Here is a 72,089-nt window from a genome sequence, read left to right as displayed (position 1 = left end):
ATAGTCCAACCACCGAATTAGGACTTCCCCTTCGAAGTCATGTGTGATGCTTCGGATGGAAGCGTTGGGGCTGTGCTCGGACAAAAGATCGGGAAAGAACCTCATGTTATCGCTTATGCATCTCGTACCTTGGATTCTGCACAACAGAATTATTCAACAAGTGAAAAAGAATTATTTGCTATTATTTTTGCATTAGATAAATTTAGATCATATCTTCTTGGCACTAATGTTGTCGTTTTCTCTGATCATGCAGCCTTGAAGTACTTGCTCAGCAAAAAGGAGGCGAAACCATGACTAATCTATTAGATCTTACTCCTCCAAGAGTTTGATTTGAAAATCAAGGACAAAAAAGAATGTGAGAACTTAGTGGCCGATCACTTAAGCTGGCTTCCAATCACTACAGTTGATTCTCCCATTCGTGAAGAATTCCCGGAGGAAAGCTTGATGATGGCACAAACGTCAGTACCTTCGTTTGCAGATATAGTCAATTACTTAGCTACAGGTAAATTACCATCTGATTTAACGAGAGCTGAAGTAAACCGTATTAAAATAGAATCTCATTTCTTCATTTGGGATGATCCGTATCTTTGGAAGCATTGTTCAGACCAGGTAATTAGACGATGTGTTCCTGAAAGCGAGGTAAGCTCAATTTTAAATTTTTGTCATTCTTATTCATGTGGTGGAAACTTTGGACCGAAGTGGACCGTTCATAAAATTTTGGAATGCGGATTCTTTTGGCCTCATATTTTTCGTGATGCTTACTTGTTTTGCAAATCTTGTGATAATTGCCAACATGTAGGTAATTTGAGTCGAAGAAATGAAATACCCCTTAATCCTATATATATATGCGAAATAATTGATGTTTGGGGACTTGACTATATGGGTCCATTTGTTTCTTCTTTTGGCAATTGCTATATAATTCTTGTGGTTGATTATGTTTCGAAGTGGGTAGAGGCTAAAGCCACTCGAAACAACGATGCTAAAACCACTGTTCAATTTCTAAAGAATTGTATTTTTTCCAGGTTTGGTACACCGAGAGCGATAATAAGCGACCGCGACACACACTTCATAAATCGAGTAATTGATGTTCTTATGAAAAAACATAGAGTGAATCACAGAATTGCCACGGCTTATCATCCGCAAAAGAACGGACAAGAAAAAATTTCAAACCATGAAATAAAGATGATTCTTGAGAAGATAGTTAAGCCAAATCGCAAGGATTGGAGCTTGAAATTAATTGACGCTTTGTGGGCTTATCGAACCGTATATAAAGGACCTATCGGCATGTCGCCATATCACCATGTGTTCGGTAAGCTGTGTCATTTACCCGTCGAGCTAGAACATAAGGCATATTGGGCAATTAAACAGTGCAATATGGAGTTAGAAGCGGTTGGCGAAACACGGAAATTACATATACAGGAGCTTGAGAAAATCCGGAGAGACGCTTACGATAACGCCAAAATATATAAGGACAGAACAAAAGAATTCTATGATCGAAAAATTATTTCTAAATCTTTTTCTATCGGACCAAAAGTTCTTCTTTTTAATTCAAAATTAAAACTTTTTGCAGGAAAACTTCGATCAAAATGGAACGGACCTTATACGGTAACTGGAATATTTCCTCATAGCGCAGTCGAAATTGAAGACAATTTGGGCACTCAGTTTAAAGTAAATGGACACATGATTAAACCGTATTATGCGAATAACAAAGTTTTCTTAATTGAAGATCTCAACTTAGAAAAACATGTAATCTGAATCAGGTCGTCGAGCTAACGACGTTAAACAAAAGCGCTTCATGGGAGGCAACCCATTATTTTCAATTCTGTTACATTTTATTTATTTATTTATTTATTGTTTTTGTTTTATTTTATTCGATCAAACATGTTTAATTTAATTTGAATTTATTTTTCAGGAACATAATATTTTTATTCGAACTTGAACGATGAAGAATTATAAAAAATTTCATTCGAACAGCTCAGAAATTACAGTGCACGGTCGAGCAGAAAAAAGGAGAAATGAGAAGCCTGTGCGCACCGTTTAATTAACGGTGCACATTAGCAAAACCCAAGGGGGGATCGATGCACATTAGCAAAACAAAAATATTTCCCCCTAATCTAACGATTATGGCGCCCACCTTATCCTTTCCCTCATTTTGATTTTACGTGGACCCCACCCTATCACCATTTTTCCATCTTTTTCAATTTTCAAACAATTTATCATTTAACAAATAAAACCCATTTTAACTCAATCTCTTCCCCCACGCACGACAGCATCAAGTTAAACCCAAATCAAATAAACTTCCTCTATTTTTCTTCTCCTACTCGACAACCCCCCAAACGCAATCCTCATTCTTCTCATCGACGGCGGCTACGACACAAAAAATCCTTCCTCGCTTCAACTTCCTCACGCCTACAAGCTTCTCCCTATTCCGCTATGGTACGCACGTGAAACTGACCCGATGCCACCGACGCTCCTCCTCCTACCATACTTGGAGGACGTTGTCGCTTAAATGCACTGGCGTTCATCGAGGTGCCAAGCGACTCCAACTCCCTTCCGCCACCACCCCCGGTTCAATCGACGCAAAGACGTGGCCAAGTTTCGATATCGCCGTATCACTCGGCCTTTGCGCCTACCGCCTCCTTCCGTCCCGGGCCAAGCACGTCTCATCGTCCATCCTCCTCCTTAAGCCGAGTCGAGCTATTCTTTTTTGATGCTTTAGATGAGTGATGCTTGGACTCTATGGGCCTACTTGCGGGAACCCCAAGTGCACCTTACTTCATTCCACCGGGTGTCCTCACTCCTCGCAACGAGCGAGTCTTCACACGTCGAAACACACCAGTGTCGCCTCCTGCAGCCCCACGCCCGGATATGCAATCCCAAATAGATGAAGTCCACGACCACCTCCACTCCATTGAGACAAACATCACAGAGATCCTCTCCTACTTACGTCCTAGCACCTCTCATCGCGATCGAGGACGTGGCCGTGGTTGACATTAAATCCGGAGAATACTCTATTTATTCTCTTGCACTTTAATTTTTTTTCGTTTTGAGGCAAAACGCTTTAAGTGAGGGGGAGTAGAGTGTATGATTGAATTTTCCTTTGATTATCTTTATGTTTCGATGCTAGTATGTGTTGGTTGGATTTGTCGAAAATTTCATTGATTGTCTTTGTCTTGTTGAAAATTTTTGTAATGCTATGCTTGTTTGGGAACACATGATTATTTAAGTTAGGGTGTTCTTGATAGCGAATATAATGAATTGTGATAAGTTGGTGTTTTTGTGATATTCCATACTTCGTTTGTTGAAATGTGATTAGCTCAATGCATGAAACAATTTGGTGAGATTTGAGCCTTAACGAGCATATCATTCTCGCTCTCATTTTGTTTGATTGAGTGTGTCAAATTTGGCATTGATATTCTAGAACCTGCATGTTAAATACTGTCGAGATTACACATGACCATAATGCTTAAAGATGATTTGGGCACCTTAGGATTAACCATTCCGTTTCCCCACTAAAAAGCCTACCTATGTATTTTCCCCTTAGCTAACCACTTTTGAGCCTATGCTCGTTTCTTTGTTTTCACCATATTCATAAACTCGAGCTTTTCTATTTTATCCCTCTTTTCTACATTTTTCAGGGCAAGTGAATAATTTTACCGTTGTATTCCCCATCGAAAAAAAATGTTAGAAAGAAAAAAAATAGCAGTTCGAAAAAAAGGGATGTTCGAAAGAAAGAGAGAGAGAGAAAAAAAGACATGAAAGAAAAAAATGGAAAACAAAACAACAAAAGTGTGAAAAAGAAAAAAATGTATTTCGACAAGAAATTTGTTGTTTGATATGTCGTCTTTTTATCTTGTTGTGCTTAATGTTTTGATGGAGTTGAGATTATTATTTGTTAGTTCCTTGCCTTGAATTTTAGCCATATTTTTAGTCTTTTCCCCACCTTTACCTAAGCCCCGTTACAACCAATAAAAGACCCTTAGATTTATGCATTTTGTTCTTATTAGTAGTGGATATTTGATTTACTTACAGGCTTATGGTAATACATTGTCAATTCTGACATTGAGAGTTTCTTTACCCCAAACACATTGAGTGATTTGAGTGAATCCCGATAAGGTGTTGAGTTATGAGCATTGAGATTAATAAATGAATGGATATTACAATTGCACTTGACTTGCTCCAATTGGTGATGTTCAATTGATTGATTTCTTGACTAGAATAGTTATTGTGGTCTCTACCTTGCTTCCTTGAATGTGAGACTTGACAAAGAACGGTAAATAAAATTTTTGACTAATTTGATTAATCATACTTGAGGACAAACATGAGATAAGTGAGGGGGAATTTGATGAGTGTTCAAAATCTTTAATCTTTCCTCGTTATTTCTTTGATTTTGTGGAGTTATTGCTACTGAATTGGTCGTGTTATACTTATTTTTGTACAGGTTCTTGCTTTCCAGAATTTGTGACAAAACGGGCAAATTCTGTATTTTTTTATTATTTGGTCAAGGCTGGAGACATGGGTACGACTCTGGGCACGACGCGGTATGATGTGGCAGTTTCTAGAAGGTCCAGTAAGCAGCAGTTTCTAGAAGACTTCATCCGCACGCCTTCTGGAAGATTGACGAATAGAATTGCATTAGGAGACTAGTTTAAGTTTGAATTTAAATTTAAAAACAATTATCTTTTGTATTATTTTATTATTTTCTTTGCTTATACTTTAGGCTTTGAGAGGCTATAAATACCCATTTGGGGTAAGCCTAAACTCATCACTCAAATTACATTCTTCTTTTCTCTCTAGTTTTATTAAAGTTTTCTCTTTTTACTTTCTTTTATTTTCAAGCTTTGTTTTCAAAATGCTAAGTATGACTTTTGTCATGCTTAGCTAAACTTTTCAAAAGTCGAGAGTTGTCGTGATGATTCAATTCCAACGAGAGAATTGAAACGGCCCCTTAATATATTCAGAATATCTCTCTCAACCTCTGCGCTTATTTTTCAAAATCAAAACAGTTTTCAAAATCAAAGATTGACTTTGGTCAAGAGGTTGTTGCGATTAAATGTGTGGGAGGAAGATTCAGCTTATAGAAAGCAATTCGACTTCCTGGGAACACACTTGGCGAGATAGTTTCGCCAAGAGAGAATTGAGATCGGAATTGACGGTTATAGAAGCAACAATCCGAGTCGGACGCTACAAACTTAAACGGTAACTGATCTACGATAATTGATGTCGTTAGAATCAATTATCGAAGTCGGAATCAAAGATTGCCTTGGGTGTTCGGTATACAAGATAGAGTCACGGGGATAGCCCTTGTAGACAAAGTAACCGACGTGAATCCCGAAGAGAAAATCTTATTCGATGATCTAAAGGAAATTGAATCAAAAGCGAAGCTTGAGGCGATTTTTACCATATTTATTCATAATCTTCATCATCCTATTTTTACTTTAATTACTTTAATTTATTTATTCATTTTTACTATTTAAATCTCATATTGCAAACCCCTCATTTTACTATTTTTCGCCTGGTTAAAAACCATTCGAACATAAATTTGTGATTTTCTAAGTCCCTGAGGATTCGACCCTTATTTCTCTATATTACGTATCTCCTTATTTATTAATTGAGAAAAATGAATTTATTTTGACATTGAAACGACAGTGTCAACTCGTCACCTCCGGATTTCGTCATCTCGAGGTGACGAGTTCCATGGTGATCGTTGCAATATGACCATTGATGTTTCCCATCGACTAACGGATATATTTTTTTGAATTCAATTAAACTCATCACCTCGAGATGATGAATTTTTTTTCTCAGTTTTAATATTAAATTTATTTTTATAATTTTTAATTTTTTTAAACAGACTCGTCACGTTGAGGTGACAAATCTCTTTAATTTCAATAAATAAATAATCCACATGGGAGCCACTCATCTAGGTCCATTAAAATAATATATCTCATTGAACTCATCACCTCGTGGTGCGAGTTTTGGATTCACTATAGGTTTTACTGCATTCTCCAAAATAAGAAACATAGATGCCCTAATGGGCTAAATAAAAAACCCAAGTGGCTTATTGGGCAAAAAGACCTCCAAAACCAAGCAATATTGGGCCCAACCCACCTAATTCCTCGATGGATTCTGACCTCAAAAGTCAATTCCCACTTTAACTAAATAAAAAATTAAAAAGGTCTAACCACGAAAATTCATCCCTACTTTACAAAACTTGAAATTAGTTCTTTTACTTTATTTATTTTCAAATTTTAGTCCTCATACTTATGAAAGATAAAAAAATCATCCAATTGTTGCTAAACAAAAGATTTATAATTTGTTGTATACAAATTATTGAATTCTTGCTTTTACTAATTTTCATAAATGGTTGAATTATTAATTTTTATTAAATTTTTACTTATAAATTAATGATATTGAATATAAATGATTGAATTACTAATTTTAAAACTCATTATTTAATAAAGTATGGCCAAAATTTAATAAGTTAAACTAAATGAACTAATTTTAGAGACTTTATAAAGTATAGAGAGTAAATTTAAAGTTATACCACTGAAAAACTTAAAAACCCAAAGGAACTGAGAATAAAAAGTTCCTTTTAGTAATTTTCATGTTTCAAAATTCCACTTGAAAAAGAGGAAGCGAATTTATTCTGAAATTTCCAATTTTCGATCAGCTGCGACGGGGAGACCAAGCGAAGGCAAACGTTCTTAGTCTCAGATCCAAACTTCATTTTTTTTCTGTTTGATTCTCGAGAGAGAGAGAGAGAGAGAGACAAAGAGAGAGAAAATGGAAAGAACAGAGAAGTTCTTAGATAACTTGCCGTCGATGGATCTGATGCGGTCGGAGAAAATGACGCTTGTTCAACTAATTATTCCCGTCGAGTCAGCTCACCGAGCCATTTCTTATCTCGGGGAAATCGGTCTCCTCCAGTTCCGTGATGTACTTCTCTCTTTACTCAGATCTGATTCTCCTTTTTACGCTGCTTTAGTTTTAACCTTTTCTCGAATAATTCTCGCTGAGGAGAATTCCGGATTTGATTTGATTTTTCTTTGGCACCAATAGTAAATGTAATTGATCTTTTTTAGTTGAAATTTACGTTCAGATGATGTAAGAGAGCCTGCTATTTGATTCATTTAGTTGCTATTGTTTTGCTGCATATTCACATTGTTGGAGTCAATGCGAATATGAATATGGTCATTGATTTGGTGTTTTTCTGGTGGTTGAATTTTATGAGTGCGTGAGATCTTAGCTGAATTGAGTTTATGCGTCAGTCCCCTGTTTGATTTGAGATTTGCTGGAATTGCTGGATCTTGTTAAGATACAATAGACTTAGACTCAGAGCAAGGAAGTTTTAATGATCGAGTTTTGGTTTCTGATAATTACAAGGTAGTTTCTGGCTTGGTTCAAGAGATTTTTGAATTTGAGCTTATTTAGGACTTATCTTTGAACTTATTGGAGAAGATTGTACTGATTTCCTTTTTAGTTAATATTGTGGTAACTTTAGAGCTTGCATTAAGCTTTATTCGGGTATAAAACATATAAATTAGCTTTTGGTGGGCTTACAAGTCCAAAGTTGGAACCCTCATCCACCTAAATAGAAGTGCAATTTAGCTGAGTTGGTGTTTAATCCAGCGGATAAAATGTAGTTTTTTTGCTGATTTTATACGAATGGAGCATGGGATTCAAAATATGTTACTTTTTCAGGAAGAAATGTTTCTATTATGAATAAGTAGTAATGACTGAAAGTCATTTAAAAAATTTTGGTAAACTAAAATTATCCATATGTATATCGGTTTTGTAATTAAAATCTGTCGGTTTCATGCATGTGAAGGTTGAGTGTAAGAGTCTGGATTTAGGTGATGACTGATAACAAGTTGAAACTTACTGCGAAGATGTTAAAGGGTTAGACAACCTGCCCCTTAAAGACTGTTTTATTGAGACCTTAATTTGGAAATAACCATTTTCTAGAATTTTCATAATATTGCATTAATATTATGTACTGTAAACCGGTCTTGGTGCTCTGATATCAAGAGAGTTTTCTTGGGAATGAAAATATTTCCAAATGTCTACTAATCTTGAATATCTTTAGTTCTGAATTGTTTTTGCTTCTATGTTCTCAGCATACATGTTCTGATGGATTTTTGGTGATTTTTTAATTAATTATCTTTTTTTGCTTTAGAAGTTGTTAAGACTGTTTACCGTGTCATCTCCTTGTTCTGGTAAAATGGTCCTTTGGTATTATAACCATTTGGCTGTGTTTTGGTTGCTAGCTAAATTCAGGACGTTACTTTTGCAACCATCAATTGAATATGCTAATGGTTACATACTTTTGCCTCTTCTGTGGCAGCTAAACTCTGAGAAAAGTCCTTTCCAACGAACCTTTGTTAATCAGGTATGTACTTATGGCATAGTTTAAGTTTTGTGCTATATGTTCTGGCCTACCTACTAATCAATTATTAAATATTTGTTTTATTGAGCAAATATCAAGTATTATTTAATAACTTTGTAAGGTCAGTTGAATGAGAGAATCTCCCAATTCTTTAGATATATCCTTGTGTAATTGATTGTATATACATTGTAGTATTAAAGTGAATCAACCTGAGTGATTTGTGATTATCATCTACAGTAGTCACTTTAATTTCTGAGAGGCCTTAACAGGTGAAGCGTTGTGGAGAAATGTCAAGAAAGCTACGCTTTTTCAAAGATCAAATTAGTAAAGCTGGTCTACTATCTTCAGTACACCCTGTTGTGGAGCCAGATCTAGAATTGGAAGAATTAGAGGTTCATCTGCTCTACCCCTACCAAATAATGATTCCTTTCCCCCTTTGACTTGCTTTGCATTTTCCATTTTGTTATTCCAGCAGTGACAGAAAGTTGTAGTTTATTGAATGTAATAATAGTTAATATAAGATATAGTAGTCTTTTGTGGATAAAGTGTATCATATTTTGTGTTTGATACAATTTCAGATACAACTTGCCGAACATGAGCATGAACTAATTGAAATGAACGCCAACAGTGAAAAACTTCAACAAACATACAATGAGCTCCTTGAGTTCAAGTTGGTTTTGCAAAAGGTGAATTTCTTGACTCATTTTTCCTCAGTTATTAGATATTAATGTGCTTGGGAGCATTTCTTGCATTTATTTATCAATTTCTTTCCAGTCTTCACTTGATACAGTCATGTTAGGGTTTTACATTTTCTCTCTTTCCTCCCTCCTCTAAACGCCTTTGTAAATTGCTATGTTAGTCTTTTGTATCCTACTTTATTTGCACCCTCTTTACTGAAAAGGTAAAATCTGTAATATTTAATTATTCCTCCAGTTGGTTGATTTCCTGAAGCCATTGTGTTGCTGTCCATGGTTTAGCAATAAGTACTTCCATATTTTGTATCAAGTTCATATTCAAGCCATTGTTAAAGAGTTAAGCTTTTTACCTGTCCTGTTTCTCTTTGTTCCATCAAACATGATAGAAATTACTTTGCAAAACTGAAGGGAAAAATTAAAAAGAAGAATAATATGATAGCAAGGCAAGTAGCACATGAGGTGAATGCTGTTTTCCGTTTCCATTTTTAATGTTGCGTTTTTGGAAAGATTTGGGTTGAAATCTTTATGTTGAATACTGGATGCTTTCTCATACATTTTGCTCAAATTCCAGGCATGTGGTTTTCTTTTGCCAAGTAGTGACCATGAAGGTACTGCGGAAAGGGAATTAAGTGAGAATGTATTCTCTAATAATGATTATGTTGAGACATCATCATTACTTGAGCAGGTGTTTGTTGATTCTGTTATTAAATTACTTTTTTCGCAAACCTATTACTTTGGTTTCATCTAGTATATGATTATTCACTTTACAGGAAATGAGGCCTGCAGACCAATCTGGTTTAAGATTCGTAAGTGGAATTATTTGCAAGTCCAAGGCTCTTAGATTTGAGAGGATGTTATTTCGTGCTACTAGAGGCAATATGCTTTTTAATCAGGCACCGGCCAGTGAAGAAATTATGGATCCTCTAACTGGTGAAATGGTTTGTTTATTCCCCCCCCCCTAGCTCTATCAATTATGTTGTTAATTCTTGCTTCAGCTATCTTTTAATTTGGAAATTGTTACTGTTATTTGATATATTATATCTATGGTTTGTCTTCGTCCAAAGATGTTTATGGTATTGTTTTTAGGTTGCGAGACTTGCAATGTCGAAAGAAAGAATCTTTACAATTTTTTTTTTGGTTCATCATTGCAGGTTGAGAAAACAGTATTTGTAGTTCATTTTTCTGGGGAACAGGCAAGGACAAAGATTTTGAAAATTTGTGAAGCATTTGCTGCTAATTGCTACCCTGTTCCTGATGACATTACTAAACAAAGGCAAATAACTAGAGAAGTAAGTGCAGGGTCATGATGTTAACTATTTTATGAACCCTCTTGACACATCGAAGCAAAAGTCTGGAAATTGCCATTATATATATATATATATATTGTGCCTATTATACTAATCAAATCATGTTTTGAATTAAATACAATTATGTTAATGTTCGTTTGATCTTCACAACCAGGCCTAAAATGATGTGCCTTGATTCTTTGAGGAGATGGCCTAACATCTCTGATTTTTCTTTTTCGTATTTTTTATTCTGGAATATTCAAGAGTCAATAATGCAAACTTCAATTTAGTGTGGCTATATATTATCTTCCACACTTGTGTATAAATATGCTTGAGATGGTTTTTATTGTTGGAGTTACAATGGAAATCTGTATTCTTCCAGTTGATATTTATTTTTTGTACAGGTCTCGTCACATCTTTCTGACTTGGAGACCACATTGGATACTGGTATTCGCCATCGAAATAAAGCTCTGACTTCAATTGGTTACCATCTAACACAATGGATGGGCATGGTAAGATGTGCTTTAGTGAATTTGCTGGAGCAATGAACATCACAATGTGCAAAATATCAAAAATAAAAAGTGCAAAATACCTAAATTAGCGCATAAAAATCCCGTATGGTATGTTGCTGTATATATTATCAACTGAGAAGCTTGTACTTTTCTTTTTTTAAACTAGGTACGAAGGGAGAAAGCTGTATATGATACATTGAATATGTTGAACTTTGATGTTACTAAAAAATGTCTTGTTGGGGAGGGATGGTGCCCTATATTTGCAAAAGCTCAGGTATCTCATTATGCATCATCAATCTAATTTCTGTGTTTTTGTTCTCCGCCTTCTTTATTTTCTGTTGGAGCTTTCCAGCCTTAGAATTGAGGAAGTAGGTTCTTTTGCCTAACAGATTCAAGAAGCACTGCAACGGGCAACATTTGATAGCAATTCGCAACTAGGTATAATTTTTCATGTGATGGATGCTGTGGAATCACCTCCTACATATTTCAGAACAAACCATTTCACAAATGCTTATCAGGAAATTGTCGATGCATATGGGTGAGTTCTAGCATGATGATTTGTTGCTTTAACTTATGACTGACATGCTTTTTGTTGATATAGAAAAAATGTATAAACTAGTCAATTTAAATATGATGGTTGTCCAGTTACTCCAGTATTAAGAATCTTATTGTATTCAATTATACCTGAGTATATGCTTTCATATATATATGGATGATCTGCGTTTTAGATGGCAGATATATTATGCTAGTGGGGAAAACACCTGTTTCATGGTCAACATGATTTGGTTCCTAACAGTTATAGCTGTTAGAACATTTATGCAATGACGCTATAATATGTCAAAAGTTGAAGCATCTCCATATTATAACTGCTAGTTTATGCATTCTTGACCTATTCAATGATTCATTGAGTCATAGTGACTTCAGGATATGCGATTTATATGTTTAGTAGTGACACATTTACTTGTTACCTATATAACTTATCAGAATACTGACATTGGAACTTTTGCAGTGTTGCTAGATATCAGGAGGCAAATCCTGCAGTTTACACTGTGGTTACTTTTCCATTTCTTTTCGCGGTGATGTTTGGTGATTGGGGTCATGGAATATGCTTGTTATTGGGAGCATTGGTCCTCATCACTCGAGAAAGCAGGCTCAGCACTCAGGCATGTTTGCAAACATATATGTATAGAGTTGAAATTAACAGGCGAACCTTTATGTGTATGGTAGAAACATTGTTATAACAATATGGACTAGATATTGTTTTTAATGGGTAGGATTTCTCATTGGAACTGTTAGAGCTTTAACAATGACACGGCGCTACATTTTATTTTAGTTACTCATTAATTCTTCACTGATGGTTTCTACCGTTGGGTTGATCTATTGATAACATACTGCATAAACTTGTCTGATTCGTTAAATCTGTAATACAGGTTTATGAATATCGTCTAAACAGATTTTCCGCGTTTCTGATGTCTTCCTCTGTTATTTTCATATCTGTTAATTCATCTGTAGCTAGTAATTATTGTAATCTAATTTGCTCATTTGGTACCTTACAGAAGCTTGGAAGCTTTATGGAAATGCTGTTTGGAGGACGCTATGTACTCCTTTTAATGTCACTTTTTTCAATTTATTGTGGGTTAATTTACAACGAATTCTTCTCTGTTCCCTTTCACATATTTGGTGGTTCTGCTTACAAATGCCGAGATGCTACTTGCAGGTTTATATCATTGCTTTTAGATACCTAAATAAAGTTATTCTTTTTTCCACAACTACTTTTATTACTTCACTGCTATTATTCTTTGTGTTGCTCAGTGATGCTCAGACTGCTGGTTTAGTTAAATTTCGTGATCCATACCCATTTGGTGTGGATCCAAGTTGGCGTGGAAGTCGTTCAGAGTTGCCTTTTCTCAACTCTCTTAAAATGAAGATGTCAATTTTGCTTGGTGTGGCCCAGATGAACTTAGGAATTATATTAAGTTATTTCAATGCACGTTTTTTCCGCAACTCCTTGGATATTAGGTGTGTGTTTCTTGCTCTAACTTATGATTTGTTTTCCACTTGCTTTCCTAAAGGGATTAAACTGAAGCTTGCTTTGCATCTTAATGTTAGGTATCAGTTTGTGCCACAGATGATATTTCTCAACTCCCTTTTTGGGTATCTTTCATTGCTCATTATAATTAAGTGGTGCACTGGTTCTCAAGCGGACCTTTACCATGTGATGATCTATATGTTTTTGAGTCCCACCGATGATCTTGGTGATAATGAGTTGTTTTGGGGCCAAAGAGCACTTCAGGTGTGTTTTTCTCTCTCCTGGCTACTGTTGCATACTGTTATTTGACTATTATTGTATTTCAAGTCTTCTAAGCAATCTATTGCTCTGCTTAAATTGTGCAGATTGTATTGCTTCTTCTGGCATTAGTTGCGGTCCCATGGATGCTCTTTCCTAAACCTTTTATTTTGAAGAAGCTTAATTCTGAGGTACTGTGGTTGGCCTTTCTTGGGTCTTGCTTTCTTAATCCTAATTTGCTATTTCTTCTGTTAGAATAAATTTGGAATAGTTCGAATGAATGTCTTGTTGATTATTTGAACTTTTTTCCTTCAATATGTATTAGAGATTTCAAGGTCGCACCTATGGCTTGCTTGGTACATCCGAGTTTGATCTTGATGTGGAACCTGATTCTGCACGTCAACATCATGAGGAGTTCAACTTTAGTGAGGTTTTTGTGCACCAAATGATACACTCCATCGAGTTTGTTCTGGGTGCTGTCTCTAACACGGCATCGTATCTTCGACTTTGGGCTTTGAGGTAGGAACTATGATTTTCTGAGTTTCAATGTGTTGCACCCATCTCTTAAATAAATCTGTTGGTTAATGTCTACTTCTAATACGTTACAGTTTGGCGCACTCTGAATTATCAACTGTTTTCTACGAGAAAGTCCTACTACTTGCATGGGGGTGAGTTCTTTGACTGTTCTACATGGTGCATGTTTCAACATTGTCCATCTCTTCATGTTCTCTTTCCGAGGTTACAGTTTTTGAGTGTGAATTGAATAACTTCATCGGATAGCACAAAGTAGATTCTCTATATGCTAATATGTGCCATGTTTTCACATGCCCAATGTGTTTAAGCATTCACTACTCTCTTGATCCTTGTAACTGTTCTATGGGTAAATGATAATGACCCGATGAGGAATGATTATTACAGGTACGACAGCTTCATCATTCGATTAGTTGGGCTTGCGGTGTTTGCTTTCGCAACTGCTTTCATACTGCTCATGATGGAGACCCTCAGTGCTTTCCTTCACGCCCTGCGTCTTCACTGGGTGGAATTTCAGAACAAATTCTACCACGGTGATGGGTACAAGTTCAAACCTCTCTCATTTGCTTTGATAACAGACGACGATGATTAGTTAATTAAAACCATAATCCTTGCATATTGATTTTTCGGATATTAAGTATGCAAGTGAAGAAAAGATGAATAGAAGCCACAAGAAAATGGATAAATTGGTCGACTGGCTAGGGTTTGCTCTTCTCATCCCAGCTTTTTTGTGTTTTACACAAATTATACAATTGGAATTCGAAATCCCAGCACCTGTGTTTCCTTTTTATCTTCTTAGTATAAAAGATTTTGCAAATAGTCATATTCTGAGCACATTAAGAGTAGTGTCTTGAAACAGAAGAAATTGGTTGGTGGGAGGAGGGTGTTATTCATATGTTTTCCGGATTTGAAGCGAGTGTCGGATACGACATGTTTTTAAATTTGGAAAACAGTGGTGCTGCGGATTTCGATCATTTTTCTTCGAATGAAGAGTATGGGTTGGGAGTAAGGGCTATATAGAATTTTAATTACACTGACAAAAATAGTGGGTGATTTTGCAGGTAATGTAATATGATACATAAACATTCTTGTTCTTTTTATATAGAGGGTTCCAAGACTAATTCCATCTAAGCTATATTGTTCTGGCCAATTTCCCTTTTGGGATAAACTACCTATTTAATTACTCATCTATTGTTTCTGTTTTGAAACGTTTGTTTATATTTTGATCACATGCCGTTAAAAAACTACTGATAATATTGCTATGGTATTTTCTTTTCAAAACTAACGTTATATTTTTAACGAAGGGTGATCGAAATAGAAATGAAACAAAACGTTAGATTTGATTTTAAAATAAAAGTAGTGACTAAGACAGAAACTTGGAATAAGTAGAGTAAATAGGTAGTTTATCTATTGGTTTTTTTTTTTACAAACTCACGTGCTCCTTAGATAAACAAATCATGTTGAGTGATAAACAGTCTTGATAACTAAGCGAAACGTTGGGATTATAACAAGCAATCTTCTTTGGAAAAATGTTGGACGGAATTCATATATGAAATAGGTATGCTTTGTTTTGCGATATGAATAAAAACAGGGAACACAGGAACAAGCCTGCAAAAACTGAAAAATTCATCCTTTCATACCAGACGAGCTTCTTCTGCAAGACTGTCAACTTTGAAAATTGCTGTCCGTTTTCACTCGGCCCTCACGTTCGGGAAACATCACTTCCTACTATTCGCTAGGGAATCAACGAACAATGCAAGAAACTGATCAAAGCTTTAACGCTGCTGCATGTAGAGGTGCACAAAAAATTCGAATATCCGATTTTGTCTAAAAAATATTTGAAACCGGATATTGGAAAAATCGATTTTTTTTAAAATCGGATCGGATATTTAAAAACCGGATAGTATAACCGGTTTGGGAAAAAATTAAACGACCGGTTTTTTTACCGGATTAAAAACCGGTTTTTTTTCAAACCGGATAAAAAACCAGTTTTTTATCTGAAAAAAAATCTTGTTTTTTTAAAAAACTGGATTTTTATCCGAAAAATCCGGTTTTTTAAAAAAAAACTGGTTTTTTTTTTAAAACCGAAACCGATTACACCGGTTACACCATCCGGCCCTCCAAACCGGTTAGGATCTGATTCGGTTTTTTTAAAATCCGGTTTTTGGGTTGGGGGAAAAAACCGGATCGGTTTTTATCCGATCCGGATCGGATTGAAATCAGGCTTCTCTGCATCTCTAGCTGCATGTTATGAGTTTTGATCTGTTTTAGTTTCAATTTTTTTAAAAATTATACTTAACATTTAGTTTTTGTTTCAATTTAGTACCCCTCTTCAATTTAGTACCTCGCTGTTAAAAATGTAACGAGACTGTATTTTCTATGGGTAAATTACATTATTCATCACTCAACTGTCTTCTCACTCCTATTATGATATCAAAGTTTAAAATTTTTTAATTTAACTACTCAATTTTCAAATTGCTCATATTGTAATCATTCTAATTTATTTTATTAATAATTTTTGTGACATGATATTTCTTATTATTATTTTATTAATATATAAATAAAAAAAATTGAAAGTTAGAATGATTAAATTAGGAGTAATTTGAAAGTTAAGTGATTAAATTAAAAAAATAAACTTTAGTGACCAAAATAGGATGAGAAGAAAGTTGAATGATAAATGATACAATTTACCCATAAAAAAGTACTATATGCAAATCACCTATTAAGTTTTTAATAAAAATGTACTAAACCGAAACAGAAACTAAACATTAGACATGATTGTGAAAAAAATTGAAAATTTAAACATTAAAACAGACCAAAACTAATAATTTAGAAACTAAACACGTAGTTTATTATGAAATTTATGATCTAATTTTTGTTAGGTTAGATCCTAAACTTTTTTAAAATTAATAAATTAAGGGGAAATGATATAGTTTTATTATACAAAGTTATTATTCTCGTGCAATTATATATAAACAAGAGTTTAGGGCTCAGAATATTTATATAATTTTTTGGTAATTTATTGTTGATATAATATAATACTTGTTATGTCAATAATTAAATACATATAAAAATGAAACACTAATAATAAATGTTGATAATTAATCAATTAATCATATTTATAACAAAATTATATTAATAAAAAATGAAAGAGTAAAAGTTAAAAAAATACTTTAAAAAATTAAAAACAGAAATTCAAATAAATATTAAAGGTCGATTTCAACCAAATAAAATTATTGAATCTATTGGATATAAGAATAGGTATAGTTTAGGGGGAAATTGACAAATAAACCTTATATATATTAAAATAGTGAACCTAATAACATTTTCACCCAGCCTACCCATTCTAATCCAACGTCCCATAAAATTCAATGATAACTAATCTCATCATATCTACCGTCCGATCCATTTCTTAGAAATGAACGGTGATGAAAATTCTACTCTTCACCTTTTCCCCGCTTTTGCCCCCAAGTTTCCAATGCATATTTCTCGTATTCTCTTAACCTTCGAACAGCTTCTCTGATCCGAAGGACGAATTATCAATCGTCGGAGGTATCATTCTTCTTTTCTGGATTTTTTTAATAGATCCTGCAGTCAAATTGATTGGATATTTTCTGATTTTTTTAACCTGCTTGAACACTTTGGGTTTTAATTTCTAGGGTTTGTTATATCTTGGCATTTTTTAATTTAGGACTAAGTTGAGGTTCTGGGTTAAATTTCCTTTTTTTAAGCTTCCCAATCCGGGGATTTTGGTTTAAGCATTTGAATTAATGGTTTTAGGTTAAAAATTCATTCATTTTACGGAATTTGAGTGCCAGGAAAGCACCGAGGCTTTTAAGAATTTAGCAAACTGTTGTGAAACAAATCGTTTTAGTTTCAATTCCGTAACCAAGGATTTAGAACTTTCGAAACTGGCATTGGGTTGTAATCCTACGAAAGGGAGTCCGAGTTATTGTAGTTCGAAAAAGTTACCTCCTAATGATGTTTTTTCGAATGTCTGGTGCACAATCACCGATCTCCCACCGGCCTTGATATCGGAGATTTTGAATTGTCTTGACCCTAAGGAGCTTGGTGTAGTGTCTTGTGTGTCGACCACTCTCCATAATATTGCATCTGAGCATCAGGTTTGGAAGGAATTTTATTGTGAGAGGTGGGTTTTACCGACCGCTGCTCGGTTTTCAGATGAGAAGCAATGGAAGGAATTGTTTGTGGAGAGGGAGTATAGGAGCAAGACTTTTTTAGGAAGGTATAGCATTGATGTTCTACACGGTCATACTGAAGCTGTTCAAACCGTGTTTTTATTGGCTTCTGCCAAGCTCATTTTTATAGCCGGATATGACTCGGTTGTTCGAATGTGGGATATGGAAGAGGGGTTGTCAATCTCGTCGTCCCGGCCACTTGGTTGTACTATTAGGGCAATCGCAGCAGATACTAAATTATTGGTTGCTGGGGGTACTGATGGATTTATCCATTGTTGGAAGGCAGTTGAGGGTCTTGAGCATTTGTTCGGCTTTGGGAACACGAGGGGCCTATAACTTCTCTTGCTTTGGACCTTACTAGGATATATAGTGGTTCTTGGGATATGACTGTTCGTGTCTGGAACCGGTGATCACTTAAGTGGACACAGATCTTGAGGCACGGCGACTGGGTTTGGAGCCTTGTTCCTCACGACACGACTGCTGAGTGCATGTCCGGTTCGGATGTGTATGTTTGGGAGACTAACAGTGGGACTCTGTTAAGTGTCATTCATAATGCTCATGTTGGTTATGCATATGCCTTAGCATGGAGCTGCACCGGAGACTTCCTTTTTACCGGAGGAGAAGATGGGGCAGTACATATGTTCGAGATCATAACCGAGTCTAAAGAACATGCCATCGTGCAGGTCGCAACATGGATTCCTCACTCAGGAGCCGTTTATGCCCTCACATTTGAGTTTCCTTGGCTTGTTTCAGCTTCCAGTGATGGGAAACTCGCTTGAATTGATGTTCGAAAGTTGTTGAAGGCCAGTAGGCAGTCATTAGGGAAAAGAGTTCCTAAGGTTAAAGAATCTGACCAAAATACTACAGAACCACCCCAGAGAATGCTGCATGGATTCGGGTGCAATCTGTACTCGGTTGATATCGGAGCAGATCAAATCGTCTGCGGTGGTGGTGAGGAAGGCGTCGTTCTTATTTGGAACTTCTCACAAGCTCTAGAAATCGAGCAGAGGGACTGAGCTCTAAGAGGACTACGTTTGGAGAATAGAATGAGGCAGCGCAGACTTCACGTCGAGATGAACAGTAAGGGTGGGCAAAGCGATCGATGCTCGGTTGCTTCCAAGAAGAATCCGGTGAACGGTCATAGCAAACGCAGCATTAACTCGAAGGTGAAGACATAACATCTGGTATGGCTACATACTATATATTCCTTTGAGCTTCCAACACATTTGCAATTCTCCCTACACATTTGCCTCGTATTTTAATCTTCATTTTATATCATATCATTTGCATGTCATTGTTGCTTGTTCTTTGTTATAATTATTGCTTTATTTTGATATTCTTATTTTACGATATCAAGCAGCTCGATTCGATCCATCCAACACTCTTGATTAAAATGATGTGCTTCCATAATAGAAATAATATGCATTATTAATAAGATTATAAATGATTGTTACAAACACACTTATTATTGTTAATTATGCAACGATTGTTGGTCTTTTAGTTACAATTGATTACTTGATTGTAACAATTATTAAATTGAGTTATCTTATTATTATAATTTATAAATAGAAGGACCGGATTGTAAAAATCCTTTTACGAGTGTGAAAAGGATCATGCTTCTGAAATGCATATTTGATAGAAAAAAATAAAACAACATTATAACAGGGTTTTATTGATATTTACGAGTGTGAAAACAATGTTTTGAAATAGATTTTTTGTAGTACTTGATTTAGATATCGCTAAATATTTTAGCTACAGTCTCCTCCTCTAATCGTGAAAGAGCTCTACTGGATCTTTTAAACCTTGGAGAAGTAATCTTCATCTTTACCAACAACCACCTTAGAATTCCCTTTACATTGGCCTTGCGTATCGATTTTCCTCAAGTCGAACACGATCTATACTCAGATCGATCGATAAATCAGAGTGAAGTAAAGAGGCGATTACAAGTAGTCGGCTTTAACGGCCGCCTTGTTGTAGCAGCGACAGTGAGAACAATAAACTTGAGTGATCGCCGTCATCGCCATTGTCGTCCAAAAATGAATATATAGAGAGGGAGAGATTGAATTGTGTACGGGTTCCTCCAATAGTGATTTACGTGGGCGAAAAGGGTATAATGGGTTTTTTATTCAGAAAAAGAAAACAATGGGTAATTTATTATTTATAAAAATATTTATTTCTTTCTTTCTTTATAAAGCAAGAGGAATGAATAATTTAAAAATCAAACTCCGATATGACATAAATCAAGATTTTATCTAAACAAATAAATAAAATATTGAATAAAGTATACAAATATTATTTCGATTATAAGGCGTTAGTTTATTAAGTTTTAATACTATTAAAAATTATAAAATGAGATTACGATTATTGGGCGTTACTTTGTTGAGTCATTCTATTAATAAAAATTATAAAATTATCATCGGACTATTGATATATTTTAAACTATGTCCATTTCTATTTAAAAAAATTTGAACTCATGAAGTGATCTTAATTGTAAAAAATGAATGTTATTCTCAATAAAAAAATATTGGGTTCGAGTAGCGATTTCTACATTGTGCATTGTCGATAGGTTAAGAAACTTTTAACAGATATTACTTTGTAATTATCTTAGATTATTTAAAAAATTATTAATTATTATAATTAATATAAGAATGTTAACCTCCATAAAAATCTTGGGTTCGAGTAGCGATGTCTACAATGTGTGTTGTCATGGGTTATGAAAATTTTAAATCGATATTACTGTGTAATTATCTTATATTATTAAAAAACTATTAATTATTATAATTAATATAAGAATGTTAATATCCATAAAAATCTTGGGTTCGAACAACGATGTCTACATTATGCATTGTCATGGGTTAAGAAAATTTTAAACCGATATTACTGTGTAATTATCTTAGATTATTTAAAAAACTATTAATTATTATAATTAATATAAGAATGCTAATCTCCATAAAAATTTTGGGTTCGAGCAGGGATGTCTACATTGTGCGTTGTCTTGAGTTAAGAAAATTTTAAACCGATATTATTTTGTAATTATCTTAGACTATATAAAAAAATTATTAATTATTATTATTAATATATTTTATAAATATATCAACAATCAATTGGTTCAGTGAGATGAAACACTAGATCCCTTAAGCAAGGTTAAGCGTTCGAATCCTGATGATTACGAATGGAGTAAATTGAGTTAGAAGGGTCGTCTTTGTCTCTACAGCACCCAATCCAGATTAGTTGATCAATCAATCAGATACCAATGATTATATAAAAATATATTTTATAAATATAATTAGCAGACAATATGAAATTGCACAATAATATAAACATTTGTTATATGATGAGGGATAGCAATTAGTCGGGTTGGGTAAGTTTTTGACCAACCCGACTTTAGTCAAAAAGATACATCTTCTCATTTTCGATTTAAATTTAATTACATTATTGTCTCGGATATACATGATTCAAAGATTTTTAATCTAAACTCAAATCAATCCGACACAATTTTATCTTTTATAAAATTTGAAAATCTCAAATTAAAAAAATCCTATAAAATTAGATCAAAATATATCAAATTCGAATAATATTTTTATCTCTAAATATGATGCTAAAACTTATATGGTATACAATTCGTAGTAGTTGATGTAAGATGATACTGATCATGTGTTTAAGAATTATAAACTGATAAGAATTATAAGTATTATTGATTAAACTGATGTGATTATAAAGTAGTATTTGTTTTAAAGAAATTTAAGCAATGAACGTTTAAATACATCGATATACGTTGATGCTTGATCTTAAGATCTCTAGAAACAAAAATTATCTCTTTAACCACTAAGATAATTTAATTTGTGCATTTATTGAATTATTTTAAATTAATAACAAATTGATAAATATATAAATTTGGAATTAAGATTATTATTATATCATATTATATCTTTATTTTTTTTGGTGCCCTTTCAGTTCTTAAAGCTTTGTCTTGACTAATCAGATCGATCTGGGTCGTACACCTGGTTTTGATGAGTAAATTTCTCAACGGAAATTTTATGCATATACAAAGACTAAAACTCGAGACATACTTAAACGATATCAAAATTGCTTATCACTTAAACTAACACATATTTATTATTATATCTTCATCTCGTTAAATTTTAACGAAAATTTATAAGTTTATTACTAAGATATGAAAAATATCATTATGGACGAGTTTACCGGAAAATATTTTGGTATTTTTCATTAAAATTAAATTTCACAAAAATAATATTGTTGTTTAAATGAAATTACAATAATAACATTCTTTTAACGAATTCACAATGTAGTGAACAAAATCATCTTCGCCTAAACACAAGAAGGAAACTATTGTCGTGAAAGAGGAACTTACTTTTCTTCAGTCTCCCGAAGAAGATGAAGATATCGTTTTTCCTTTTCTATCCGAGGAGCTGGTGAGACCGGCGTCCGTGCTTCCTTCGGTTTTCGGCTTCTGCATCTGTAGGAGTTTGAGCTGGTGTTGCAGCATCTACTCGGTTTCGAAACAGAACAAAAGAAACAAGTTAGGAGGATGTCCTAGTTGTGACATTACGGTCTCGTGCCATGCAGCGGATCACACAATTTATTCGTATGTATGTATACACCGAATGTCGTAATGTACGAGAATAATATCATCGATACATAAATGATACCTCAATTTGTTGATGAATGATCTTTTTCTGAGCTTCCAAGTGAGAATCTGTAACGTTCGAGTTACAGCTCAATGCCTCTCCCGAGTTACCTTAGCAAAAGGTAATTGGAAACGAACAAAAGCATAATGCGGGAATTGTGGAAACGGCATGTTAGCTTGTCCACCGGGAATGGCAACTTGTTCTCCGGTGGATGTGCTCGCGCCGTTAGCTTCAACTTTCGTGGAATCAGCCAATGACCCGTGAGCCTTGGGAAGTACAACATATCCAGCAGACCTGCATATACAATGCACAATTAGAACAAAGTGCAACTTGCTCAGCACTAACAGCAGTATAGCAGAGTTGTTCCCTTTCAATCGCGGTTATGCATCTTACTTTCAAATGCTCATTTAAGTAATCATGTAGCTCCTTTAATAGGTCTCGATTTTAAACGATTGTTAAGTAGTTCCCGGCGATTGACAGATAAAAAAGTCGCTATCAAAAAACGAGGAGAGATTATAAAGATAGCAAAAATTAGGAAATTGCATATTTTGTTGTCATGCAGCATGACAAGCGTAAAACCAAACTAGAGTGTTTGCAGAAGGATAGACGCAAGATCTCTGGTATATCGATGCTGCAGAGGCAGCAGCCTGAAGCCTCGCCTGATGCTGGGTCAAATTATCAGCGGCCATGTCACCAGCAGAACCTTGTCTAGCTGAACTTGTGCCAGACCCTGTTCCCACTTTAAACAATTAGCCGACATTTTTCAAACAGTAATGTCGGTATGATAACAGCAAAGTTAAAGAAGTTAGAAGCAATTTCGCTGCAGACCTTATAGATTAACAGGATACCTTGGACAAAGCTACAAAGTTTCAAAATCTTAGGCAATTTATCCATTCATGATCTATCTTATCTAAAAAATGAAATAGATTCATCAAAGAAAGACTTCATCTTATGATAGATGATGTTACAATGAGGTTAAGACTTCATATTATGATAGATGCTGTTACAATGAGGTTACCTTGCCCTTGAGCATCGGATGAACTTGTTCCGTTTTCGGGTGTGGTACAACCAGAGCTCTACATGTAGGGCAGGTATGCTGTCTTTCCAGCCATGATCGAAGACAGTGCACATGGAAAAGATGTCCACATATTAACTTCTTTGCTGTGGTCATCTCTTCACGGCATATAATACACGTTGCATCGTTTCTAGTCATCCAATCGGTAAGCAATTAAAATATTCCTAAAACTATAAAACTGAGTACATAAACAAATACTATTTTGACTCACGCAGTGAGTTCCTCAGGGGTTGCATCTGGGAATCTATCATTCATATTCGAAGCAATCTTCCTATAACGCATGTAGTCAGCAACACGAATTTTGAAATTCCTAAAGGTTTCATATAGCTCCCGTATTAAGTGAAGAGGTACACCATAGTTCCTGCAGAAACAAATTAAAAATCAACAACCACATCATTGATCAATATGTTGGACATGTATACACACACAAGTAAATTAAGATACAAGGGGGAGGAAAAACTAGTCATGTTATGTAAATTATTGTAAAACATGACAAGAAGAAATGCATTTAGAAACTTTTCGACCGATAATCATTAATCACAAACGAAGAAAATCTGCCAAGTTAAAAACTTACTCAAAATGCAAAGAAAAGGGAAACTGAAGATTGTCGTGTTTCGATCATAAACTTGATAGAGCTGGACAGAAACAGACAATCTAGAAGAAGAAGGAAACCCGGGAAAGAAACAATCCGAACGTGAGACAACATAGGGACAGAAGGGGTTGTTTCAATGTACTCAACCCTTCTCAGTGACAGCCAATGCAAAGCCTTGATCAACAATAGAGCAGTAGCCATCGCGAGGAACGGAACAGAGAAGTCCTGCCGGAAAATAGTGATCGCAAAGAGGATCTCCATGACCTCTCTCCACGACTGCTCGTTCAACCGCTCGACCTCGGCTTCACGAAGGGAACCGAGGAATATCCGCTTGGTTATTTGCCATAAGGTGCACATAAAGACAAGCCCCATGTTGAGAAGCTGCACCAAGTTGATCTTCGATGTCGATAAATACACCATAGCGGGATAAAACTGGCCTCTACTGTTGAATGCAAGATAAATAACAGCTAGCATCGCCACTATGCTGACGCCGGCATATGTTTGCAGCCTCATCATTCCGTTCGGGCTAATTACCACACCGCATCGAAAATTAAAATCTAGAATCAACGTACAAGACTAAATCCTTCAATTAACCACTTAGTTCGTTATGAAACAATAATAGGAAAGCATCGCCATCATAGTACCAAATTGCGATCGCAACACAAAATAACAGCAGCAGTATAATGGTTTTCAAGATCACCGACTGCATTAGCAATTTACAAACATAATTATTTTTAGTAAACAATTTGCTACATCTACCGCAGTGGATATGATTGCGATCAACTGGAACTATTTAAGAAAATTCAAAAAAAAAATCTATATCCTGCATCCAAATGCATGTAACTATACAAGTACAAACATGAATTTCAACCAAAACAAATTCAAATTTCCCATGAAACTATCCTCTCCCGTAAGCAAACAATCAAATACGAGAACTTGGAAAATCGAAAAAATTCAATCAAATTGTAGTAAAATGTAAAGTAGATGCAAAAAGAAGAGATTAGAATTGACCCCCGAGAGAAATTTGGCGGGAAATGGAACCGACAATGAGAGAGGCCTTCGCCTTTGATATTTCTTTCTTCTTTGCTGGAGAATTATAACTAATGAAATAACGAATTTCTCTGAGCTTCACCCAATAATTATGATGGCTGTTTATTGAATTTACTATTTTCTTTTCTGAATTTAGTAATATCATCGGAATAAATCAGCTTTTAGTCCCTGAATTTTTTTTATTTTATTCAATTAGATCTCTAATTTTGTATATCCAGCGTCAGTTTCGAACCTGACAATCTTTCTAGGGTAAATTACAAATTTCATCACTAAACTTTACTCACTTTCCTATTTTACTCACTGAACGTTAAAAGCTTTCAATTTCCTCACTAAACTTAATATATAGAGTTTTTTTGGTCACTGAACTTTACTCACTTTCCTATTTTGGTCACTCCGTCGTTAAATAGTTAAAGGCATTAAAAATGATTCCGTTTTTAAAAAACAAAATTTTAACCAAAACGACGTCGTTTTGCATCTATATAACAGTCCATGTCTCAAGTAAATTCCCAATTAAATATTCAAGATAATTATGTCTGTATTCTAGAAGATACTGACTAGACTGTCGAAATCTGTTGGGTTTTGGGCTAACTAATTCAATGAAGCTTCTGTTTAAAATAAACCCTAAAGAAAATAAATCAATAATATCTAAAAAATAAATGAGGAGTAAATAACAACAAATCTATGCAATATTAAACACTTATCAGTCCATTTTAACATCGTTAACTATTTAACGGTCGAGTGACAAAAAAACCCTATGTATTAAGTTCAATGAAAAAATTGAAAAGATCTAAAAGTATAGTGAGTAAAATAAGAGATAGTAAAATTCAATTACCAAATTTATAATTTACCCTCTTTTTTATTTGAGTAAAGTACATAAAAGATCAATTAAACCATGTATAAATGAATGTTTGATTATTGAAACTTTAAAAGATAAGATGGTCATTTAATTTATCAAACTAGTATATTTTTTAATTTTTAAAAGGTAGGTGGCCAATACATTTATTTGAATATAGCTCAATTGTAACATCCCAAAAATCAAGTAGTGACTAAATTGTAAGATTTTGAAGCTTTGGGTTTAATTTCAAAAAATTGAAAAGTTTAGGGACTTAAATAGGAATATTTTGGTATTGGATTAAACAACAAATATGGAAGGAGTGAAGGGTATTATGGTCTTTTCAGCTTAAAGAATATTTTATCTCCTTTATTAGGAGATAAACACGTGAAAATTTGAGGGAAATATCTAGAAACATTTATTCTTGCCTTCTTCTTCCCGTTGCTTCACTTCAAAGGTAAGATTCTGATTTTTTGTTGATTTCTTCAATTTTTGGGTTATGTTGAAGGCTTGGGTATTATACAAACTTAAGGAAAGCTTGTATAGGATTAAAATAACAAGAGGAGAGAATTAGAAAGAGAATTGTAATAAGGGTGTAGAAGTGAATTATTGATATAATATAGTTTTTGGAGTTTAGTTGATAGATTTGACTTGTCATGAGTTGGAATAAGAAGTTTAAGGTATTAGAAATGAGTTTATAACATGTTGAAAATTTAGTAAAATTCTTAATTTCAAGAGTTATGGTGAAATATTGAAGATGATGATGTATTATAGTGATAAAAGATAGTTTAAGTGATTATAGTTGAGTTTAATGGCAAATAAGGAGTTCTAAAGTGGAGTTTAGGTGAAGTGTTGGTAATTTTCGGGTTATGGAACTAGAATATGGATTAGTAGTATCGGTATTGGATGAGTAATTACTGATACTACACGGCAAAAATATGTGATAATTATGCGTGTGTATCGATACTGCATGAACAATATTGATACCACAAGGCAAAAGTTGGTAAAATCTTCATTGGGTATCAATACTGAAGTGATAGTATCAGTACCATGGGTATCGATACCAATGTGGAAGTATTGGTACCATTCTTGCAATGAAATTATAGAATACTGAATAGTTATTGATATTGTGGGATGGTATCGATGCTACAAGTTTAAAGGTATCGATACTGTACTTGTAGTATTGATACTACTTAAATTGGAATTAAGAAATCAGTGCTTTGATTAGTTTATATTAGTAAGAATCTTTTCTGGTAATTCGAATTCCTATATTTATTGGATTGTATATTCGTGTAGATATCGATCGAAAATAAAGTCCGGACAAGTTGACAAAGTAAGAACTTCCGAGAGAGATAAGAGATTGGTATTGACTAGTGAGACCAAAGTGAGTACATGATATTATGTATAGGTTATTTTATGGAATTAAGACTTGCTATAAGTCTAATTCCAATATTAGATTACATGAGTACATGAATAGAAATATGTTAGTGTAATGATGCTTATGTGTACATGATTATATACATATGTCTAGATGTTAAGTGCATTTCTATACATGACTGATGTGAATGCATGTATGTGTGTGATAAGCTATGTGACTATGAACTATGTGGTAATAAGTTATGTGATTACATGATCATAAGAAATAAGTCATGCGACAAAAGATATGTGATTACATAAAAAAATGATATAAGCTATGTGAAAGTGATCTACGTGACTATATGTCTATGTGATACAAGTTATGTGACAAATATAAATGATAATGCTCATGTTATGTGATATGAGAGCTAGGGGTATAGTTGGCATGCTAAGAGTCGAGGGTTCTATGTGGTCCTTCGGGACATATATATGGTCTTTCGGGACATTTCTACGTGGTCCTTCGGGATAATTTTATATGCCCCTCAGTGAAATTTTATACGAGGTGTGGTGAGATCATATGTGCACAACCTCAATGTACTCGCATACCTTAAGTTCTCAGTAATGTACATGGGCACATAAAATACATAAAAAGAATGAATTTTATTATAAGATGACATGTTATTATTTGTGAGATGTATTACAAGATTTATGTGATATGGTATGGATTGTTTGGTTAATTGAGTTATATGATAATTATGAATGTTAGGTATAAGAGTATATGATTGTAAAAACTAATGATAAGAATGTGAATAATGATAATAATAAAATATGTGCATATAAGCATGGTGTTGTATGACATGTCTATGCATTGTTAAGTTGTTAGAGTTACCATTATCCGTTTACATGTCTCATTAAGTCTATAACTTAGCGTGCGAGTGTTTCACACGTAGGATCAGAGAAGCTTTAAAGCGAAGATAGGCAGCGGGGACAACATAACATCAATAGAGATTAGATCAAAAGAAATTTAACAATATGTTTCTTTGTTGTATTATATAACGTTGGCATGTACTTAAGGGATTAAATTATATAATCTCTGATAAGTTTTTTGTAAACTTTTTGATTTAATATATTTAAATTATTAAATATGTTTAAATTAAGTTTGAAATTCTCCTCTGTTTTATGTAAGTAAATGATTTGAAAGGTTAATGTGACATCTCAAACTAGTATTCGGGTCAGATATATGTTAGGGTGTTACATCAATAATATCATATGTGTTGTTTTAGTTTTAGTCTTTTAATTATATATTTTCTAAAATTATGACGTGTGATATAATATTATACAGTCTTACGCCGTAAAATAACTAAAAATCCAAGAGTATTGTGGACAAAAATAAGTTCAAGGATTAAATTCAAAATAATTGTGAAATTTGAGTATCCCCATATTATTTTAGGCTTAAACGTCTCAATATCCCTAAACCAAATCATTCATACCAAATTAATATTTAAAGTATTTTTCGAAATATTTTATCTTCTCAATTATAAATTATTATCCCGTTTACCTTCAAATATTAATTCTGTTAAATATAAAATTCAGTAACTAATTAAAATTCGCTACGTCACCTTCTAATTTTTTTTTATCTAAATAAATAAAAATCAATTAATAAAATAAAATAAATAAAATAAAATATCAAAATCTCTATTTCTTTCTTCCCCCAACCTCACCTTCACCGTCCCTAACTCAACACCTCTGTTAAGTCTCTCTTTCATTTCACTACATAAATCTCTCTCTTTCAGTCTATTAACCTTGCGACTTTATCCACTCAAATCTGCGATTTTTGTTTTTCTTTGTAATTGTCCATGTCTAATCATTTCTCTTTTGCTTCTTTATTGTACCCAAAGTTTCCATCTTTAAAACCCAAATCTCAGAACCCATTTGTCTACAGCTCCTACCCTTCAATTTCTTGTCCAAGAAGCATTAACCCCTGCGCAGTTAAAGTAATAGTAGAAAAATCTTCATTTCGGATTTATGTCATTTCTTTCTATTATTGTTTTTTTCTTTTCATTTTTAACCCATCACATCTACATTGTATATTCACTTTGAGAACCCATGTCTGGAAACAAAACACTACCATAAACAGTGTTGAAAATTAAGTTAAGCAGTACCTGCATCTTCATGATATATTATTTATTCACCCATTGAACAGAAAGTGAAAAACAAAAGATCCAAGAGAAGTAGAACTTTTGGTTCTTTATTTTCTGAACAAGAAATTGGAAGAAAAAAAAACCCTTTTGCTATAAGGTTTTAAGAAAGCAAGGAGAGGATAAAGGCGGCTTTTTGAGGGCATTCAAATGCTGCTCTTTTAGAGAAGAAAATAAGGAGAAGAGAGAGATACAAGGGCTAAGGCGGTTTTGCATATAGAGGTGAAGAGGGAGTGACGTTTATTTTATTTTATTTATTTATTTAGATAAAGAAAATAAAAATTAAAAGGGGACGTGATATATTTTGATTGGTTTAAGAATTTTATATTTAATGAAATTAATGATTTGAGATAAATGATGTAATGATTTATAATTGAAGGGGGAGAAATGTCTTAAAAATATTTTAAAAAGTAATTCGATACAAATGATATAGTTGGAAAATGACGCATTTAAGCCGTTATTTTATCCATTTCCTTCATCAACATTTTTTAATTCTTTGAACATTTTTTTTATGTAATTACAGTCCTCGGAACCAATCAGCATAGCCCGATGGATTCATGTTAAAAGTTTGTATATTTAATAAAAAAGTAAGCTTTGTTTTTTCCTGACAAAAATATTAGATTATTAATATTTAAAGTTAAAACTTTGAATTCAATTAAAAATTTATAAGGTAATACATCATTACTCATTAAATTTTGATTGTGATTTTGATTATCGCACTAAACTATAAAAAACTACAATTAAAACGTTAATGTTCTCCAATTGATATATTTATCATTACACCCTAACCTCCAAACATATCATATTTTTTGGTATAAAACCCGATATTAGATCTATTGATTGATTAGTCCGAATAGGATACTGCATAAGCAAGGACGACCCTCCCAACAATTCAGTTTGCTCAGTTCGTGAACTTCTGACATTGCTTAAAAGATATAGTGTCTCATCCCATTAGATCAATTAGTTGTTTGTGCATTGACATACCATGTAATTGGTACTAAAATGTTCTCATTTTTTCTCTTTCGAATTGATTTTTTGGGTAAAGTACACAAATAGTCCCCCAACTATAGGATGTTGTTTTATTGAGTCATCTGACTATTAAAAGTTATAAAATGATCATTCAACTATAGGATATTGTTTTGTCAAGTCCCTCGACTATTAAAAGTTACAAAATAGTCACCTGTCTATTCATTGTAATCCAAACTCCTCCTTTTCCTTTAAAAATTGATGGCGATTTGAGTTAGAAGTTAACCTGCTAACTGTAATATGATAAAATATGGTCTAAAAATCTGAAACAATTATCATATCTCAATCAACATGTTAACATCCAACTCAAATAATCATCAATTTTTTAACGGAAAAGGATGAATTTGAAACACACTGAATAATCAGTGATCATTTTATAATTTTTAATAGTCGAAGACTCAACAAAAACAAAATCATATAATCGAATGATTATTTTATAACTTTTAATAATTAATATACTCAATAAAACAATGCTCTACAGTAAAGGGACCATTGACGTACTTTACCCTTGATTTTTCTCGAAACTTGCTAAAAAAAATAATGGGAAGCAAGTTATTTTGACCATACTTAAATCCGAATAAGTTAATTTGGGTTGGATCAACTTTAAGATAATCTATTCCGACATTTTTTCTCTTCCATTCATAAGAACCAAAATACTTGTGCTTAAAGGTTATTGGACTCTTTATCGTTCGGTCCAACAAGCATCAGATGAACTAGTTGAATCTAGAATTAGAAGTTCAACCGACTCTACCGATGATATAGAATCAAGTGTAATAAAATTAGTAGTTCAACCGATTCGACCAATAATATAAAATTAATGTTAGTATCTAAATTATTAGTTTTGATCCGTTTTAATATCTCAATTTTTTCAAAATCATAACATTTAATTTTTGTTTCATTTTAATATCCACAGTTAAAAATTTAACGGATTTAATACCTAAACTATCAGTTTTGATCCGTTTTAATACCTAAACTTTCAATTTGTTTCAAAACTTAACATTAAATTTTGAATGAGTATTAAAATGAAACAAAAACTAAACTTAACATTAAATTTGTTTTAAAAAAATCTGAAACATTGGTGCTAAAACGGAAAAAATGATAGTTTAAGTACTAAACACATAATTTATCCTAAAATCAAGTACTATAATATAAAATATTACAATTTGATTTGATTGAAAGTATAACAATTATGAGCAAAAACTTGAATCTTGTTGCATATTGTTCTAATTTCTTGGCACCAAGAATAGGAAGAAAACACCAAATGAGCAAAAACTTGGAATCTTGTTGCATATGGTTCTGGTTTCTTGGTACCAATAATAGGAAGAAATCACCAAATGATAACCAAAAAAAAAAAAGATTGATAAATAAAAACCCACACTATGAGCAAAAATCAAAACAAACAAGCCGATCCACAAAAACAATGCAATAAATAAACAGATGACCAACTGAGAAACACAAAATCATAGATATCCTATTGAGGAATTGAAATTGAAATCTTTGAGAACTTATCTGCTCTGTTTTTTTCTTCATTTTTTGGTCATTTTTGGATCTTGATTATGGTTGGATAGATCCTTACTTGGCCATCATGATTTTGACAAACTCCTCGTAGTTGATCTGCCCATCTCCATCAACATCAGCTTCACGGATCATCTCATCAACTTCCTCATCCGTAAGCTTCTCACCAAGATTTGTCGTAACATGACGGAGCTCGGCAGCAGATATGAAGCCATTCTGATCCTTTTCGAACATCCTGAAAGCCTCTTTAAGTTCCTCCTCGGAGTCTGTATCTTTCATTTTCCTTGCCATGAGGTTAAGTAATTCAGCCTCGGTATCTTTCATTTTCGTTGATCATATCCTGGAGTTCAGCCTCGGCAGGGTTCTGTCCAAGTGATCGCATCACAGTGCCCAACTCCTTCGTAGTAATGCAACCTACATTACGGATGAAAAATAAATGCAATTCAACAAAATAAGACTACAATATCGGCCATGAAACAATCAAGATGACTAAATAAATTTGGCAATAAAAGTAGACATAAATGATAAGCAATCGAACACGGCAGAATGGGGATTATGAACATTTTTCCAATGTGCCAATGTATTAAATCAAATTTATTGTTCCATACAAGTTCCAAGATGCAGAAACATAAAGAACTAGAAGTTCGATTACTCATGGATCAACTAATACATGCAACCCGAATATGATTTCTGGTTCAATAATAGTAAATACTAAACATAATTTTACACAAAAGAAATGCAACCTGAAATCAAGATTAAATCAAAACCAAATCTCAAACGTAAGCTAAAAGGCTAATCACCAGATGAAATGGAGTCTAGGTAAGTCTCTTTTGCATAATAAAGGATCTAACAGTACCGAGTCAAATAAATTAAATCAATAAAATGAAAACAAAAGGTTGATGAGAACGTAAATGAAAGGATATAAATCAAGAGCAAGAACAATCAGGAACAAGTACAAAACAAAAAAGAAGATCAATCGCGACCATAAATTCATAATTCGGAACCTAGATCCATCACAGCATTCGGATCACGAAAGGATACGATCGCAAAATTGAAAGAAAGAGAAACAAAAGTTGAGCATAAAAAGTGAAAAATACACTCAAATCAGCAAGCCAAAGCTGAATTGAGCATGAGAAAATAGTTACAGCAAAATTAAAAAGAAAAAAAAACAATAACAAAATAAATGCGAGAGAGATGAGAGAAGGGATCATCGCCATCCTTGTCCAATAGGTTAAAGGCCTCCTTGAACTCGGAGATCTGGTCGTCGGTAAGCTGATCGACTATTTTCTACTACTTCACTTAAGATTCTCTTTTTCTCGGAAAAGTGGTGTTCGGGGAGAAAGAAAGTCGAAGAGGAAAATGAGGAAGTTATACAGTGCGACCTTAATATACAATTAATGAAAATACGTTATTATTATTTTAATAAAATAGATAAAAAATTACCCAAAAAAATTATTATTTATATTTAAAACATTAATATTTTTTAACAATTTCGTGTATAATAATAACAAAGTCAGTAATATTTTATTAAATATGTTAATAAAATCGATAAAACACCCAATAAAAAAATCAATAAAAATAATAATATTTATACTAATATTTTATCGATTTTATTAAAAAAATAATAACAAAACTAATAACGTCTTTTTTCAATAATATATTAAGACTGTGGCATATATGTAAAGGCCCAATACCGTAAGTCAATTTGATTACCTCTCATACGCAATCATTGCTTACTTTTTTTGGGCTTTACTACTAAATTAACCCCCTAAATTATCCGGGTTTTCAGATTAATCCTTAGGGATGGGTATGGATCCGACGGGTCTTGACTTGATCTTATATCATCGGTTTTTTAAAAAAAAATGAATCCTAATTAGGTTGTTTTGAAGTAGGATGTCGGGATCGGGTTTATGTGAAAAATCTTTGACCCAATAAAATAATATAATTGCCCCTTATATATTTAAAAATAATTTTAATAATATTAATCTCTATATTTTTTGAGATCAGGTTAGATTAAGTGAGTTTTTACCCAAACATCGGATCAAATTTTAGATAGAGTAAAACCCCAAACCTAAGTCAAATTAGATGACAAATGAAAAAATATAACATTTGAATTAAATTTGAATCAATTAAAAATTCCATCCAATCTAACCCATCACCTTCCGTATGTGAAAAAAAAACATTTTATATCGACAATGAAAACAGATTGAAATGACTTTAGAGAAAAGTATAATTTCATAATGTCGCGATCGTCTTTCGGTTGGGCTCCGGAATTGGGCTTCGACTTGGATTAAATGCTTCGGAGTCGCCACCGACCACTTTAAAACGAATTTAGGTGGGTCAGATACCATCTTACCTGATCAGCGCTGTACCAGAAACGTATCGAGTTCGGGAGTCGGTTACGATCAAGGAAGGATTAACACCCTTGAATCGTCCTTTCGGTACCAATTAATATTTCGATTGTCTTTAATTGCAAAAATTAAAATTTAAAATTAAAATTTAAAAACTCGATTCGAATTATTTATCTCTGATTGGTTGAGATTATTACAGACAAAGGCAAAAAGGGTATTAGATAGAAAAATAAATAAATAAAACTAAAAGGCAAAAACATAAAATAAAAAAAATATGTAAGGGATAAAAAGAAATAAAGACAAAAAAAGAGTAAATAAATAAAAATAAATCAAAGAAATAAGAAAAAAAAGGAAAAACTTAAATAAAAAAAAAATATTATTTTAAAAGTAATAAAATAGAAGTAAAAATAAATAATGCTAATAATAATTAAAAAACATGGTAATAAACAAAATAAAATAAAATAAGAATTTGGGGATCAAATTACAAAAAAATATAAAATATGAAAGGGGACCAAATTGAAACAATTGAAAATCGAGTGGCCAAATTGCATATGGTGACTGAAACGAATTATACTTCGGAACATGGGGACGACGGAAAGAGTTTAAGAATCTATTATTTGCACAATGGTCCCTGCTATATATATATATATATATCAATAGCCCAAAATACCCTTCAGTCTCTCATTCACCCAAATTATCAATCCACTCAGACTCCCCCCCTCTCGTTGGATGCTCTCAACCCAAAACCAATCGGCCGCCTGTCGTCCCGACAACCGTCGCCGCTTGCGGCGGCCGGGCAAACCAAACTCAACCCACAAACTCTCCTCAATCCCGGAAAGCCGAATCCTAGACCCGATCGTCCTAAAAACACTCTTATTGAAGTAGATCTAGCATAAAGATCCGATTTTTACCCTTGAAACCTTTCGTATCCCGGCGTTTTCCGTTCCTTGCGACGGCTTCTTCCCGAGTCTAGATCGGGTTATTTTTTGTTTTTTTTTTTGTGTGTGGTTTGCTGCTGTTACTATTGGCTTGACTGTGTTTGGGTTATTTGTTTTTTTGCTTCCTGTTGCTTCGATTGCTCTCGGTGTACTCATCGTGGCTTGATGATGGTGGTTTTGTGGTTTGAATGATGGTTTGGCTTTCTGTGTTGATGGTACTTGGTTTACTCGTTCACTGTGTTGGTATTGTTGGTCTTGTTGTGACCGTTTCTTGGGTTTGATGGTTCGTTCTCCGTGTTTACTGTTGATGGTGGTGACCCTCCCCCTTTGCATGGCCTCACCGGGGGCTTTTTATAGCCCCGGTGTTGGCCGTTCTGGTTCCGAGATTAGCGGGATTGTGGCCGTTGTGATATCGGTCGTCCCGGGATTATTGGCCGATTGTTTCGCCCGTTCTTCAACCGTTTGACCGGTCACGTGCGCCCCTTGACTCTCCAATATGAGGCGCTGATTGTTTCCAGAAACCCTAGTCTGATGCTCGTACGGGCTGGGTCAGGCCCACTCTGGACCCTGGGACAAAACGAGAAAAGGAAAAAAATAAGTAAAAATAAAATGAAATGATGGTAAATAATAATAATAATAATAATAAATATAATAAAATGTAATAAAAAACATTTTTTAAAACTATATAATATATATGTTTAAAAAATAATTTTCAAAACTATATAATTTATATTTTCAATTTTTTTTAAAACTTATATATTATATATATTTTTCAAAAACGTTTTAAAAATTATAATATATATATATATTTATGTTTTTTAAAATGTTTTAAAAACTATATAATATATATGTTTTCAAAATATTTTAAAAACTATATAATATATATACGTTTTCAAAAATATTTTAAAAATTACATACTATATATTTTTGAAATGTTTTAAAAAACCATATATTATACATATTTTCAAAATGTTTTCAAAATTATATAATATATACATATATATTATAAATAAAAAAAATAAAAAAAAGCCACAACTAAAAAAATAAGCATGGACGAAAATGAGTGCCTACACATAAGTTCATCATATTATGAAGTTACTCTATCAGCAAAGCTAACGACTTGTGCAACATCCACATCAATTGCATTTCAACATTTATAGTTTCTGCAAAAAAGCACATGTTCTAAAGAAGCACAAGCACATCAATCCTAGAAGAAAAAACAGTAAAATATCAACGTTTTAATAACGATATTGTTATAGAAAATAACCTATGATAAATAATGATTGATTGTCGATAGCTATATCGATATTGTTATAGAAAATAACCGATGATAAATAGTGATTGATTGTCGACTGCAGTCGTAAAAATGCAGTGTTAAAAATAAATTTGTTTAAAAACTTGACAAAATCAATCTACACTAAAATCCAGTACTTAGAACGACGTCGTTTCACGTATCAGTAGTCATCGTCCAAACGACGTTATTTTGTTCATGTCATCACACTGTTTAAATTTTAACAACTAATGAACATAATTAAAGTGAAAATTAAAATTTAATAATATAGTCAATAAAATTTAAAATTTAGTGATATGAAGACATTTTATTTAAAAATAACTTAATTGATAAGATATGGACATATACGAATTGTCAAATTTAATTTCGGGTGGTTCCTAACAACATAATGGCATTCCTAAGATAAACAAGTACCACAATCGATAAAACAACTAGAATCATGTTCATATTTTTTCTCGGATTATTAATCCCCTTGTTCATTCGAATCCTCGTTTGATATTCTTCGATGCAATCGAATTTTTTCGGATTCATATTTTCTTTTCCCGCAACATCTCGTGGATCACCGCGAGATCCATTATCAGCAATGTCATTCTCCTCGTCATCTATTGTCCGTTTTTCCACGACGGCCATTGGAGGATGGGGAGGAGATTGTCAAACTATGTCTAGTTTCGGCGCTGGTGGGCTTGGAGGCGGTGGAGCCGCCACGGGAGGAGAAATAACGGTGGTTACTTGAACTTTAAGTTGCTCCTTCCTGATCCCTGTTCAATGAATTATTTAGGCTTCCATATGTAAAACTTGAATCGTTCCATAAATTTTAAATAGATCCATTTTAAGTAGTAGATGAATCTTATGATGTTAACTAATTTTAAAGATGTGTTACTTCTATTTTATGTATACTATGCTCATAGTCATTAAACTATCGATTCGATAACTCATCGACTGGTCTTAGTAGTATCTTAGCAGTTACGGTAAGATAAATGAGTTATCAAATAGTTAAATTCTTTTTAAGCATATACCAATTTGTACTCACCATTGAGATAATTTAATTCGAACAATTTAGTACTTTATTAATTGATATAATAGCAGATTTTGTTGTTTCTTTAGATATATACGAGGAAGAAATCTACTTATCCAAAAGAATTATATAATAATATAACTTGTCTTAATTATTTTCATATTATATCAATTTGATTTTAATTAAAAATAATTTAATAATTTAATCCTCAAATAAGATGATGACACATTTACCATCTTATGAAAGAAAACAAAAAATAATAGAGGGATAGATCCTGCCTTTTTTTAGTATAATCATCATCATTTAATTTATTAGTTGATAAATCGGATTCAGTACGCCATTAATCGATATTATAGTTAAACAAATTTGTATAAAAATATATTTAGTCATAATTACTTATATATTATATTAATTTAGACTTAATTTTAATTTAAAATAATTTAATAACTTTAATAGTCTAATATGATGATGTATGTTACCATATTATGGGTGAAAAATGAAATAATAATAGGGTAAAAAGAATCAAACTCTATCTCGACGATATTATATTATATTCAATCTATTAATCGATTAATTTAAATTCATGTTTATATATGGAATTTCCCATTTCAAAATTTTCTATTCACAATATCAAGTCAAACTATAAATTTTGTGTAAAGAATCTAACACTTTATTTCATTGAACCCATATATAGTTAACTACCGACACCCCCTCTCTAATGAGCGGTAGTGTTAATATTGTTGTTCAACGATAAAATTAAAATAATAAAAAATTTAAAAATACAACTTATTAATATAAAACTAAAAAACGATAGAAATCGGTTACAATCGAAAACCTTATCAAAAATCTAATTTTTTAGGTTAGATGTAATAATTTTTTAGATCATACATATTAAAATTGAAAATATTATATTTTTTTAACATTTTTAATTATAGGTCATAATCCTCGTGATGTAACTAAGGATGGCAACAAGTTCGGTTTTTTTTCAATCTGACCTGACCTGAAAATATGTACCCTCCACCCGAACCCGACCCGACCTGAAAAGTATATATCTCCCACCCGACTCCGACCTGATATAATTTAAAAATTTATTTAAAAATAATAATAAAAGTTTTAAGGAAATCATATTATTATCCTCGAGTCGGGTCAACATTTTTTCACCCTCCACCTAAACCTGACCTAATCCGACTCCATCCCTTAAAAAATCCAACCCAACCTGGCTCAAACCCGAATCTTTTAAACCCAACCCGATCATATCAGAACCCATAGGATGCATGTGAAATTACAATAAACTTTTGAACTACAATAAAAAAATGTTACAAAATTTATAATTTTTAAGTTCAACATAACAACATATTAGGTTAAAACTGTTTCAAATTAAATCTAAATAAAACTACCGCAAAATCATTCAAGAAATGGACAAGAAACTAGAGCTGGTAGATATGCAATTAATGTGTGGTCTGCAACCTGATGATCCCATTCCGTGGGCACCTCGAACTCTTCGAAGACGACGTTTGGCTTCGGATCCATGTCTTGGGATTATTATCAAATTAGCTCTTTGATCTACAAATCTTCTGATTCAATGTCTTCGGGAAATGAATACGAAAGCCCTATTTTTCTTGCTGGTTTTTATATACACGAAAGTGTTGCTTTCAGTAGAATTATTCTTTGTTTTTCTTGTTTCTCTTGCATGGTATGATTGTTATCCAGGTCACAAAGATATACATATACAAGGTGAAGCTAAGAATTTTTAGCTCGTGTCGAGATAAAATAATAAAATTTTGATAATTATTTGTTTTGAATAATTTGGAGTAATTGTTTTTCTTAATTATTGAGAATATATATCTTATAAATACAACTGTTTGAATCTAGAATTTTAAGGAGGAACAATACTTTATTTAACCATTAGACTACACGATGTATTTATTTTTATATGCAACGAATCGTGACGTAACAAGTTATCGTGTATTATATATAAATATATAATAGGATAAATCACATTTTAGCTTCTAAATTTGTTTAATTTTTTGTTGTTGGTACCATTGACGAAATTAAATAAGGGTAAAAGGGGTCTATGCCTCAGTTTTTGATTCGGTCTGAATCGATGTTAAAGAGTTCACCACTTCTGATTCGGTCCACGGCCCCACCGTAATATTCTCTTCCCCCCCCCCCTTTTTTTATGTTGTTTTCGTATTGGGTTTCTTTGATTTAGTTCAAATTCTAGCAAATTTAATCTTTTCCATCGTTGTTATTATTGGGAATTTTGATTATAGATGGAGTTTATGTTTTAGAATAATGTCATGAAACCAGTAGTCAGAAAGGAAACTAAGGTTATGAATTTAGCGGAAGTTATTTCGGTGCTGGTGTAATTGGTAGGGGAACTATGGGGGAGTAACTGCTAAGTTTTGTCAAAGAAGTTGGAGACATGATGACACGGGGCAAACGAAGGCCGTAACTGTAACAGTTAAGGTAATGAAATTCCTTATTGGGTAAGTTCTGACCCGCATGAAAGGTGTAACGATTAATCATTGTCTCGAAGAGAGAGGCTCGATGAAATAGATATATGTGTGAAGATACGAATTACCCACACCTAGACAGAAATATCCTGTAAAACTTTACTGTTCTCTGAGATTGAGTTTGGACTTTTCCTCTGTAACTTAGGTTGAAGGAGAAGAAGGCCTCCTTCTAAGGGCTCGAGTCATCAATGAGATACCACTCTAAAAGAGCTAAAATTATAATCTTGTGTTAGGATCTATAGGTTAAGGGACAGTCTCAGATAGTTTTTATGGGACGTAGGCCTCCCAAAAGATAACAGAGGCGTGCAAAGATTTCCTCAGGCTGGACGGAGATCGACCCTTCAGTGCAAAGGCAGAAGGGAACTTGACTACAAGACCCACCAGTCGAGTAGAGACCAAAGTTAGCCTTGGTGATCTGACAGTGCTCGTTGTATCTCCTCCGGATTGTCTCTACAAACCGTATTTCCGCTGCCTATCGAAGCTTTCGAAATTCTTGAAAAGTCTTCAAAATTTATCCTTCGAAATGTTTTTGGCCTACTTGACTATTGTCAATTTCGTCACTGGCTAAATATATTGTATGACAGCCAAATTTACTCATCGTATCTACCTATAAATAACCATCATTGTCCCAACACTGACACTAATTCTACAAGGAGTTTGAAGTCTCCATACAAAATAAAACTCTCTTTCTCTTTTATCTCGAATCTCAACCTTTTCTATTGTTCATCTTCTTCCTCAAATTATCATCTCTCTTCCTTTTTCACATAATCACAGGCGGTGACTGTCTATTCAAATTAGAAGGGGAGATCCACCCACAGCTGTCATATCGAACATTTTACCATCAACACTTGTCCCACCTCTTAGCAGCTTCGAAAGCTTTAATCTGAATCTGAAGATTATTAACTTGCTTCTCCAAGGAATTCAGCTATATATCTTTAATCATATTTTGGTGTTGCTTGTGTCCATCTCGTTTGAGTGGAATCGGTATGGCTATGGCTATGCTCAATGATTGCGAATATGTCACAGAACAGTGATTCAACAAAAAGAATACGAGGAAAGAAGGAAGAAGGTAAATACCAGAAGAGAATAGAAAGAATAAAGAGAAACCACGAGTTTTATGGTTTTCCATTCAGAGTCGTGTTATTGCACTAGGACATAGCAGTCCCCTGAAACTTCTAGCTAGAGAGTTGTAGGTTCATATATTTTCTTAGCTTATCCATTTTTTAGCTCGTAGCTTTGGTTTTAGAATTCCCATAGCTGCTACATTTCGCCTTCAGTTGTTTCCTCGCATAGCCTTGCTTTGTTTTCTTTCTAATAAGAGCTCCATGTTGTTCTTCTATGTGATTTTACGTTAAGTGTTTTAAAATGTTAGAATTTTTTTATTAGGTTAAAGTTGATTATATATTCTAAGTACTCCTATTTGACAATAAATGTTTAATCACTCTTGTAGTTGTTGGTGCTTGAATCCGTAATCTCTAAGAACAACAACGATTCATTTAACCACCAAACGTTTAACCTAAATAGTCACTTTGGTCCCTATTCTTTTCTGGAGCATCCTCTGACATTTCATTTTGTGTAAAAAAGCCCCTCTGAATGAAAACTATTAGTTAACAAACAGTTGGCGCTCTAAAATATGAGCTTTTACCTTAAAATAAAATGTTGAAGGTAAAAATGCTCTAAAAACAAAAAAAGAATAAGGGTTAAAGTGACTATTCGGTCAAATATTTGAGGTCTTTTTGTCCTAAAATGAAATGTTAGGGGTTGAAATGCTTAAAAAAGAAGGATTAAAATGACGCTTTTTGTAAACGTTTGGAACTAATTTTAGCATTATGCCTTTTTTTAATTAATTCAAAAGTTTATTGTGCAAGTTATTGTTAAAATATCTAATGTTATCTCCGTAAGGTAACCATATGCAGCTAATGCTATTGTCATTTCATTGCGGTAGAAAGTCTCAAATTGTTTGGATTTCATTTGTTTCCTTTTTCAGCTGAAGACTGCTAGGGAAGCTGCAAACACCGCCTTGGCAGGAAGTGCTATTGGAGCAGTCTCAACTGCAGGTCTTGCCTGGAAATACTCAAGGAGTTTACATGGTAACATGCTCTGCTTATTCTCTTTGGTCTCATTTTTTGTTATATAAAATAGTGATGGAACTGTCGAAATCTGGTTCGGTTTGAATACTCATCGAAATCCCAGTTCCTTTTAAGAATCAGGGGAGTGTACGGGTGGAAGATCCTTTCATACATTGCATTATTAGGCCAATACACGAACATTCAAAACTGTAAGTAGTTTGCATATGTATTCAAAGAAGTTTACGAGGCGATTGTTCTTAACGAGTCGAAATCCCTCGTGAACTGAAGTTCTTTAGCTTCCTGTAAGTTCTTGTGTCTCTTGGTGGCCTGTCTAGGTCTAATTAGTATCTTTCTTTCATGGTTTTGAAGAACTACTAGTACTAGCATAGTCGGGCTTGTTGCCGAGCCCATGGTTTATACTAATACAACTAAGGTCGATCTGTAGGAGAAACAGAAAAGATGAAGGGAAAATAAATTACGATTAGCCCGGTTTTCCGGATTCAACTTTTGTTCTTTTAAGAACATGCTATGTTGCAATTGTACTGCTATTATAAGTCGGTGTTAGACCTTGGTTCGACAAATATTACGAGACGAAGGGAGTTATTTTAAGCTTCTTCACATTGGTTTCTGGGATACAGTAACGCAAAAGCTCGGAAGAAAAAAATAATACTACTTTTGTTCATTCACAAGGCGGGTTTTCTCGGGTGTTGAAAGTGATTTGGTTAATGTCATGAGACATGAAGTTATTTTAAGCTTCTCAACCCGAATCTTTTCAGATGCCGGACTGGCTTTCTTAGGAGGAGGCGTTTTTGGTTGGACATTCGGACAAGAAATCGCAAACCACTGGCATCAACTCTACAGGTTGGACACAATGGCTGCACAAGTCAAATTCATGGAGTGGTGGGAAAAGAAGTCCCAGAGGTGATCGTATAAACTTCTCGTGCTTAATAACGGCAACATGTCGAATACATAATGTTTGGTTCGATGCCTTATTTTTTCTTTTTTTTTAGAAGCAACTTGATGAAACCAGTTGTTTACATTACAATACTGTTGTCCCAATAGGTTTGCTGCAGTTCTATCACAATTTGCAAATTATTTGGAGTTTTGATTTTGTTCATCTTGATAAGACTGTAAATGAATATAGTTTCACCTTGAAAAAAGTGTAGATATTAACACGATGTTGCTGGCCTCCGACACCAAGGCCGCTTTCGGCCAACCGATCTACAGGAACAAAGCTTATTCATGAATACAGTTCCAGCATTCTTGGCAGGTTTCATAAAGATACATAAATAAATACGACCTAGTAAGAGAAGGGAGAAGCCGGCCTCCGGCACCAGAGCCAGAGTTGGTCAGCCAATCTACCTACACAAAGCTTATTCATGAATACAGTTCCAGCATTCTTGGCAGGTCCAACATTATAACTTATAAGACTTGAGAGATAAAATGAAAGATCCATAAATAAATACCAAAGATCATAATATATGTGTGTGTCTGTATAATAAGAGTGTGATAACCACATGAAACCAAACATCATAGCTTTAGATAGGGATGTATATCAGATAAAAGATCATCGATACGTGGATACTGAAATCGAGCGAAACTTTGACACCTTAGCCTACCTTTGATGCTGAAACACTTCCAGTTGAAGCAATCGCTGAAACGGTACTTATTTGGATGATGAACTCGTAGCACATGAAGCTTGCACGCTGGTGCCCATCAAGGGAGCTTCTCCACCTGTGTCTGATATCTGGTGGTGATTTAGTTCTGGATTAGAACTATTGTCCGAACTGCTACTTACAGTAGCCGTGCTGGTTTCGTGGTTATTTGGTTCTGGATTAGAACTATTCTCCGAGCTGCTTGTTATAGAATTGGAGCTGTTTCTATTATCTTGGGTATCTATACGCTCCATCATGCGAGAGACTGTTGCAATGCCAGCATTAACCTCTCTCCTTACTTCAGAACCGATATCTGCCATGGAAGTGTTGCGAGAGAAAAATCTCTCTTTCCAGCCCCTTGTACTCCTTGAAATCGACTCTTTGTATCTAAAGAGATTCATCAAAAAAGGGCACAAACTTATATAATAAACCATGTAAAAGGAAAAATATAAATGTCTCCATATAGCATATACCTCGTTGAAACAGCATTAAAACGGGATTTTAGTGATTCAGAAAATGATTGAACATCCGACGGTCTGGCTCTATCTTGACTATTAGGAGAAGACAGACTAGGAGACCTCCTGCAAGATAGAAAAATGTGTTTTTAAATAAGCGTGCCGGAGAGAATTACCTAATAATTGGAAAATAAGGAGAATCAAGGGAATAGCAAGTACCGGGTATTTGAGGAATTCCCTTGATCATTGACTGAAAGAGCACTGTCGCCAGATGCCGAGGCAGACTGCTGATCAAGTACGACGGAAGGTAGAGGAGTAATTGATGCCGAAGATTCTCCCCCAATTGTTCTTGCAGGAGAGGATGGAGTTCCAACAATGGTCGCGGGGGCAGGTTCACCTTCACTTTGAGTTGGAGATAATGAAGATACAGGATCGGTCGATGAGGGTTCATTCGAATGAGAAAATACCAAGAACTGTGGCTGACGCCCTTGAGCTGATGACCTATTCCTCAGAGCTTCCCTTCTTGAAATGTGGCGTGCTCGCCCCATTGCAGCAGCAGCAGCCAAGTGCTGAATTATACGCTCCTCGAGCTCTGCCTCGTTCACTCCCACTGGCAACTGCATTAAAAGAAATCCTGATGAGAGTGGTTTGGGTTCAATTTAATGATAATATAATGAGGATGCTACACATCAGGCTAGCAGAGAAGAAATACAAACATGTTGTAGTTCGAAATCCCCGAGAGTCGGATGACGAAATATGGTAGCATTTCTCGAGGGGTTGAACCTGAAACTCCTTTCCCGTTCGACAGCCTCAAGCAGCTCCTGGCTGCCATAGCAAGAGAAAATCGTTAATGTAATATGAACGACAAAAAGAACCAGAACCAGATGAAAGGCCAACCTGGCAGGATCTTTCAGGCTAATTGGCTGCCAACACATGGGGCATTGAGAACTCCTTTGACACCTTCAAGATCAAAACAGTATAATGACAGATTAAGGTAATAATGTTATCTTTTTGGTAAGTAGATTAATTCTGCCGTTAAAAATTTTACTGGTTTCACAAGTCTGGTCGATTTGGATTTTTTTTACCAAGCAGATAGAGCTACAATGAAAATGAAACTAATATAAACTACAACGAACTCAATAAAATGGATATGGGTTATACTACCATTCAAGTATGCACTGAAGATGGAACTCGTGCTTGCAGCCGGTCACCTGTAAGCGTCACAGTGAACATCGATCAAAGAAATGCACATTCACATATCAAAGGAACGAGAATCGAAATTCACAAAGACGTATACCGTGGAGGGATCGCTTTCACAGAATGCTTCGAGGCATATACTGCAGGCATCATCACAAGCATCCTGGATTCCCCCTTCCACAAAAGCCGCAGCTGAGGTTAAACGTGCCTCGGAACTGACATCTTCCATCCCCTACAAAGGCAAAACACCGAAATAACCGATTTCGATCTCAATTCTCGATTTTCGAAAGATAAATCATGTCCTAAGCACGAAATGAAACCAACTGCGACCAGTAAACAAACAGTTCACATACAATCAAATGGAATCTACACCTACAAAACACTGATCAAATGAATAAAATGGTGAAATTAACACCTTTTTAACAAAATATCAGCAGATTAAGCCTGGAAAACTTTTTTTTAGAGGCTAAACTAAGCAGAACCTCCAAAACTCACAATATCAAATCACCCAAGTTTTCCCCATAAATTCTTGGACTTTACCTCGATTTTCTCACCGATCAAACAGCAGGGAACAAACCCAGGAAAACAAAATAAAAGAAACACCCAGAAATCAGTTTACCTCCAAAGAAGAAAAACAACACAGTGGATCGATTAATAGAGCAAGGGCCAAAAGACCGCAGGAATTTTTTTTTGGTGGATTTGGGTAAAGGTGAAGACTTAGAAATTGGGGTTCTTTGGGAAGAATCGCTGAAAGTGATGACTTCGTGTGGGTGGAAAAAAACAAACCAACCTCAAAGCGGGGGTCGGGTTCGGGTCCAATGGCGTTTGTGATACTGAAACGTGGCAAAATATACTGTACTATTCTTGACCATTCGTTCTTTTATCAAAATTTTGGCACTAAGGGTTATAAATGACGATGAGATTATGAATTATTCGATATTGATTTAGTTAAAGTTTGATAAATATTAAATTTGAATAAAATTTATTTGAGTTCTTAGTAAGTCGAAACGAGTTATTTGATATTTGGCTCGAAAAATTTGTGAGTAATTTGAAAATATAATATTTTAATATTTTATTTTAAAAATAAATTATTAATAATATTAACATTTATGTGTTAACTTTTTAAATGAAGTAGAAGATTTTTATGTATTTAAGGTTTAAATTCGAGTTTAAGACTTCAATTGAGTTAAGTTTAAGATTTTTTTCGAGCTTTTTCGAGCTTCAATTCATGGTTTTGAATTCAAGTCGAGCTTTATTTTAGAGTTTTCAAGTCGAATCGAACTCCACAATACTCGAACTCAACTCAACTCGTTTACAACCCTATTAATCATTCTATTATAAATTAAACACTTCCAAATATCATTTATTAAATTCGATTTAGTGGTAAAAGAAATACTGTTATTTCTTGAGGTTTTGGATTCAAGCATTGTGAATGTTAGAGTATAAATGTTCAATGTGAAATGGTTAAGAATTATCTTGGAACAAATACTATCTTATACTTATCTCAAATTAATAAAAAAATCGATTTATTTTATTTATGTTGACACCATATTCTGTCCGGATTATTTATTTATTTATTTATTTGTTATCGTTATTATTATTGGATTACCTATATACTTGTATATATAGTTTTATTATTAGTTAGTAACGACCAGTAGTTATTATTAGCTAGTGTTAATTGTGTAGGTTAGTGTTAGTCTAAATTAATATAATATAATATAATATAATATATGATAGTGTCGTTTAATATGTAAGTTTGGTTCGTATGTAAGTTTACGTTTAATAGTGTCGTTTAAATGTATGTAAGTTTTGATGTATTCGATAATTATTATTACGTTTAATAATATAATATATAAGCAAGTATTAAATAATTAAATATAAATATATATATATATTTATTAATCTCTTTCCAATACAAACAGGTCAATGCCCCAAACGGTGCAACCCAAAGAATAGAGGCCCAAATCAGACTAGCCCAAGCTTCTAGGGTTTGTTCTTGAAACCCTATGAGCCATCTTCAACGCCATCGCTGCCAGATCCATCGTTGTCGCCGCCGTCAGGTCCATCGCCTCCGTCGTTTGCTCCGATTCTGAAGCCGTCGTCGTCAGCAAATCCAACAAAATAGTTAAAAAAATAAATCAGTCAAAACCAAATCCAAAACCCATTAAAAAATTCAAAAAAAAGCTCGAAAAATCAGGAATGGTTGAAGTCTCTGTTTAGGGAAATCATTCCCCTACCGAAAGCTTCATGTTCCACCAAATCATCCTAAAACACTTCATCATATAACATGCAATAGCAGATAAAAGGGATATTTTTCATTTTTGGAAAAAAAAAAGAGATTGAGAGGGGATTCAAATGAAAAAGAGAACCCAAAAGAATTATCAAACCATTCGGAAAAAAGAAAAAAAGGGGAAACAGAAGAATTACCTCTCAAATTCGAATGTCCTTGTTTCACTGGTGTTGAGAGGATGTTCAAAGCATCAAAGGTATTTTTTTTTATTTCGGATTCCAGTCATTGAGACAGGAAAAGGGGTCGGGTCAGTAATGTAGGGGTAGGGTCAGTAATGTAAAGGTTGTTTTTCGCCTAAGAGTTGTTCTAGTGATATTTAAGGGGTCATTCGACCCTCAACGGGGTCGATTGTGAAGCAGCCAGAGAGGAAAACTTTTCATCTCTCGGTTCAGAGAAATAAAATGAGAGAGTGAGAAGAACGAAAACGGCGCATGAAAAGAAAATGGTGGCTAAGGTTAGCTCAAATTATAAAAAGAGGTATTTATAGGTCTTCCAAAACGACGCCATTTAAAGCTCAAAACATAATAAAGAAAGCTCAAAACGTTTTAATATTTCATTTTAGTCACTAAATGTAAGCTTTCGTTATTATGTTTTGAGCTTTAAATTTTGTTAGGCTTATGATTCAGTCATTGTTTGTTTATGTTTATAGTTTGGTTTAATATTTGATCGTGCCTAACAATTTGAGATTAAGTTCGTTTTAATCCTCCGTTTATTAAATGTTGGAAGATGCACGATTTATGCTTTTGAGTATTGAAATTTTGTGTGAATTCGTTTTAGTCACTGAAATTTCACTTGGTATTATTTTTATTTTGGTTTTAGTTTTGATTGAATCTTCATTAGTTAATATGGATTATTACATTATAGCCTTTTTTTGGCTTTAGTCTCTATAATTATATAAATTGCATATTAAGAGTTTAAGTAATATCCTAATAGTTATAAATATTTATGTAGTATTTATGTGTACATATAATTTATTAAAGATGTTTTTTAATACTCAAATCCATAAAAATGAATTTCTGGTAATACGCAGATCAAACTTTTTCTTTAAAATATTTTTCTTAAAATTATTTTAAAAAAGATATTTTTAGGTATTCAACCTACCTCATCAAAGGTTGATGGCGACTCCAAATTAAATTAAGAGAAAATAATCTCAATGACCGAAAATGCCTTATAATATACGATTTTAACCAACTTTTTTTGGATTTGCGAAAATGACCAACAAATTCGCAACGCGAACTCCAATTTCGCAACCCAGTTTCCAAATTCGCAACACTGAATTTCAAATTCGCAACACAGAAGTCAAATTCGCAACACATAAGTCAATTTCGCAAAGCGCGTTTATTTTCGCAACGCGAATTTTATTTTCGAATTCGAAACACAATATTAATTTCGCAACACAAATGTAAACAGTATTATCGCAAATCATAACCTAAAACATTAAATCACAACTCAGTCCCATCTCCATCTCTCACTCTCTACGGCGACATCTGTCCCCGTCTCCGACGTAATCCGTCTCTATCTCCGGCGAAATCCGTCTATCTCCATCTCTCAGCGCAACCCACCATTCACGATCAGAAATGGAAAATCAACCTCCAAGGGTTAGTTTTTTTAATCTCTTATTTTTATTTTGAAATTTTTGTATTATTATTAGATTTTTCTTATATTGATGATAAATTTACTGGTAATTTCAATATATATAGATTAACCATTTCACTGAGATTGCTTAGTAAATTCATTCGGTTGCTGCCAATACTGCTAAACTGTTTAGTCTTTAACCCTGTGAAGTTAATATTTGTCTTTGTTTTGTCTTTTTGTTGAAGAAATGCAATTCATTCAAGTTTCAATTTGCAGAAGAATAGTTTTTGAAACTTAAATTCGCAACACGAAAATGAAAATCGCAGCACCAAAATCGCAACGCGATTTTAGTTTCGCGTTGCGATTTTCTCGTTGCGATTTTCATTTTCGCGTTGCGATTTTCATGTTTGCGTTGATAATTTAAGTTTCAGAAACTACTCTTATTCTGCAAATTGAAACTTGAATGAATTGCATTACTTCAACCAAAAAACAAAGACAAATACTAACTTCACAGTGTTGCGAATTTAAGTTTCAAGAATAAACTACTACTCTTTATGTTGTCCTTGAACATGCACTAAACCTATATGTTGTCCTTTTAAATGTTTATATAAGTGCTTACTTCTGGAATGTTATCTGATGCATTTTGTAAACTATGATGGAATAATGACTTGGGTGAATATCGTGCTAGTTTAAAACATATTTGGCTTTGTTTTCACTGTTTAATATCATGTGTGTTTATAGTGTATAATTTGTAGTTTTTTGTATATCTAACTTGGTATGTTTATTGTTTTTGTAGAAATTTTTTTCGACTCAATTGACCTTAAGGAATAAATTAAGCTTAACCACTAAAATTGCATTGACGCTTACACCTCTACAAAGAAAATTGTTTGAGGTTACTTGCTTCGGGCCATGGCCGAAAGTACAACATCCGGGTGGAGATGCTATGTTGACACATTTGTTTCTTCAGACCATGACTAACGATCTACCCGAGAGGATACAACGTGGTGATGAAGATATATGGTTTTATTTTCCTCCGGCGTATACTTGTTTTGGGCGGGAGGAGTTTTGCTTAATCAATGGTCTACGCTTCGGACACGATGAAGTAACCCGGTACACTAGTCATATCTCCCGCCCATCATGGTTATCTCGGGTTTTTCCAAAGTTGAAGTCGAGTTTACACGTCGACGACTTGAAGAGATTATTTATTAAAGATGGTTTTACTCAGATGGATGACCTTGATGTTGTCCGAGTATGCCATTTATTACTTTTGCATGCCGGCTTTTTAGGCAAAGAGGGCAGACAACCTATTTTTGAGGACCTAATATTATTGGTAGAGGACTTAAATGCATGGAACATGTTTCCGTGGGGTTTATATCTATGGAAAGCTACCTGAAAGAAGTTGTCGTCTGCCTTTGAGGACCGAAAAAGTTTGCAGGGAGATGGTTCTAAATACACTTTGGCAGACTTTATTTGGGCCTTTAAGGTAAGAATTTCTATATAATGTTTCCAAATTTATAATTAATTATTTAACAATTACTGATGTTTGTGTATTCTATTGTTTGTAGATTTGGATATTTGAGGCTTTTCCCAGCATGCAGACATATGCGATAAAAAATTCAAATGATATTCCTAGGGTTATTACCTGGAGGAGGATCCGCCTGTTGGATTGGGAAGAGTTACTACCATATACGACGATGAATGATGTAAGTTAACACACAAATACTACCATATATAAACAAGTTATTACTAGTACACGTTTAACTTTGTTTGAGCTTTTATATTGTTAGGAGGCCAACTATCCATTACAGAGGCTGACACCCACAGAGGCTGAGCTTGCCACTGATTGGTGGCAAGTTAGTAAGCGATTTTTTGATTGGACGGATGATGAGCACCCCCCACTTCGAGAGCCATCACCTGATCGGGTCGGTTCTACAGCTCGACACCCGGAGCTATTACCTGATCGAGTCTCTTCTCTACCTCTACCATCACCTATTCCATCACATCATCGAGCCTCTTCTCCACCATCACCTCATGATAGGCGACCGAAAAAGAGGCCACAACATTTATCTCCCTATTCTCCACCTTCATGGGATGAGTTAGGGGAGTTACATGATGAGGTTGGTGTTTTGCGTCATGAGGTAGGTACTTTACGTGAAGACAATAGTGTATGGCGTGATGAGGTACGGTCTTTACGTGGTGAGGTGGATATTTTACGCGATGACAATGGTGCGCTACGTGGTGAGGTATCTACTTTACGTGATGAGGTAGCTGCTCTACGTGAGATTGTTTCATCGTTTCAGAATGAGGTTCATACTCTACGTAATGAGGTAAATTTGTTTAATACTATACTAAAAATGCAAATAACCTTTTTTGACATTATTTATTTATTTATTTATTTATTTATTTACTGATTTATGTATTAATTTATTTTCAGCGGCCCGATAAGGTAGATGCTTTATATCAGGTTTTTCTTACACGATGGGGTTCACGTATCAGATGTTGTGTACGTTCCATTACGTCTCCTTTTACCCCACTAGTGCTAAGACTCCGTAAGAAGAAGCCCGATTCACCTGTCATCGTTCAAGAGGCACCTCCTATCGTTTAAGAGGCCCCTCTCATCGTTCAAGAGGCCCCTGTCATCGTTCAAGAGGTCCCTCCCACCTTTCAAGAGCCCGATTCACATGGCGTCATATGTCGACATATTGATAAACCCCTCCAGTGCCCGATATGATGGATGTGAATTGGCTTTCGTATGAGTTAGCGACCAGTACCATTCCTCAGTAGGAGAATGGAACACTACCGGACACAATTACGGATAATACTCTTTGGGCTAAGACCGCAGTTGATTTTTATCTACATGAGCGGAGCCAGGGGTGTTATTCTAACATATGCAAACTCGACGATGTTATGCATTTGTTTCTTGATCGGCCTTGGTGGGGTATTTTATTAGGGGTTGAAGATAATGGCTATTTCGAAAGGGGGTAAGTCTTATATTCTTCTTATATTACATTTTGATTAATTTTTTAAATTTATTAATAAATTCACTAATATATGTATTTTTTTATAAAACAGCATATTGATGCATGGGTGTCACGTCTTCTAATAATAAGGAAATTGAAGAAAATAAAAAATACTCGATGGACTATTATGCCGACGTCTTTTCACGTAGCTCACTTGAAGGATCCGAGAGATTCTTCATATATATTGGGTAATGGAAAAGCTAAACTTTATCATGCGTGGTGGGAGGTCGATAAGGTTAATATTTATTTTTTGAATATTTTAAAGGTGATCATAAATTTTATTTGATGTGCGCAATTATTTATGATTGTAGATGTTTTTCCCTGTTTTGGAACGTCGTCATTGGCTTCTCATCGAGATTCAACTCAATCCCTGAAGACAATAGTATATGACAACATGTTGAATTACATATCATTGTCTGATTTGAGAAATATTATTTGTAAGGGATGGAGCACTCATTTGGCGAAATACTTGGACGCGATTGATTATTGGACTAATTCTGGAAACAATAAGCAAAAAAAGTTCAAAGTTACAATGATCATAGACGATACAGTGCCACAACAAACGGAGGGAGCCAGAGGGGATTGTGGTCCTCTTGTATGCATGTGCTTAGAACGTTTGACGACAGGAAGTAAACAATTTCTACCTCCCACATATAGATATAGAGGTGTAGTAGGGTTGTGGTTTCGGCATTTTATGGCTCGAGTGATATATGCGAGACGTTGCCTACCTGCATCCGCGTGCTAAAAGTGTGCATAAATAATTGGTAAGTTTGAGCAAGTGTTGTTAACATATATACTCTTTGTTGGTTTGAAAATGTTTGGTAAAGTACCTAGAATTCAATAATTTGTTGTTTGTTGGTTTTAGATGTGTAGAAAGTGTTGTTTGAGCAAATGTTTGGTTTCTGCATGTTAATCCTGAAGTGAGCTGCGTGAAATTGATGTATTTGTGCATAAACAACTGTCCGGGGTACACTTTTTTTGCTTGTTTAATTGAATTTTACATTGATTTGTAAAAGTTGATTTGTTTAATTGATGATGAAATAAGAATTATTTTTTGCTTGTTTAATTGATTTGTAAAAGTTGATTTGTTTAATTGATGTGTAAATAAGAATTATTTTTTGCTTGTTTAATTGATTTGTAAAAGTTGATTTGTTGTTAAATTTCAATTTGGATTATGTTGAAGGCAAAAAAGACATGTTGAAGATACACTTTTGCAACGCGAAAGTCAAATTCGCGTTGCGATAGTCAAATTCGCAACGCGAAAGTCAAATTTGCATTGCGATATTCAAATTCGCAATGCAAAAGTCAAATTCGCAACGCGATAGTCAATTTCGCAACGCGAAACAACGTGAAAGTCAAATTCGCAACGTGAAAGTCAAATTGGCGTTGCGATTTTCGCGTTGCGATTTTCACGTTGCGATTTCGCATTTCTTATTTAACTTTCGCAATAATCGCAACGCGAATTTAACTTTCGCATTGCGAATTTGACTTTCGTAACAATCGCAACAAAAAATCTGATAAGTGATAACAACTGAACATATCATAGCAATGTTCAAACTCAAGTTACTAATGAATGTCTAATGCATTCACACATAAAATACACATAATACAACATTTGCATTTAAAAATCACCTAAGTTAATAAGTCCCAAAAGGTGAAGCCGGTTGTGATTGGGATTTATTGCGATTTTGATTTCCTTTTGCTTGGCACCATATGAAGATTCTCCCATGACCCTCCAAAACACAAATCTATCCAAACATGATCAACATTAGATGATTTCATTCTACAAATTGTAAATTAATTTACTAAACAAACGAGCTATAAACTATATATCATCACTAACTTAGAGAAGAACATACCTTTATTAAGTTGATAGTTGATAATTTGGGAGAGAAATCATTGAAAAATTATATAGAAATAAAATTATGTAAAAAAAATGCCTTCCAAATATTATCTATTTCATCCAATTCAAGAAGATAGGATAACCGTTAACCGAAACAGTCTGAGAGAAACATAGCTGATGTAGAAGCAGCTGCATATTTAAAATCTCGAAGGCGATCCATTTGGTTCTCAAACATTTAAAGCATCAGAAGCATTTCGGACTTATGATTTGGGTGGTACTCGGAAGCATTTCAGAGTTATTATTTTTGTTATTATTACAAGTTGTAACCCTCAATTATCAGGATTTTTAGTTGTCATTTTTTGCATTTCCCGTATACCACCCAGATCATACGTCTGAAACGTTTATGATGCTTTAACTGTTTGAGAACCAAATGCATCACCATTGAGATTTTAAATCTGCAGCTGCTTCTACATCAAGTATATTTAGCTAAGATAATTTTGGTTTAGGGTTAATCTACCTCAGTGAGCTGACTGAAATGGATAATATCCGAAAGACATTATTCGGATATCCAATATTCCTGTTTGTTAACCAAAAATTACGATGGTCGGGATTTTCCTCGCGTTTAAAGTTGAAAAAAACAATGGAAATTAGGAATAATCAATGATAACATGCATATTGGCTAAGTTATTCCATTGAGTAAGTTGGTGTTTGGATGGAACAAAGGCTTGGGCTAATATTTATAGTGGAGCCGAAATTTATATATATTGAAATTCAAACTCAACTTGAAATTTAAATTCAAACTCCAATTACATATGAAATGAATTTGAAATGCAGTGTTAAATTGAACATGGAAATTGCATAATTGATTCATATTGTTCAAGTAACATACTTTATGAACCATCAAGCTAAAAGACAATATTGATTGAGTTCAAATCTGAGTTGTGAGTTGATGGGGTTATCACACTTGTCACATGGTGGGAATAAAGTACTCACATGGAAGAGATAGATTGTTTTGTTATGCACATCTCATCCCATCTGAATGAAAATATACATACAATATAATCAAACCAAAACATACATACACAACAAATTTATACATAACAATGTTCAAATAATGTACCCACAACAACGAAATTAATCCGATGAAAAAGGGTTATTTTTAACGAAGTCCGGAACATTATTTTCCAAAGAATGTACCCATAACAATGTTCAAATAAAATACCCAAAACAATGTTTAATTGATTTGTTGTTTAATTTTCAATATGCATTATGTTGAAGGTAAAAGCTACCTGTTGAAGGTACACTTTCGCAACGCGAAAGTAAAATTCGCGTTGTGATTGTTGCGAAAGTCAAATTTGCATTGCGATTTTTGCGTTGCGAATTTGATTTTCACGTTACATATTTGATTATATAAAATACAACTGAAAATGTTAAAAGGCAACAATCTAATAAGTGATAACAACTGAATAGATCATAGCAATGTTCAAACTCAAGTTACTAATGCATGTCTAACTGAAAATGTATGCATTCACACATAAAATACACATAATACAACGTTTGCATTTAAAAATCACCTAAGTTAATAAGTCCCAAAAGGTGAAGCCGGTTGTGATTGAGATTTTGATTTTGATTTCTTTTTGCTTGGCACCATATGAGCTTTGGATTTTGATGAGGATCCATATTTTGGTAGAGGAAAAGATGATTGTGATGGCACTGGTGATCCACAGGTCAACCTTGTATGACCACTTTTCTTGCATCGACTACATGTTGATATCCTCTTCTTTTCACCCTTAGACGGTATACGATCGTGATTTTTTGGTCGGCCAGGTAGCATACTGTCCATGACTGGTGGCAAAACTATTTTTAAGTCATCTGGTATGTCCCACTCAGAAGGATGTGCAATAGGGTAGACAATCTCGGCATAAGTCTGTCGATATACTTCTATAGTGTAGCAATCCATAGCGTATGAGCTTGAATCATCTTGGTTTAAATGAAGAGCAACTTTTATAACATGGTCACACGGATAACCATATGTTTGTCATTTTATACAACTACACGTCTTTGCATTTATATCGACAAGCCCATTTAAGTTATTATCCAATACTTCAAACAAAGTGTTTGAACATGGTTCAACTCTCCATGACGTTGACTTCACAACACGTTTTGTTATTTTTTTTTCAGTCCATAGTGTAACACGACGTTCCAATGTTCCTGTAAATTAAAATAAATAATACTTAGTAAAATATATATTAAATATGATAAGTTACGAATTTAAAGAAATAATACATGCATGGTTTCTTTTCTTGTAATACCACTGTTGAATAGAGGCTCGAAAAAACTCCATTAACATAGTAATGGGTAATTTCCGGGAATGACGACTTAGAGCGTTGATTGATTCTGCACTATTAGACGTCATGAAACCATATCTTACTACAAGTTGATGTACTCTTGACCATCTTTCAAACCCGACATCTTCTAGTGTTTGAGAATATTGAGGCAAAACACGTCTTAAACAATTTATATGCTTATTAAAATCCACTTCCCGATAAGCTTTTACAGCCTTCCAGTATGTCCATTTGTGATTTTTTATACCAGCAGGCCTTGATTTTAGATTTCTGTACAAATGAACACCACAAAGTCCATGAAAAGCATCTGGGAAACACATTCTAACAGCGTTGTCAATTGAGTTTGCCCTATCAGATATGATTGTCAGATTATTAATAGTACCTATACAATCCATAATATGCCCCATAAACCATGTCCATGAATCAGAGATTTCAGATTTGCCAACCCCGTAAGCTATTGGCAGTATCCCATTGTTAGCATCCATGGCTACTACTAATAAGTTTACTCCAAGGTATCGACCTTTCAAATGTGCTCCGTCAACTATAATAACTGGGCGCATGCAAGTAATAAACGAACGAATCTACAAAATAATATACACAAGAAATATAATCATTTAAATGTGAAATGCATGTAACTAACAAAAATGAGTCAACAAAATTATATTGATTTACTAACCGCAGCACCAATGGTGATAAACAACAACTCAAAGCGTCTCTCTATCTGTTTTGATATGAGTTACCGACCCAGGATTTTTCAGCTTTAAATGGTGACAATAAGCTGGCAGTTGGGCAAACGATGCTTCTGGTGACCCCCTCAACAATTCCAAGGCATAACATTTGGCTCTCTAAGCTTGAGAATATGAGATACTAATCTTGAACCGAGCATTCATGTCAGTCATAATTTCATGTCCCCGATATACCCTGTCATTCAAAAACATTAACTCAGCCAGAAAACCACCCAACACCTTTTTGTTTGCCTGTCTATGGTGAGGAAAAACTTGGGTTATTGAACATGTATGTTTATCAATAAAAGTTCTAACTTGAAACATTTTGCAATCTTTTATCCTCTTTGCAATCATACGCCACGTACAGTTTTTGTCAATCATACACCGTGGCATTTTCTTCTTTTTCTTTTCTTCGGGGACTTCTTCTTCTTCTTCTTCTTCAGGGTTATATGAATTACATAATGGATGTTCAACATGTTCATTCACAGTCATAACTTCCTCCTCATTATCATCAACAATATCTTCCTCGGCAGCGATTGTTTCATCATCAAAATTTGGGTATTGACCAATATCAAAATCATTACACGCCGTGTCTGTTTTTTCTTCTGAAACATCATCAAAATCCGAGTATTGACCAAGATCAAAGTCCGGGTATTGACCAAGATCAAATTTCGAATACTGACTAGTACTCACAATTTTTTCTGTTGGCTCATCATCGTCTAACTGGTCAATACGAAAACCGAAATTTGGTGCTGAAAGTTGATTGGGATTTGGATTAGGGAAAGGTTGTGGGTTTTGAGATTGTGTTTGGTATTGGTAATGTGGTGAAACAAAATTTTCTTGGTGATGAAATTGTGGTGGAACCATTAAATTTTGAAGTTGATAACAACGTTGTATATTGTGAGCACCATAAACTGGGGTTGAAGAACTTAGTTGATTACTACCCGCTACTAACCCAACTTCACTACTTCTAGGTTCAACAACATACAATGTAACATCATCTTCTTGCGAAACACTAATGTAAGCAATGAATCGTTCAAAATCTTCATTGTCGGTTAACAAATAAACTTTACCTTTTCTCTGATAAGATAGCCTAAATCCACTTAGAGGCTCTAAATTCAATTTCTTTGCAACACGTAACATTAGAGTTTCATAAGTTAACTTTTTTAATGACAGTTTTAGTTGAAGATTCATGGGTAAAGGCACATATTGTAAAACACCATGAACATTCTCCCATGACCCTCCAAAACACAAATATATCCAAACATGATCAACATTAGATGATTTCATTCTACAAATTGTAAATTAATTTACTAAACAAACGAGCTATAAACTACATATCATCACTAACTTAGAGAAAACATACCTTTATTAAGTTGATAGTTGATAATTTGAGAGAGAAATCATTGAAAAATTATATAGAAATAAAATTATGTAAAAAAAAAATTAGAGATGGGGAAGGATGTCGTTGGATATAGGAACAAATGTCGCCAGAGAGAGTGATAGATGGAGATGGAATGAGTAGCGATTTAGGGATTTAGGTTATGAGTTGTTGCTGCTGCGTAGTTATATACCCAAAACATTTGTGTTGCGAAACTAAAACCTGTTGCGAAATTAAATTCGTGTTGCGAATTCGAAAATCGAGTTGCGAATTTGAAATTCAGTGTTGCGAATTTGGAAATTACGTTGCGAATTTGACTTTTGTGTTGCGATTTACAAATTCGCGTTGCGAATTTGGAAACTGGGTTGCGAAATTGGAGTTCGCGTTGCGAATTTGTTGATCATTTTCGCAAATCCAAAAAAAATTGATTAAAATCGTATATTATAAGGCATTTTCGGTCACAAAGGTTATTTTCTCTTAAATTAATCCAAATCCAAATTAAATTTCAAATTAAACAAAAATCCAAAATAAAGTCATAATTATTTTTAAATTAATTTTTCAATAAAAAATATTATGATAATATAGATTTAAAAAATACTAATTTAAATTAAATTTAAAGTCCGAAACAAGTTGAATTTGAATCATAATTGATTCAAATTTTAAATGAATTAATATATTTTATTTATAATATATGTATGTTAAATCTGAATCAAATTTGACTCGAATCAAATTTAATTAAATATAATATAAACTTAGATTGACTTGACTAAGATTTAATATGAAATATCTAATTGTTACCTTTGATATAAATTTAGATCAAATTTCAAGTCAGATAAAGTGTGAAATTTTATCTAAAAGTTTAGATCAAATTTCGAGTCCGCTAAAACTACATTAAACTCAATCGGAACAGGCGACATGTAGAATGCTCAGGTCAACTAAAATCCCAAATCAACCCAACCCTGAGGTAATAACACTTGGGAAAATTACCATGTCATCACATGTTAAAATCACCAAATTTTTAACAAGTTAAACCTTAACCTTTATAACAATTTGCAACTTCAGATACCAAAATGAAGATAAACTGATAATTTTGGGGGCCAGATGTACATTTAACCCAATTACCAATGCCTCTAAAGCGTCTGTTAAGATAAATCAACTTCAATGATCAACTTATTCATGCGCACAGGAACAGTAATGATAAATGTATTGCTTGTAAAAAATAATGAATTGGAGGATCAAACTCAGAGCATATTGCTTGAAATGCCTCTCTTACCATCTAACAAAACCCGAAAATTTCGAACACTAGACGAAAAATTACTAAAACACGACACGAATACCCGAACGATCTACATAATACAAATTATTAAAGTATCGAAATTTATATAAGAATATATCTTAAACATGATTATGACACAAGAGAAAGAAAAACCATAAACACGAGAGAGATACACGAATTGCCCAAGTCTACTTGCAACCAAAGAAGCATGTCAGTTTCCAACACTAAACTTGATTAGAAGTAGAATTACCAGGTGGAAATCGGTTCCGTTTCTAACTAACAATGAAACCCAACCTGTGAAGAATCACTGCCAGGACGAGCATGCATACTGCCAGAATCATACCGGGTTTCCCGAGCAACCAGTTCTTTGCTTTCTTCGCACCTTCGGCTCCTCTCTGGATCGTATCCATCCAGCGCATCTGCCACAATTTACCGACGGAAAAAGTTAGTGTTTTGAGGCAAAGATGTGCTAAAATGAGAGGACAAAAAATCCACCATAATCGTCTAAATCAGGGACCTTAGCACAGGATGATGATAATGATTAGTAAAAAAGTAAGCCAATTACGAGCGACTACTACCATATATTAGTCGAACATATGTCTGGGTGCTGGATACAAGTATGTTCAAAACGTTAACGGTTTTGCATGTATTTGAAAGGGTATTTAGAAGGTCATAGGTGTAGAGAGCATATTTAAGGAAAATATGAACAACGCAGTTCAATCAATGGAACATTTCAGACCCATTAACCTTCTGTTTAAAGTATGATGATGACAATTTCTACCAAGTCCTAAATAGAAAAGAAATGTAAAAGCGGGTTAATAAATGTACCATTTTATCCAAGTCCTCGGGTGATAAAGACGACATAGCTTGTTGAGCTTTTGCAGCATCTTCCCGAGAAAGCTTCAATCCAAATTGTTCGCTCATGTTTGCCATCATGTCTGGACTCTGGACTCTGTTTTTCATCATTGATGCTAACATCTGCTCAGTTCACAAGTAAACATTAACCGGCACGGCCTAGGGGTAATGCAAGATTTATTTATGAAGAAACTATTGCAATTGACTCTATCAGCTATTGCCTATATAGGTTTAAACGTTAAAAAGCAAAAAAGAAAATATTCTAGCAAAATAGAAACAATTAATACCAAAGAAATAATTGTAAAATATATTTGTCATACCTGCCGCATAGCTGGATCTTTCATTTGGTTTCTCATCTGTTCTTGTAGATCAGCAGTTGATGTTGGAAAACTCGACTCAGCACTCCTTGAATTTGGAGAACGACTAGAACTAGAAGACCCGGTTTCACCAAAATCACTATTAACATTGGTGAAAGATGCTGTCTGAGATTCAGGATATTTAACTTCAGCATCTGAATCTAGCCTGTTACTGTTTACAGCTGTTGCTTTGGGAATAGAGTCTTTCCCTTTCAAAGAAGCTGCCATTTCAAACATTTTCTGAAGATCTTCCGGAGGCATCTTGGTCATCATATTAGTTGCAGTTTTAAGCATGTCAGGTGTCACGTTTGAAGGAACGGAACCAGATCTAAATCCACCTGTATGTGGGTTTTCTGTCGGAAATGAAGAAGCCAATTGAACCATTCTTTGTAGTTCTTCAGGTGACATCTTGCTGATCATATTTGAAGCAGTCTTGAACATGTCTGGTCACTGGTGACACCTCTCCAACTTTACCGCCACTCATAGCAGCAAGGGTGTCAGGATCGGCACTATAAATGAAATTCTGAAACGACCTGCTAATTAAAATTGGGAATAAGAGAACTGAAAATTTTAAGGACCTCTAAACTAACTAATAACAGAGCACAAAAAGGTTGCAAAAGTACAGGACATGAAGTTTCATTTGGAAAGGTAAGGGAAAAAAAGAGTTGAGAACTGAGTTTGGATATGTGGCTTTTTTCCTTTTAATCTTCCAAGTTTCGTTTCTAGCAGCAATAACCATTTTATGTTCATACAATGGCCTATTCACCATGTACCGACATTAAAGGGAATTGGATTTATGTGCATAACTATCACGCGATTACTATAAAGTTATGCTACTTAGAATTCATAGCCAAAAAAGGAGAAACTAAGAGAGAATACAACATTACCAGACTAAACAAATGAAGATCACTTATCAGGCAATTTTGTGATAATGGAAACAAACCTGAGTGACTCTGGATCCTCCTTCAGAGCCTGCAGACACTCGGAATTGGTTCTCAAGTCCCCAACATTTTTCACACTCTCACTCTTAGAGAATCCATTACTTTCTCTTGGTTGTTCCAACAAAGGTTCAGTAGATGGACTTTGAAGATTAGAAGAGGTGCTTGCAGGCTCTTCAATTATTTCTTCAATTACCAGTCCTGAAAAATAAGGAGAAAACAGAAATGTGAACTTCAAAGATATATAAAAGAGAGACAGAAGACATAGGAAAATGCAAAATAGAGGGCGCGAAACCTACCCCGGGGTGCTTCATGACTGCCTTCTCTAGCCAATCTTTCCTCAGCATCCCTGCATCAAAAATTGACATCACTAACCACCACGAAGCATTAAAAAAATAATGTGTTCTCATCAATTTTATGAATAATATTTAATAACTAAACAGCATTCCAGGTGAATCTTAACACGTTCTTTTTCTTTTGCAAAAGTAAAGAAAGTAGAATAAAATGCGTCTATCATATCCTAACCATCAATGGTCATGATGGGCTGATATTAGTGCATAAACGAACTTTATAAATGAATGCAGCTAAAGAAAACTTAAGAAATGTTTCCAAAATCTTAATTCAAAAGTGTTAATACCTCAAGATATCAGCAATCGTTTCATCATCAGGTGAAACCTCATGCGCTTTTCTCAAGTCTGAGACAGCATCCTAATAATTTCAGAAAAGGTTATCAGAAGAACCAAAAAACATAAAAATGCAATTCAACAACCATCGACAAAATCCATATGCAAATAGAACTCACTTCTAATTGGCTTAGTTCTTTATATGCTTGACCTCTTCGGTAAAGAGCTTTAACATTCTTTGCCTCATAAGACAAAACCTGTAAAAAAACATAATTTTAGCCAGAAAGAAGATAGAAGACCACAAAGAACAAAATGCTAATTAGAAAACTATTAATCTATTTGTTTAATGATTGACAGCCTAGTCTATAGCTATTAAATAATTTTATGCCATTATCTAGGGATGGGGGACAACTTGAGGATTTGACTTATGACAAAAGCTATAGTAGTATACGAATGATAATAAAAGGAGAAGTATACCTCAGAGCCTTCTTTTATACACTCATCATATTACCTTGTTTTCAAATAACATGACATGAGATTAAGAGAGCATGCCAGTAGAAGTGTTTTTCCTTTCGCAGATGGAAGTCCTTTCAGGTTTTTCTTTGCCTGAGATTGTGAAGAAGGCAATGAGGATTTAAATTAATATGAGAAAAAAAATACAAATAAAATACAATAAACTAAAATTTAAAATAAACAGAGAGAATTGTTCCCATAATTGGAAAAAGACAAAAGATAATACTACTGCCTTACAAGCAAATATTTCTCAGAGGCATTATTGAACTTCCCTTGCTTATGAAGCTCATTCCCCTGAAAAAAAAATTAAATACACATTTTTCTGGGTCAGATGCCGGTCAATAAGCATAAACAGTAAGTAACAAAAAAACAAGGGACCAGGGCAGACCATATTTAAAATTTAAGTTTTGATTAAGATACAAAGAAAAATAGACACGTGTATTTGAAAAGTATTCTATAGTGAAAAGCTCTTCTTAATATTTAATGTAGGAAGATAAACAATTATTATGCATGCAGTTCTTGGAAACAGATGGAGGGAGTCCTATTTTATCACACAACAACACTGTTTAGCAGAAGTTATTTAAATAATACAAAAGGGAAAGTCATGCAGTTGATTTTTCTCCACAACAAGATCAATGTGGTACATCTCTAGCAATGAATTGCCTCCACAAAAGAACCATATATTAAAGATTAACACAACTGATCAGGTACTTTTTAAAAACAACTTGTATTCATATTTTGACTGACATGTTTAAGTTATGCAAACTCAGTGGCTTAGGAGCAGCCCTTAGTATGATAGTATCTCACCAAAACTTTTACAATGTGTTCAATTTTTTTAAAACTCAAGTATTGCAGCTCTTTTATGAGCATCAAGGCTCCTGTTGTGAACTGATCACATTCTTTAAGATTATTGACTAGAAACCTATTCTACTATCAGTGTTGGGCATATAATTTGGGTGTCAAAAACTCACTTGATTCTTCAACATCTCGGCCACACTTAGTTCATAACTGATCTGAGCATCAGCGCGGACACGCAATGCAGCTATCTCTTCAGGTGATGCATTGGCCATTTTCTCACCAATCTCTGCCATCTCCTCAGGACGAGTGTGCTTCAACTGTTCTGCAGCATGTCTCAAGTCTTCCGGCCTCATCTTCTTCATGCTCTCCGAGGCCATTCTCATCAAATCAGGATTCGACATCATCTGAAAGCCATTGAATTCACAATAAAAATAAACCTCAATGTTATATAAGCAAAAAAATGCATGTACTCAAGTACATACTGATTACTTATATTCAGGTCCATTGATTGTATTGGTTCAGCTAAAATTCATTATTAATTACTACATCTAACAAATTATGCACTAAATCAATTTTATTCCGAAACCCCAAATCTTGAAGAAATTCATGAAAAACATATATATCAGCAGAATGGTTCATATCAGATGGAACATCATATAGAAGTACAAATTTACCAATAAGAAAGCAATTCAATATAATATAAAATCAAAACTGAAACCCAACATAAATTCCAGAAAACGAAAATATCCAGATTGAAAAAGACATCGAATTTACTAAATCCTACATGGGAATTGATAATTCTGATAAAAAAAAGCAAAAATCTACAAAATTACAATAAATAAATAAAAAGATATAGAATTGAACCTGTTGTTGGATTTTCGATAACTCATCGGGTGACACACGACTGATCTGTTCCTGAGCGATTCTTAACAACTCAGGATCCATCATCCCGTTGAACATCCTTGTCGATTTTAATTCCAGAAAAATTATCAGATCAAATTTAATAAAAAAATGCTACAAGAAAGAAGAAAAAGAATGGGAATTGATTAAAAGAAAGTTCTATAAAATTTAAAGTGGAGGTTGGGTTTATAAAGGGGGTGGGTGGCCTACCAAACGAGAACAGAGGCGATGAATATACAAATAGTCTCTAAAATTTAAATACATTTTGAGTAAACTACACGGGAGACCACCAAACTATGGTACAAATTCAATGTGACCACCAAACTACTTTTTATCTCAATCAGACCACCAAACTATTTAATTCATTCGATCAAACCACCGGCCGTTAATTTTTAACAGAGTTGTCCGTTAATAAAATTAGCATAATTATATATTTGGTTCTTAATATTTACATATTCTATCAATTTAGTCACTATTTTAATTCAATTAAATAAATTTAATTATCCAATTAGAACATGACACATGTCAATATATGATTGGAATGTTTTATTTATGAATTTTAAACTATTTAATTAAATTATTTTTTTAACCATTTCAATAAATTTTAAACTATTTAATTAAATAATTTTTTAACCAATTGAACAAAGATGCGCCCAAGGAAATTCAAACCTGCATCTATGGGGGAGACGAGTAACCAGGCACTCAAACCACTGGGCCAAAGGTCCCTAATGGTTTTAACTTACAACAATTAACATTTGACTGATAAAGGTTTGTTAATGATAAAAATTTAAACAAATTATTTGTTTAAATAAATTATTTTTTTAACCGTTAATCGAACCGAAATTTATTTAGAAATTATTAATTGAATTAACCGAATAAAATAAATTATTTTTTCTTTAACCGTTAATCAAACCGAAATTTATTTGAAAATTATTAGCCGAACCAATTTAACAGAATTTTTTCTTTAACATTAATCGAACCGAAATTATTTGATTGTTAATCGAACCGAAATTTATTTGAAAATTATTAACCGAATTTTTTTCTTTAACAATTAATCGAACCGAAATTATTTGAACGTTAATCGAACCCAAATTTATTTGGAAATTATTAACCGAATTAACCGAATAAAATAAATTATTTTTTCTTTAACCGTTAATCGAAACAAGATTTATTTGAAAATTATTAACCGAACCAAATCAACCGATTTTTTTCTTTAACCATTAATCGAACCGAAATTATTTGACCGTTAATCGAATCAAAATTTATTTGAAAATTATTAGCCGAATAAAATAAATTATTTTTTCTTTAACCGTTAATCGAACCGAAATTTATTTAAAAATTATTAACCGAATCGAATTAACCGAATTTTTTTCTGTAACTATTAATCGAACTGAAATTTATTTAACCAAATAATTTGTTTAACCGTACAAGTTAAATGTAAATTGTTGTAAGTTAAAACCATTGGAGATCTTTGGTCCAGTGGTTTGGGAGCCTGGTTACTCCTCTCCCCCTTAAACGCAGGTTCGAATCACTTTGGACGCATCGTTGTTCTTCTATTTTCCATTTCAATTGGGTGGTGACACGTATCACCACCTGATTGGTTAAAAATCATTTAATTAAATAAATTAAAATTCATAAATAAAACCTTCCAATCATATATTAACACGTGTCATGTTTTAATTAGATAGTTAAATTTATTTAATTGAATTAAAATAGTGACTAAATTGATAGAATATGTAAATATTAAGGACCAAATATATAATTATGCCAATTTTATTAACGGACACACCACCAATGTTAAAAATTAACGGCCGGTGGTTTGATTGAATCAATTAAATAGTTTGGTGGACTGATTGAGAAAAAAATAGTTCGGTGATCACATTGACTTTTGACCATAGTTTGGTGGTCTCGCGTGTAGTTTACCCATAAATGTTTTATCTTCTTACTGAAATTTTAAAAATATCAAATTAATCGTTAATGTCGGTAATCGAAGAGTTGAGCGTTAACGTTATTAGCTTATAGTAAGTTGGTGTCATATATATATATATATATATATATATATATATAACATATTAAATGAATTAAAGGTTGAGCTGAGATGCCAAACCAAGTTTTGCTTGATGGTTTTATTACCTAAACTCAGGCAGTATAAATTCCTGGATTTTTGTTAAATTTATGTAAAAAAACTTGAAATTTTCTATATCTTTATTTATTATTGACATATAAACATGTAAACTGGTGTTTGTATCATCTTGAGCAAAGGAAACATCTTTGCTGGATATCTACTACTTCCTCTAGTTTATGTTAAAAAAAAAAACTGGAAATTTTCATCCTCCAGTTTCGCTAGTTTTAATTGGATTGCTGGACATAAAAAAAAAACTGTTTTCCCATGAATTTTCCAGTTCAATAATCTACTTGTAACAATCCTCTTGAGAATTTTCCAGTTCAATAATCTACTTGAATTTTCCCTTGAAGTCATGGCTAATAAAAATTCCTCTTAAGAATTAGCTCTTTCATAATTAGGGATGGCAAACGGGCGGGTCGGGTGCGGATACCCCTTCCCCCATCCCCATACCCACCTAATATTTTTCAATCCACCACCCGCCCACCACCCATGATGGGTACAAATTTTCAAATCCACACCTGCCCACGCGGGTATATTTTCAAATTCATCCCCACACCCACTACCCACTAGCGACATACCCATCTAGACCCACCTGACAGCAAACTAATGGGATGTTGGAGTTGGTTCCCAGACAGTTCGTGATGGGGTAGCAGCGCATGCTTCAATTTGTCAGAGGAGTAGCTCTACGAATGTTATGGAGACAGATTGTAGGGAGCATGTAGTCGCAGAGTTGGATTGTTGTGTTGCTTTTGATGTTAATGCTCATAGTGCGCCTAGTATGGGTTTTGAGGGGCTAAAAAACATGGAAACTGTTGCTTTTGATGTTAATGCTTATAGTACGGCTAATTTGTATTTGGATGGGCAGCATGGGCTAAAGAACATTGAAAGTGACGTGGTTAGTGGGATTATGAGTTTAATCAAAGAACCGAATATTTCTCTAATTAAAGACTAAATATCTTTAATATTTGGATAAATTATATGTTATATATTATACAATATTAAAATTTATAAATTAGTCTCTAAAATTACACCTAAATTCATAATGGTCCAAAATTTAATAGATATTTAGCTGGGTGGGCGGATGTGGGGCGAGCGGATGCGGGGCGGGTAATGTCTCAAACCCATTACCCGCCCACCACCCACGACGGGTACCACTTTATAAATCCACACCCGCTCACTACTCACTAAAATTATACCCATCCCCGCTTCAATTGAAGCGAATGCGGTGCAGAATCCACGAAACTGTACCCGTTTGCCATCCCTATTCAGAATCTCGAAAAGATTAATTAGTTAATGGGTAAATTATAAATTTCATCACTGAACTTTACTCTCTCTCTCCTATTTTTCATATTGAATTTTAAATGTTTTTAATTTTCTTATTAAATTTAATACATTATATTTTTTTTGTCACTAGACTTTACTCTCTCCTATATTTTGGCCATTCTATTGTTAAATAGTTAACGTCATTAAAAACGATGTTATTTAAAAAAATAGTTTTTCACGAAAATAATGTCGTTTTATATCTATATAATAATCCATTTTAACGTCGTTAATTAATTAACTACTTAGTGACCAAAAAATCTATTGTATTAAGAATTATCTTATATATAAGTAGTATATTAAGTTTTATTTATTTTCTATTAGATTAGAATTTTCCTTTATAACTTTAGTAGTGATAGTCAAAATTCTCTATGCTAAGGATCTCTATTTTATTTCCATTGACAATATTGAATAAAGAATTTTATTTCCATTGCCAATATTGAATAAAGAAGACAAGTAATTACTTTATGGGTAAATTATATCATTTCTCACTGAATTTTATTCTTTTCTATTTTACTCACTGTATTTTTAATTTTTTTCACTTTACTCAATGAATTTTTGAATTGTTCATGTTTTGTTCACTATAAATTATTTTAATATTATTTTGGTATGACATTATATTTATTATTATTAAAATATAAAAATAACTTAAAATAAATAATAAAATAATATTTTATTATTATTAAATTTAAAAAGATTTAAAATAACCACGCCCACCGTCGATATTAGGAACCGGTAGCCGTTCGTCCCAAATTTCATGGGTGCCTTGACATCTTGAATCAGAATATGGTGGTTGTTTCATCAGAAAATATCTCAAACCCTGTGAATCTCGATTGAAATATTTTAGTTTCCTCATTTTCGATACCCTATTCGTGGACTTCGGAACATATTTAGACAAAATTGAGGTTAAATTCGAACTCAGGGGTCGAGGCGAAAAGACACATAAAATCTGGGATTGAACGACCACCAACTCAAGCGGTCAACAACGACCGACGTTTCGATTTCCTTATTTTTTTTATCAGATTCAGAGCAAGTTCCGGAAAAATAGAGGTCGGGTTCGGGCTCAGACGATCTAAACAAAGTGACAGATAAAATTTGGGACCAAACGACCACCATCTACGGTCATCAACAATGGCATCCAATGACGACGAACAGTGAACGACCACCTTTTGTTTTTATTTTATATTAAATAATAATGAAAATGTCACTTAATTTCAAAATAATAATAAAACAAAGCAGTATGATCAAAACGTGAAGAATTCAAACCTTCAGTGAGTAAATTTATAAAGAATGTTCCGTTAAGGATGAATCTATCTCTCTAATTATTCATAGATGGACAAAATCCTTTTACGTCTAGATCCTACGTCAAGGATCATAACATATTTTTGGTTATGGACATAAATAGTTTGGAGATTTTATGCGCCTTTTTGATGAATATGGTTCACCTTCAACAGCTGGGGACATCGCCTAAGTGTTTTGGTTAAAAGAATATTGTTTTCTCAAGGCTTTTTACTGCCGATTCATCAACATGGCTAAAATTTCTACAGACATATTCCAATATATATAATTATTGGGTGAATTCACGAGATAATGTTCTCGAACTTTTTTATTCACGATATAGTGCACATCCCAAATTAATTGTTGAAATGGGGTGAATTCTACAGTGATGGCCATAGGACGCCATGCAATCCAGGCGATCTTGTAGGACGCCATGCAATCCAGGCGACATACGGGGTGACATACGAGCCATACGGGGTGACATACGAGCCATACAAGCCATATACGAGCCATATGAGCCAATGGAGAGGTCGCCATGCAGTCTTATACGAGGAGAGGTCGCCATGCAGTCTTAGACGAGTCATACGAGCCAATGGAGAGGTCGCCATGCAGCCTGGGCGACCTTGTAGGTCGCCATGTAGTCCCGGCGACCAAGTAGGTCGCCATGTAGTCCCATGTAGTCCTAGCTCACGAGACCTCATGCATGCACATGCAGCCACAACTTAGATTCCTTCACGTGCTCCCCTCCTGCTCCCCGCTGCATGCCTACAGCTATTGATGCATGCATGTGAACCATTTGAGCCGTGAATTATTGGTACAATAATTGAACCATTGCTGCGTGAAATCAGCTGCTATCATAGCTGCAATTGCACAATTATTGGTGAAATAATTGAGGCAGCCGGTTATATATGGGGTGTGCATTATCGTGAGAACATAAAAGAAAGAAAGAAAGGGAGAAGAGATTGCAGCCAGAGCTTGGTCGCCGAGATTGCAGCCGAAGAAAGGGAGAAGAGATTGCAGCCGAGAAAGAAAGAAAGGGAGAAAGGAAAGTAAGAAGAAGAAAGGGAGATAAGGTAAAATTTTTTATATTTAAATTAGTTTATTATTATAAATGTTTAATTTGTTAGTTTAGGGTTTAGGGTAAAACAAAAAGCAGTTAATTAGTTTGTTAGTTTAGGGTTATATGATTGTTAGTTTAAGTTATAGTATACATAAATTAAAAATTATTTAATTAGTATATGTTTGATAGTTATATAGTTAAAAAATAATTAATTAGTTTGTTTTGTTAATAGTTAGTTATATAAAAAAAATTATTTAATTAGTTTGTGTTAGTTAAATAGTTAAGTTATATTTGTTTGTTGAATTTATATTATATAAAAAATTAGTTAGTAAGTTTATTAGTAGTATATTATAATGAAAAAATAGTTTATTAGTTAGTTTTAGTTATATAAAAGAATATTTTATTAGTTGTTTAAGGGTTTAGCGTTTACGTTTAACTAATATTTTAAAAAGTTTAGTTTGTTAGTTTATTAGTTTATTATATTATAAGTTATTATATTAAAGTTTAGTGTTGTAAATTAGTTAGTTAGTTTATATTAGATTATATTAAATGATTTTTTAAATATTGTTGTTTAATTTTTTTTTTACAGATTCATTCCAATGGCTGACCAAATTCCACTGTTGAGGCTTGACAATGAACATATTTCAAGTCATTTGGAAATAATGGTGAATAAAATATTTGTTTAATGAATTATAATTAATAAATATTTGAATATTATTTTATGATTGTGATAATTTTTTTGAAATATTTAATTGTAGGAGGACGAGCAGCGAGTCCTTCGTCTTCGACTACATAAAGTGCCCAAGCCACACCCACTGATAGAAGAAAATTTGCAAGAGGCTGGATTTTGGTATATAACATTTGTGCGAGATTACAAGTTGGTCCCAGGTTTGATCAGTGCGTTGATTGAACGTTGGAGACCAGAAACACACACGTTTCATTTGCCGCGTGGCGAATGCACGATAACTTTGGAGGATGTGGCAATGCAACTCGGGGTCCAAACTAATGGGATGCCGGTGGTAATGTCACATGAGTTTAATAAGGTGGAACAACTTTGCAACTTGTTTCTTGGGAAAGCACCCGTACCACCAGAGTGTAAAGGGTGGCGGGTGAGGTTGTCATGGTTGAAGAATGAATTTCAACTTCAATCAAATAGTACGGAGCACGAAATTATATATGCAACACGAGCATA

At 33.8% G+C, this 72,089-nt stretch overlaps 2 protein-coding genes and 4 pseudogenes across 2 annotated transcripts; 2 read left to right on the top strand and 4 right to left on the bottom strand.

The window, feature by feature from the left end:
- The first annotated feature begins 6,622 nt into the window (after nucleotides 1–6,622).
- LOC120165838 (V-type proton ATPase subunit a1-like) lies at nucleotides 6,623–14,488 on the top strand. The gene is made up of 18 exons (XM_039175277.1): nucleotides 6,623–6,936; nucleotides 8,345–8,389; nucleotides 8,656–8,778; nucleotides 8,965–9,072; nucleotides 9,653–9,766; nucleotides 9,852–10,019; nucleotides 10,233–10,370; nucleotides 10,772–10,879; nucleotides 11,046–11,153; nucleotides 11,269–11,417; nucleotides 11,889–12,042; nucleotides 12,436–12,596; nucleotides 12,692–12,898; nucleotides 12,989–13,172; nucleotides 13,274–13,357; nucleotides 13,492–13,685; nucleotides 13,775–13,834; nucleotides 14,085–14,488. Exons 1-18 carry the CDS (start codon nucleotides 6,784–6,786, stop codon nucleotides 14,287–14,289), a joined length of 2,463 nt encoding a protein of 820 aa, XP_039031208.1. The 5' UTR covers nucleotides 6,623–6,783; the 3' UTR covers nucleotides 14,290–14,488.
- Nucleotides 14,489–17,485: 2,997 nt separating this feature from the next.
- On the top strand, nucleotides 17,486–19,145 carry LOC120165803 (annotated as a pseudogene).
- Nucleotides 19,146–22,250: 3,105 nt separating this feature from the next.
- LOC120165833 lies at nucleotides 22,251–25,328 on the bottom strand (annotated as a pseudogene).
- A 6,875-nt stretch (nucleotides 25,329–32,203) lies between these two features.
- LOC120165802 lies at nucleotides 32,204–37,399 on the bottom strand (annotated as a pseudogene).
- A 6,457-nt stretch (nucleotides 37,400–43,856) lies between these two features.
- LOC120165832 (E3 ubiquitin-protein ligase RHF2A-like) lies at nucleotides 43,857–46,417 on the bottom strand. Its single transcript, XM_039175273.1, has 8 exons — nucleotides 46,296–46,417; nucleotides 45,777–45,908; nucleotides 45,644–45,690; nucleotides 45,377–45,439; nucleotides 45,196–45,304; nucleotides 44,699–45,096; nucleotides 44,498–44,605; nucleotides 43,857–44,411 (listed from the first exon to the last, which is right to left on the bottom strand). Exons 2-8 carry the CDS (start codon nucleotides 45,903–45,905, stop codon nucleotides 44,036–44,038), a joined length of 1,230 nt encoding a protein of 409 aa, XP_039031204.1. The 5' UTR covers nucleotides 45,906–45,908; nucleotides 46,296–46,417; the 3' UTR covers nucleotides 43,857–44,035.
- Nucleotides 46,418–60,215: 13,798 nt separating this feature from the next.
- Nucleotides 60,216–65,256, bottom strand: LOC120165807 (annotated as a pseudogene).
- Between the last annotated feature and the right edge of the window lie 6,833 nt (nucleotides 65,257–72,089).

This window comes from Hibiscus syriacus, unplaced genomic scaffold (genome assembly GCF_006381635.1).
Source record: "Hibiscus syriacus cultivar Baekdansim isolate YM2019G1 unplaced genomic scaffold, ASM638163v2 tig00111614_pilon, whole genome shotgun sequence".
In the NCBI taxonomy this organism is placed as follows: domain Eukaryota; kingdom Viridiplantae; phylum Streptophyta; class Magnoliopsida; order Malvales; family Malvaceae; genus Hibiscus; species Hibiscus syriacus.
The sequence above is the reverse complement of the archived record's forward strand: the minus strand, read 5'-3'. Positions and strand labels throughout refer to the sequence as shown.

Bases quoted from the DNA above. Each gene is read 5' to 3' on its own strand.
- LOC120165838 (XM_039175277.1), top strand. From the start codon at position 6,784: ATGGAAAGAACAGAGAAGTTCTTAGATAACTTGCCGTCGATGGATCTG. The intron at 10,371-10,771 runs GTAAGTGCAGGG...TTTTTTGTACAG, and splicing joins AAAGGCAAATAACTAGAGAA to GTCTCGTCACATCTTTCTGA. The intron at 13,173-13,273 runs GTGTGTTTTTCT...TAAATTGTGCAG, and splicing joins GGGGCCAAAGAGCACTTCAG to ATTGTATTGCTTCTTCTGGC.
- LOC120165832 (XM_039175273.1), bottom strand. From the start codon at position 45,905: ATGGAAGATGTCAGTTCCGAGGCACGTTTAACCTCAGCTGCGGCTTTT. The intron at 45,097-45,195 runs GTTTGTATTTCT...CTTTTAATGCAG, and splicing joins GGGATTTCGAACTACAACAT to TTGCCAGTGGGAGTGAACGA. The intron at 44,412-44,497 runs GTATATGCTATA...GAATCTCTTTAG, and splicing joins TTTAATGCTGTTTCAACGAG to ATACAAAGAGTCGATTTCAA.